The following is a 72,089-nucleotide window of genomic DNA, read 5'->3' on the forward strand; positions in this document are numbered from 1 at the left end:
CTGGTTAAATTGTCAGATATTAAAGCTGTATCATTATAATTGTTTCACACACATTCTATTCATTGTATACATGAACCTTTCTAATGGAGACCAATCCCATGACACAACAGCGCTATTAAAAACGTAATTGTGCGATTTATCTATCTTCGAAATTTTACGACACTGTAATTTCACTACTTTATTCGTCTTTTAAAATACTTATATTTTAAATTATATATATATATATATATTTGTAGTTTTCATCAAGGAAAAATATTCATACGATTAAATATTTGATGAAACAAAGAAAACCATTTGAATTTCAAAGCAATAATAAAACTTTATTGTTGGAAAATAGATTTTTAAAAAGTAATATTTAAAAATTATCAAAATTCAGGGAAAATTAGTATAACTATTTAATTAATATCATTATAAAAACATTTTTTTTTAATTTTGAAACAGTGCAAAATTCATTTTTGTGCAATTACATTTTAGGATATTATCGGAGATAAATGTTAAAATTCAGTTTAATTTTAAATTAATTAAAACCCTAATTAAGATTTCAAAAAAAATCGCTCCGTGGTGTATTTTCCCACCTTCCAAGGTATATATGTGCCGACTTGAGTAGCTGTAGATCAAACGGTATGTTTGTAGATCACCAACACACACATATACATATTCGTCTTCATTACTAGAAGAGATAACAATATCTAAAAATTATGATTTGAAAGATATTTCAGTAGATTTTCTATCAACATTCGTTTCTATTGATCATTGGAAAAAAAAAAAAAAAAAACAGATTGACTACACGAATTGCCTCACGGGATGGCACCAACCTAAACAGTTGACAATTTTAGATGCTGATAATTTCGAATTCCTTTGTAAATTTTTCGCAAACGTTTTGAAATAATTCAATGTCATCTCTCACGCTAATTTCTCATTTCGAACTCTATATTTTTTTAAACCATATCCAGGCAATTTCACAAAAAATAATTAGGAAAGTCTAATTTAACAGATCCTTAAAAATAATCACCCAAAGACTTATCTAAGAATTCCTTTATCTTAAAAAGTGACAGATGAAATATTTTCATTATTTTTTTATTGTTGTCGATTCTATGAATTCAAAGCATACTTAGTGAGTGAGTGACGTAAAACATTTAGCGCATGACAATTGGTGAAGGGGCGGTCCCTGGTGAGGGTGTAGGGGGAAAAGCGTATACGGCGGTCAATTCTATAAGCGAATAGATTTTGAGTTTCGTTAAGAAACGAGGGTGGAGGGGAAAAGGGAAGAAACTAAACATAAATACAGCCGGACCTGCTATAAAAGTTAGCTCCGAGCGGTTTCCTTCAAATCGCTTCAGGTTTTGCTCTGACGTGCTCGTAGCTTTTCCCTCTCCGAATCGGTAGAAAACTCCCGTTTGCCAACGCATCTTTAGATCAAAGATAACCGTGAGTATTCTTTTCTGTTTTTTTTCTCGAGGTGAAACAATCTGGAGGGGAAGAAAAAGAGATTGTTTTCTCTTTTCAGAGAGATGTCACATTAGTAATTTGAGGATCTTCGAAAATCTTGTGAGTTAGGAAAAAGGAGATCGCGTTCACTCTTTAGAGGAGAATCTCAGTGTTCTATTGAATTTCGGAAATAGATAAGAAAATTACGGAAACGAATCAATTGTTAAATCTTGCTTTGATCTTTCTTTATATCTTTTTAAAAATTTATACATATATATTTAATTAGTCTTACTTAAATTAATTTTTAACATTTCAGCCTAATTAAAAGAAATTATTTTAGATGAGGGGAAAAATACACAGCGACTTAATCTTTCGATAATAATAATGAATTTGGGCTTGTTTCTTGTTATATAATGAATGTTTTTGCAATTCCTTTACATTTGGTTAGTCTTGCGAACAGTGATTTTCAACACTTCGCTCTTATTAAAAGTAAGAATTTCATCAATTTTAAAGATGAATTTTCTTAATCTGTTAGCTTTAGAAATAAAATACATAGAACTATCTTTTGTTAATTATTTGATTTACTTTACTTTTTAATATTTAAGTTTGATGACGATCTTGTAGATTAGGGACAAACTGGCGATGAAATAAATTATAATAAAATTAAAATTACAAAATGATCATTTAGTGCAAAAATGTATTTGAGAAGAATTTCAGATTTACTGTTCTCCAACTATGAATTTTTTTTTCTATGAAAGAATTGGAAGTGAATGATCAATATTTTTTCTTTTATAAAATGTTTTAAGGTGTATGTACACACTTGAAACTTCGAAAATCGTTCAAAATATCGAATATTTTTTTATTGCTTAATAAGGTTTTCTGATCCTTTAGCTTTCAAACGATACCAAGATGTTGTCAATATTCGAAATATTTCTCGAGTTATAATTATTTTTCTTGAGGTGCTTTCATTAAAAACTCTAGTTACGGTGTTTTTAAAACTCATTTTATGAAGAATGATATTTTTCCACTATGTTGCTTCATTCAAACAATCATAACTCAACAAGAAATGAACCAAATACAATTATTTATATATCAAAATAATCTGTATGAAATAGCGGATGTTTTGTGCCTCAATCAAAGTTATATTTATAGAAATAAATTTTTAATAGCTGTTTAAAAGTTAAAATTAGAGAAAAAATCTCGCTTTTTCTATTCATCGTTGATGAAAAAATTGTTTAAAAAAAACTATTCATTTTTATAACTTGTTTGAGGCAGACAACATGAAGACTAATATTAGACATAATTTCCAACTAGAATTGTGTGTCTGTACAAATTAGAATTTAAGATATCATGTTTCAAAAAATAGGTTAATTAGCTCCTTAAATATTATTTAATTAATAATTAGTGTAATATGGTTTTTTTTTCTCACTGAAATGAGTTTAAACATATATTAATGACCTACTGTGAAAAAGCTGGATTTTTAAAGTTAAAATTTAAAAAAAAAATCTTCAAGTGTGTACGTACACCTTAATTACTTCTTACATTTTTTCACTTTTAAAGTATAACCTTTGTCAAAATTCAGTATTAAGATAGTTAGAGTAGGTCTTTCAAAATATACCGAAAGCTTCCTCTTTTTTTTCTTTTTTTTTTTTTTTTTTAACTGCATTATAAAGTGTATAGGCCAGAGAAAACTTAAGTTGTCTCTAAAAGCAATTTCCTATTTTACCCCACTAAAGAAACTTAAAATAAGCGTGAAAACAAATAATAAGTATGATAATTGATTAATTTTTTTATTGACAATTCGGTTAATAAGAAATTTTCCATATTTTCTTTTCATTTTATACTATCCATTTCAAATTAGAAGAAAATAAATCAGTATCTTTTGTAATGTAATAAACTACCTTTTGAAATCTGCTTTGATTTGATGAATATGCTTTATTGGATTGATTTCTTTTGCAGGTACGACAGATAAAATGCGGTTCTTTTTCTTATTAACTATGCATTCCTTGTTTTTAATATATTATACAAAATCTTGAATGTGCAAAAAACGAAGAGATGTAAGATTACTTTTATTTTTCAGGAAATTCTTAACAGGTGCCTTCAATTGCATTTGTAAAATTAAGAATATAAATATTTTTACTAAATAAGCCAATATCTTCTTTAGAGAAAATATTTATATTTCAATATTTCATTAAACAGAAATTTCATCTTTAAATTCCATATATCTTTTTTTATAAATTCATTGTTATTTTTTAAACATTTCATAATAGTTTCGGCAGCAGCAAATTTCATATAGCAGCAAAATTCATCAGACTGTTTTACTAGAATTATTAATCATTCGTAATTTTTTTTTTTTTTTTTTTTTTTGCTGTAATAAACTGATAAGCTAATAAAACTCTAAACGTGCTTCTATATCATGGTGCACTAAATGAATTAAATGTATGAAATAATGGTGAAATAAATTTGCAATTTAATATTGGAGTGATTAAAATCGTATACTAAAATAAAACGACTATTTCCTTGAAAAAATAATACTAAATTCTAAACTAATACTAAAGAAAATACTAATACTAATAAAAAGTAATACTAATACTAAACTAATACTAAAGAAAACGACTTATTTTCCTTGAAAAAATAGTCTCAATTGATGACTAAGCATTCAGAAATTAATTTGAATTAAATTTTATAGAAATTAAGAAATATAATTAAATAAATTATATTTTATCGAATTTAATTTAAGAAATACTTATCTAAAATAACTTTTTTAGAATAGAAAATAAAATCGATTTTACGATCGATTGAGAGGATTTGAGTAATAAAATATAGTCTTTCTCAGGCTATATTAAAAAAAGGTTCAAATGCGGGTTTTTTTCATTGAAATTAGTGTTTATTATTATTATTATTATTATTATTCAGACATTGTTTGTTGTCAAAAGCATACAAGTTACTTTACGAGTTTGATCTTGATTTTTATTTTCATAGCAATAGCATTAATTATCCTTCAACTTCGATTTATAGCCGAGTAAAACTATCATATACAAGAGTTTGTCTATTTTCTTTCCCATTACCGAACACATTCTTTTCGGGATTCTTGATTTAAAGATATTAAAAGAATTATTACATTTTTAAGTTTTTCTTAGGTTTTATTAATATTATCATAGGATGAGTAAAATCAGTACAATTCGATGTGAACATTTGGGTTGTAATTTAATGTGTGTTATCTAAGTTGCTCAAAGCCGGACGGTAAGTGAAATCATCATTGCGTTATTCCCAATTTATAACTGTGTTTTCTTTACATCAGTCTCAGAGAGGTCAACTCTCAGGTAGGTTATGTCTGAACGGTCATTTTTTTTTTCACATTTCCCAAACAATATGAAGGTTTCACAAGCTATAATTAAAAATGGAAAAAATAAAACATTTTCAATTGTTTAAACGTATTTATTACGAAACACTATATGTGCAGGAAATAAAAGTAAGAGAAGTGTTCTGCAAATGATTATATAAATAGTTTGCCAAAACTAAGTCATGAAATTAATTTCGAAGTAAAGCTCGTTTATTAAATTGGTTTAATTTATCCTATTTATCTTCTTTGCATAAAAATAATTCCTGAAATTCTTCCACAAAAGAAATAATAAATCCCTTGCTCCCCCCCCCCTCCACATACACACATCATTTATTCCTTAAAAAACTTCATCAAGAGTATTGACAGAAAGTTTTAAGGCGTATATAGTAAGTTCTTAACTAAACAAAAGAAACTGAAAAATATTTAATCGTGAAAAGGGTCTTTCATTTTTAATACGTTTTAACATTTTCTTTTTAATAAATTGGACTTCGCTTACATAAAAAATGTATGTTTCAGTATTTTTTTATTTATCAATGTGTTAAATGTAGATTCAGTTACTCAAAGTTTCGCAAAAATTCTTTTGAAAAAATACCATTGAAATCTTATCCCCTCCACATTTACGGAGTTTATATTTCCAACTTGTGAAACTATTAAAGATTAATATTTTAATTTAGACCTCCCTTGTGCTGTTGTATTTTTCAAAAAGAGGATTTTTTTAAATATTTGTACTCAGAATGATTTTTAAAGCCCTTGAAATGTAGCGATTCTCACTTTTAATTCTCTCTCATCTTTGAAGCGAATCTCTCCGGTTAACTACAACTCACCTCTAGTGTTTCTTATGTCCAATAGATGGCAGCACGACTTGACAAGTCCACTAAAATTGACATTTATTGCTCCTTTTTCTTTGGGAAAGGCAAAACTGTCTGAAAATGGAAATATTCGAGCAAAATTTACCGTTATATCATTTTTCTAAAATGAAATGAACGTTTCAGTTACTGTTAATTTACGTGAATTTTTTCCAGATCCCAAAAATAATTAGCAATTCAGTTCAGTCGGTTAAAAAAAAATATTTATCTTCTCTTCCGAAACAGAATCCAGTGCACGTTATTTAAACAGATTATGATTAAAAAAAGTCTAATATTACAAGAAATTCTTTGAAAGGCACAAAATAGTGAGATTTCTAATTAAATCTTAAGAGAAATCTGAATTATTATTTTTGTAGGATAAAAATTGTCCATAGATACAATATTGAAGATTTATAACTTAATTTTAAAGAATTGATCAAAATATTCTTTAATGATATTTTTCAGAAAATGTAATACTTCTTGCAGATAATATTTTATTTAAAATATAAGAAACACATACTTTCAAATTTAATTTTTTTAATGAGCCACATAGATGACAAAGAATATAGACGAGTTATAATTCTGTTCACTATCATCAAACCTCCATTCATCTTAGCAATCTGTTGACTATTTAATGTGTTAAAAAAATTTTGTAAGAAATTGTTCGAATTAAAAAAAAAAATGAGATTTCTAATTTGACATACCTAAATATCTATTTTTCAATTCTTCTCAGAAATAAAAATATTAGTATTACATAATTTACTGAATTGTTTGAAAATGTAGATTCTTCAATAAATTAATACAGAAATATTTAGGTTCTTTGAATTATCTAGATAGTTAAAAATAATTTGAAAAATAAAGTTTAGCAAGCAGTTTTATTCGAAGTGTGAAGTTTAGCAAAACAATGACTCATTTGAAAATGGCTTATTTCTGTTAAGTTTACAACATAAATATAAAACAAAATCTCATCGGAAAAGGACCCATCGATGTACAAACGATTTTGATTGTTTAATGTAAATTTTCACCTTATACAGGTTCTTTATAATGTGTGTGTTACCATACTAAGTACAAGGGAAATTGGTAAGATAAATCAAATTAAAAAGTGATAATGATTCAAATCAAAATTCTTTTAACGATAAAATGATTTACTTTTATTTATCTTTCTCTAAATGTGTCATGCGTCTCGCCATTTAATTATAATATTTTCTACAAGAAAAAATGGATATCAACAAGTTTCTTATTATATTGATGTTTCACTTTATTTATTATTGAAATAATATTCTTAAATTAATCGTATTGTTTATTAATATTATTTCTAAAATCAGTTACTGGTCAAGTCTGAATTAAAAAGTTGAGCTATTAAAAAAGCAAGAAGGAAAGAATCGAATTATTTTTATAATGTAATGCAATTATGCACTTACCGATTCAGACCAGTTAAATCCTGTTTCTTCCGCTATGTATTTGCTATAATCCACTTGCACAAAGCAATTTCACGATGTAGACAATAGCTGTAGATATTATTTCATTTGGGCTTCACAGAAAATAATTTTTTACAAAAAGTATAAAGACATTTAAAGATAAAGCTACATAATGGGAAATTTAGCTAAAGATACTTTGTACTTCATAAGTAAAAACATATTACAAGGAATCTTATTTGTAAAATTGCTTTTCTGTTAGCGAGTATATGATCGATTTTTTGAAGGAAAGCATAAAAATCACCTTGTTTTTCTTCTGATGTGATATAACTCGTAATGAGTTTTGACAATAGAAATCATTTTATGAATCAGGAACAATCACAATGAAAACTTTACAAATGTGAAAAATAATGTTTATCTGTTGTAGCTATCATACTGTTTTTCCTTTTAGGCTGCATATGCTTATTTCTATAGTACTTACTTCAAACTAATCATTATTTTTGTATTACAATCATACAATCCGGAGATGTTATTCAATTTGCTAAACACGTGTAAAAGTAAAACGTACTATGCTATTCAATTTCACATGAATTGTGGAACGGAGAATAATGTGTTTTCAACACAGTGCAAAGAACTCCTAATTGCATTAGCAAAAGAAAAAAATGTAATTTTATTATTATCATGGCATTACATCCGCCTGGTGGATGGAGAAGTAATGATAAGAAATATACATTGTGTGTTGCTTTTGTTTCATCGATATATGATAAATTGCTAAAATGAGGATAATCATGAGAAAATAGAATTACGTAATTTATGATTGTACATCAACTAAATATTTCTAAAATTCGGGACGTTTTAGCTGAATATTTTTTCAACTGAGAAAATTATTTTTATATTAAAAAGATTTTTGGTAAAAATTTTGAGAAAATATATTAAAACTTATCTTCAGTATCAAATCGAATTTTTTTTTATTAAAAATGAGCCTTATCAGGAAACGTTTCAAACTGCAAATCTTATATAAGGCGTGTTCAAATTTAAGAAGGATTGTGGTTCTAGTGATATTTTTCCACCAAACAGAATTTCGAGATTTCTTTAGTAGATGGTCGGAAGAAATGAAACAAAGCGGCTAATGGCAATTTTTCCCTGAAGGAAACAGAAGAGAACCAGCATGAATGGTCTCCGCGAAACTTTCTCGCTTAATCTCTAATAAATATATCCATTAACAGCATGCCATTGATGAACATTAGTCAAGAAAAAGCCAATTAGTAGGCGATCTTTAGCAATTTTTTTTTCTTTTTCGATTAACCGCCGGAATGTGGTTATTAAATAAGAACACCGAATGCGTATTTTGGACATTTTTACCTACCGACTGAAATTAAAATTTGACAATGAACTACAAATGTAATCTCCAACTCGCATATTAAATGTCATATATTTAAGATATTACGTTTTTGAGCTGCGGTTTTTACAGACTTATGAAGTACAAACCTACAGATAGTCAACTCTTCGGTGCATTTGATTCCGAATTCGATAGGTATTTGCACTTTAGATGTTAAAGATGCATACAAAATTTTATCTAATTAGCTCTCTTCGTTTGTGATTATCGTGTTAACTTATGATCGGACAACCAGACAAACTTATTCTGAATAGTTTCGTACAAAAATTCTTAACATTTATAAATTTGGAGCAGAGACCATATGCCAAATTTCATCCGTCCAGCTTGAAACATTTTTCAGTTATCGGATAGACAGACAAATGTAATTCCAAAAATATGTTTTGCAGATTGCGGGAGAAAAACGTAGAAATTCGATAAAATCTCGATAGCGAATTTTTTTGTCGATTACAGTTGTTTTTGTTTTTTTTAATACTTTGTGTGCGAGAAAGTGAAGAACAAGCAATGGCATGATACCTATTTTTCTAAACAGATCAGAAAACAGCAATCAAATTTTGTCGGTAAAAGGTGTTTGTGAAATCGATATCTGTAGTCGGGCGAGGAATGTCTATAATTTATTTCATGTAGAATAGCTTTCCGGAGATACTTTGACTCATTTGAAACACTGACATATAAGCACAGGTGAATCGGTCAAGATTAGTCATTATGGTAAAAATCATTCCCCAACGGTAATCTTTTCTTCGAAAATATACTTAATCCCATACATGATTAAACTGCATTACTCACTCTATCCGAGTCTATAAGGATGTAAGGGGGGGGGGAATAGGACGGAGGGGAAAAAATCGTTTGATAGTACCAGGCGGCCATCGGATACTTAAGCAAAGGACATAAGTTTAAAATATCAATCATCATACACGCTGCCCCAGGCATCCAAGAAGTTCTAAAGTATGTTTCAATGGAGGCATGAAATTCTAAAAATTATTTACAATTCATCCAAACTAGGATGGACATTAATTACAAAGCAGCAAACGATTTTCCAAGTGTCGAAGGGAAAGAAATAATCATATTTAATTAAATGATCTTATGAAGTGAATGCATCTTAAAATGATACAAAATTTTTATAGTTTCAAAAAATACTAACAAATTTGATCCACGACAATCCATCCAGATCAGGAAGATTTTCTCTCTTTTTTTCCCAATTTAAACCGTCAATGTAAACAGACTAATATACAATTTAAAATTATATAAAAATCGAATAACAGTGACTAGTCCAAGCCGGAAAGGAACAATCAATTTGCACAGTATCCAGAAATGTCAATTAAAAACATATTAAACCAAATTTAAAAAAACACAGACATCACAGTAAAACTATGAAATATACACATTTGATTATAATTGTCAGTTCCAATAACATTTACTGCAGAAATAATTTGGAAAACTGTGAACTGAATCTGAAAGAATCCGTGATTAACCTTTTCTTGTTTTGTCATTTATTTCATCCAGCGACACATAATCATCAATCACTTTATACCAGATTTCTCCTAACATAGAAATAAGGTCTTACCATCTAGTAGAATAATGCCACTAACCTATAGAAAAAGGCCCTACTCCCTTCCGGGCTCGCCATGTATATTAATAGTGCATTTTATGAATCTCAAATTCTTTGAACCTGTTATATTCGATATATCTTATTTAGCAGCAAATATTTCAATTAATTAAAAAACAACATATAAGGAACCATTTCAATTTTTCTGATTGTTAAGAAATCTTTTTTATTAAAATTTTTAACTTTTTATTGAGTTCTTAAACAAGGTTGAACGATACCATAACAAAGTTAAGTACATAGAACATAGTATCGTCTCAGGTAGTGAGAATTTAGGTTATGATACGAATTCTAAATAAAATGTTTTATTATAGCTAAAAAAATTTAGCCTAATCTTCATGAATTTTGAATTTTATAAATTCATTTACTTTTAGGGAGAAAAATTTTGAGTCGATGCATATGTTTTCGATCCAACAAAATTCATAATGCAAAAAAAGTCCATCTTAAAAAAAATTCAAGGAGAAATAAGGTTTTGGTACAGTCTTTCAGCAACCTAATAATAAGAAGTAGGTCAGGGAAATGACAAATGCCGAGATATGAGCGAAACTTCAAACACTAAGAGATTTCAAGCAGCTTATTTTTTCTGACTCAGGCGCGCGAGAAACTACTCTTCTGAAGATTGATGCTTTCCTTTTCTATCAAGATAACCATTAAAACAGGGAGGTGTTTTTTATTATTATTTATTTTTATTTTCCCTTTAGAAAAGTCGTAACCTCCCCCCTCTTCGCAAATAATGATTCAAAGTAGGGGAGAATTTAAAAGTCTGTGTAATTGACACGAATGCGTTGCCACTAAGTCTAGTTTCCACCTCGGGTTGCTTCTTTTTACTCGAACTTATTTTTTATTTCTCTCTCTTTTAACTCAGAAAGCAAACTCTACGGAAAGAAGTTTTTTTCATGCTTGCATAAAAACGTCTCTGTTAAAATAAAATAAGCCGTTTATGACATTTGGTTGGTTTAAATTACCAACATCTGAACTCTTTTTCTGATATATAATCCTTTTTTACTAAGTAAACGAATTGTATTCCCAGAAATCTGGAAGGATAAGGTCAATGCATATCTGCTATTCCATAATGATGCCACCATAAAGAGTTTGTTGAAGCACTAGGTTTAATTGCTTGGTAAAAAGATACTAGATAACACATGGATGAATGGGTCCGAGTTATCTGAGATCGTGTGTCCGTACAAAAGAAACCTATTCAACATTCTTTATATTCGGTATTGATTGAAAATTAAAGTTCTGGCTCAATAATTAAAATCTGATTCACATTCTGTAAATATTAATTGAATCAATTGTACTACTGCAAATTGGAATGCCGATCTCGTTTAAGTGAAGCCCAGAACTCATGACCAATAGGGTAGGAGGAATATTCTGTTTAATAAGATAAGACTAGGGACACGACAAATATAACGAATTGAAAATTGTATGCAGAATCGATATGAAAGATAAATATCTATCTTGAAGAAATTTTCAAAGGGAATCAAAAGTAAAAATTTCCAAGGAAACGATTTTGAACCACATTTGTTGTTAAATCTCACAAGAATTTCCATGTAACCAGCTACGACTGCACGCGATACAAAAGAACTGATAATTCTGTTGGTCTGGTGGTTTCCAAATCCTTTACACCACAATTTTTTTTAAATATGCTGATTAAGAGCATGATAAAAATCAAACTCATAGTCTTCAGCTGTAAATCAGTCTGAATTCCTTCTTTTTAATCGCCAAATCACCGGTTTGGCCTCTATTTTTTTCATAAACAAATGTTTATTCTTCAAATATGAGAATATGAATCTAATTCTTCCGTGTGCATCTATTTAAATGTATAAATGCACAAAGGCCGAATTTTCATTATTTGTAGATAATATAACATTAGAATTTAAATTTCATTACTGACGATTATTTTACTTCAAAATCCATAAGGCTATAAAAAAAATATTTTCCAACAACTTACAAAAAATTATCTAGCTAATTGAAACCTGGTCATAATATCAAGTATAAAGTTGATATAGATATAGTTGAGTAATTTTTTTAAAAAAAATGTAAAGTTGAGTAACTTAAAAAAATATTGCAATTTTTTTATATTTATTTCATCTTTATTAATGTATTCATCGATTTTTTTTATTTATCTCCTCTGTATTACACAAATAGCTTTTATTAAGGGAAGTTTCATAAAGAAGTCCAAATATTAATTCAAAGTTTATTTAGCCATAATGCATCAAAGTAGTTTATTTATTATTTTAAAGAAACATTCTGCTCATTATGGAAGATGAATGAAATTAATTCGTATTTAAAAAAAAAATTCAAAACCTGATTATTATCATTCAGATATGCCGCAAAAAAGAACAAATTATTCATTCCATCTTTCACAAATTACTTATTTAATTTAAAAAAAAATTGTTTGAACAAACGGTCTTCATTTGGAAATTTGTCTAGTAGAAAGAGAAATAAATTTAATTAGAAATATCTTTTAAACGCATACTTTTATTAATGAACCCAACAGCAAAATTTTTTATTTTAATGATTTTTTTTTTTAACTTTTTAATCTTGAGATCAGTTATATCTTAAATTCACTATCATGTGTTGCCAGTGGTACGGAATAAAAATTTTAGTTTAAGCAAAGGTTAACTGATAATTGTTTTGAAAATATTAAAATTCATTGTTATAAAAAAATTGTAAAAAATAAACCTCTCAAAGCACATTAGGAATTGAGAGAGAAATCGATTACAAAAATCCTTCATAACAAACATGAAACAAATCAAGTTAGATAAAAGTGTTTAATAAACCGAAATGAAGTTCTAAACAATAAAGTCTGCTTTAGCATTTCGCAGATTTTCCTAATAAATTTATCTTTTCTTTACGATAACTAGAAAATAAATCATTCAGTCGAAATATTACATATAATTAAGATTTATATTTTATGTTTAATCAATTTTCAATTATATGTCTCAAAATTGTTGTTTTTTGTTATCAACATTCGTATAAGAAAAACATTTTTTTTTTCTTCCTTTCAATAACATAGAAATTCATGAAATTTTCCTCCTTATTCCTCTAAAACCTTTCACTTTCTAAGCAGCTTTCAAAGATTTATTACAGTTACGCTTCTTAATGTATGGTACATGTACCCCAAAGGTATAGTGCATTATTTTAAATGGTTTTATCTTTACTTTTAACCACACTTTTAACATTTCTTGAATCTTTATACTCAAATTACATCTTTTTCCCCCGAAATCCAAATATAAAGCAAGACAAATCGAAATTGGTTACAAATGAAACAGGAGTTTTCGTTTTCTTATTGTTCCTCATCAATAATAAATCTTCAAATGTGCCTTTATGCTTTATTATCCATTATTTACAACACATGGTATATTTATATTTTCCTTTTTTTCAAAATATTTTCCAAATATAATTCAATAAATTTGAATTTTAAATATTTCATACTTTGATAGCAAACAATTCACTTAGGATGTACTTGTCTGGAATTAGAAAATATTTTTAACAGATATATTTTATTCTTATTTATGTGGCACAAAAAAAATTAATTGCTTCGATTTTGGAAAATGTCTAATTTTCCTAATAAAAGACATTGCAGTTGTTAATACGATTAAAGGGAATGCTCTCATTTCAACTTTCACATATGTTAACATAACAGGACGCATAAGAGATAATGGAAGAAAATCGGAGTGTTCGCAAAATTCTTCCCTAATTACAAAAAATTTTGTAAAAAAAATGTTATAATTTGTTTCGATATATTGTAAGTTCAATATATTATATAAGTTGTTACGATATATCGTAAAGCCATTAAGTAGATTCATAATAAAAACCACTTACGTCAGTAAATTTTAATAAGTGTACCTTTGGAGCTCGAAGAATGTCAAGATGGTATTCCAATTCTAGCCAAGTCGAAAATTTCTGCTATCACACCAGACATAACCTTGAATGTATCAATATCTTCAATAGGCGTGGCAAACATTATATCCTTAACATGGCCAAAAACTGGCATTGAATAGCAACGGTCGATTTGAATTCATTTCTCTTGGGAACAAACTTTTTTCTTTGTTGACACCATTTTAATAAGGATTGAGTGTAAAATCATTATTTATTGTTTAGTTGCACTACCTTGTAGATTTATATATAAACCGATAGGTGGCCAATGATTTGATGAATTTGGTCCGAAATTTGTTGCGGATGTACAGTTTTAACGATGAAACTACATATTAAATTTCATTTAAAAACATTTTCGTTTTAGAATTATCATGTTTAAATCGAGTTAAACGAACGAAAAAAAGACTTCCTGCCGACGGATTTTCCCATAAGTTGACAGAAATCTGAAACTTCTGATGTAAAGGCCGTAATAGTAGTTTTCATGTCTTTAACTCGTTACAGTTTTGAGTTATCAAGTTTAAATATAGACAGGGATAATTAGGAAAAGTGATTTTTTCGATCTGAAGCAGGAACTTTGCAAACAAGAAAGTAACCCCTCTCCCTTTCCTCTCAGTAATTTTACTGTTATATTTAGCTGTGAATTTGGTTATTATTTGTCACAAGAAGATGCTTACGATTTTCTAAATAATTAGATATGCGATTTTTTTTATTACTCTCTTCACTAATGCAATATTGAAATTCCATTCCTCACCTAAAACGGCACCGTTTTTTAAAAATATATCGAAAGTATTTTAATACACCTTCAAGAGCCCGTTTTTCTGTGACCTTCGAATCTAAGGATCCAGTTGTCTCGCAGGGTGGTATAATTTAACTTTTTATGGGTGGAACACTTTTTTAAATTCTGCGCTAATTTCGTTTGCTTTTTGGATTCTCGATCCGGGTTTAATGACTTCCGTAGGCGTCGCTTCCAATTTAGTGCCGTCTCTTTTCGGTAATTCTTTTAAAAAGCTATTACAGTTGACTTCTCCCTCTCTCACTACCTTTTTTTTTCACACAGCTACTTGAATTATTTGAGATATGCGCCTATTTGTTCAGCTCCTTCAACTTTTTTTCTTTCTCCCCCCTTTTCTTTTTCTAATCTTTTCCTTTTTTCCCCCACTTCTTTTCTTCTTTTCCTGCACAACATTTTTTTCCCCTACCTCCCTTAGGCAAGGAGTTCTGTTTATCGTAAGAAAACAGATCATTATCAAAAGGGAGAAATAAAGCGGAAAAATGCAGGGTGGGAATTTATCTTCTTTCAAGCAAAAATATATATAAAAAAAAAAAAAATTAGAAAGGAAAAATAAACGGATGTGACGAAACAGATGATGTGGCAGAATATAATATAGGCATTTTACTATAAATATATTTATAAAAAACATCCATGTAGCTTTTTTAGTAGTGCATTTATTAATGGTTATATATTATTATATTTTTGCTTTTTCTACATACACCGGAATGAATATAAAATTAAATGTGCTGTTTAAGTGTGATCTACGACAATTACTTTTTGATTTTTTAATGCTTTTTTTGTTGTTGTTTAAAAGCATTGCAGAATCGAAATCGGAATTTCATGATGTCTTACAGAATGTTTTTTTGTTGTTGTTGTTGTTGAAGATGTACATTAATGGTTTGCTTTGTAAACTGAATTCGCAAATTATTTTGATTATCTATCTTTAAGAACAAGCACTCAGACTTTTATTTAACTTTAAAAAAAATTCCGATTAATCAGATATTTATTTTGGAAAAGAAAACGGTATCTGAGGTCAATAGAAGAATTTTGACTTCGTGGCTGAAGGATCACGGCTTCGAAACTCGATTCCCCAAAGATTCGCGGAATACTATTTTTTGACATTAAATATGATCACGAACAAGATCACCTTATATTGGTGAGAAGATTGAGATGCACATTTACTTGTTTTATTATTATCTGAATATGTCACAAATAGTAAGTTCTTGACACACACTTTATTGTTATGGAAGACTCTTTCCATTATAAGTTCAAAGCGAACCTGACAAATTATATCATTCTTAAAAGACGTCAAAAAAATTATTTTAGTTCGTATAATTTTTTTCCTTGTAATTTGTGATTGTTTTTTTTTTTGTTCGAAATTCGGGAAATAGTTCATAAAAATTTAAAAATAAGAGAATTTTATATCGCTACGAATTATTAAAATAATTTTTTGAAGATTGCAATATTGCTCAGAAAATTAAAGATTATATTGCGTGAAACACCGACCTTCAGATGACGTTATAAATTCGAATTTTTCGTAAATCTCATGAAAAACGTTCATCGTGGTGTCAAAAATATTTTTATCAACAGTAATAAAATCATCGACAAAATAAACCGTAATTACAAAAAAAAAAAAAAAAAAAAAAAAAAAAAGAATGTTTATTTTAGAGATTGTGCTCCCAAACTCTTTTAATTACTATCATTAAATAAACAGTTTGGAAAATCTACATTCTAGAAGTGGATGCTACGAAATAATGAGATGGGTTTAAAGATACCTTCCTCGGTTTTTTTTTTTTTTTTTCTGTAATTATGACTGCTCTTTATGGAGACATAGCTCAATACGTTAAGAGAATTAATGATCCTCATTGACCAGTGGTCACAATTTCTGCCTTAGTCTTTCTCGAAGATTGAGAAGTCAATAGAGCCGGGGTTTGTGAGGATTTTATCTAAAATGTCACAAAGTGGTTAATGTTTCTTCCGCAATTTGTAATGTTAACTTTTTTTTATAAAATTAAAAAAAAAACATTTATCTATTTAATTGTCTTTTCATTGATTTATCTTTTCTTTCCTGTTAAATGAACATCTCCACCATCTCCTCGAGGTTTAACGCAAATCGTGTTGTATTTTGAAAATACAGAAAATACTCTGTCTTTTTCTTTCCAACTGCATAATTTTTGAATCGCTATATTTGCAAAAAGATTTAGATACTTTTGGAATGACACAAATAACTATTTATATACAAAGCTGTAATAGCAAGATGCAAGCTGTAAAACGATGCAAAAAGGAGATGGTTAAATTATTTTGATACAACTTTGTATCTAAAACTTCTCAGTAGAAAGGAGGACACCTTGAAGCAACTGTGAAGCTAACGGTAAGTTTATTCAGAAAAAACAACTATGAAATAAACGAATCATATTAAATAATCAAATCAAAGGATCTATGTAGTTGATTTAACATCCTATTTGATTTAAGTACCTCTTCTTTCAGCGCAGTTTTCCCCTCAAATCAGTTTTCAAAACTAAAAATGTTTACGTTTAGAGTAAGGTGAATCTTATTAAACAAAAAAAAACAAAAAAAAATCAAGAAACAAGTAAAAAAGAACTGAAAAATAAGTCCTTTCAACTCTTAAGACAAAGCTCCCGTCCAATTATCTCTCTGCTGCCGCTTACCAACGAGGGGGAAACAAAGCAGCAGAAATTTGACGCATCAAGTATACAAAGCTATAAACCTCTCAAAGGATTCCCCCTCCTATATTCTGCCCCCAGTGCCCCTTCTCGGGAAAAGTTCAAACTGTCAAACGGGTAGACTTGGTAGGTTATTGTTGAGATAAGAGCTATCTCTTCTTAAAAAAATAAACTGACGAAGCTGTGGGGTGGCCATCGCTACGATTCCTCGGAACCGAACATTATTCTTCCCAAAGAACAGTTAGAGTAAACAACCATCAAGCGTCGACAAAATAATCATGTCTAGGTTTCAAATTTAGAGGTAGGTTTAGTGAAGTTTATGTTAATATCTTACGCTGGGAACTTCGTAAATTATCAGTAAAAATAATTCAAAGTGAAGCGTTGTAACGAAAAAAGCAGCAACTGCGTTTTTCGTTTGAAGTTCCTCTTTCTTTCAACACTCTATGTCAGAGAGCAATAAAAGCTGTAGATAAAATGCCTGATTATAAACTAGGTTATAAATTTGCTGTATTATTCATTTGCAAATGATATGAAGGTTCATTAATTGCCTTTAAATGTTTTGATGGTGGAAATTGAACTTGTTAATGATTCATATAAATTTTATATCTCTTTATGTAAATGATATGACGATTCATTAATCGTTCGTCTATTAACTAAGCGTTGATGCTACAACTTTCATCATTTTTCTGATATTCATATAAGAAAATGTTCAGAAATTTTTGTTGTTGAAGCAAACACTTGTTTCAACAAAACTGAAGTCAAATTTCTTAAGAAGAATTTGATCGCAAGGAGAAATAGAATTTGAAGATTTGAATTTCCTATTATTTGAAGGATTAAAATAGTAGTTTTTTTTAAAAAATCTGTTATAAAAATAGCTTAATTTTTCCCTTAACTTTTTAAATGTATGCAACTCGACAATATCTTGATAGAAGTAAAAAAGAAAAAGAAAATGGTGGTGGTAGTCTGCCCGAACTTTATTATATACTCTCTAATAAAGATGTTATCGCCCCCTTCTACCAGCATAAGATTGTAGATCTTGGGCAAGGACGTGAGCGCCATGAGTGCTAAGATTTTTATTTCCATACTTGAAAATTGTATGCTTTGTAGCGTAGTAAACATGTATCTGCGTTTTAAATAGAAGTACGAACTCACTGGCAAAACTACTACGTACGTATTGGCTAATAATAAATACAAAAATACGAATACAAAATACAAATCGTGTGAATCCAGCATTCTTAGCAAATCTGGTTGCTTGGAGATTTTTTTGGGCAATTATTCGATGACATTCGGATAATAAATAAGTATCAGAGAATCGAATATGTATTTTAGGCATCTTTTAACTGACCGCTTCAAACCAAAATTTGACATAGAGCTACAAATGTAGTCACATAATCACATACTAAATTTTATATATTTAAATCATTGCGTTTTAGAGTTATCGAATTTACATGCATTCAAATGTAGTGATCGAGACACAATCAATTCCTTTACGGATTTTATTTCAAATTTGATGCCCATTTACATTATAGATACAAGCCTGTGTACCAATATTATTTATCTGGCCTTTTGTGTTTTGTAGTTACCGTGTTCATTTGCATTCGGATAGCCGGATAGACAGACTTCATTTGAATGGATTTCGTCAAAATTTGATAAATATGCAAATTTGGTGTAAAGACCTTATACCAAATATCATTCTTCTAGTTCAAAATGTTTTTGAGTTAACGTGTGTTTTAAACGTAATGCCATAAATATGCTTTTCAAACACAAGGAGATCTGCAACTTGGAGATTTGCCAAAATCTCGAATTCCAATTTTTTGACGACTTCAATACCTTATACTTCGTATATGAGAAAATAAAAATTAAAAGACTTAGGATTAAGAAATTGCACACCCATCGTATATTAAATAATTTGTAATATACTAAAAATGAATGAAATTGGGTAACGAAAGAAATATTTTAGTCCATCATACTTTCAAGAGTAAAATTAAAATCGGCACAATTTTTTTTTACTTCAGAGCCTCTTAAAACATTGAACTAACACCATTAAAATGTCTTTTGAGGTTGGAATATAAATATCAATACCCGATATGACCAAAGCCCATATGAGGGGTGCACTAATAAATTACCAATTCTCTCCTAATTTAAGAAATCTATCTAACCGTCTCTAGAAGGAGTCAATTCATTCTAGTTTCTCCTACATGATGAGATTAAAGAAATAGAGTACATGATCTATATTGGAAAAAGTACTACAATTATAAACCTGTTATTAACTTTTTATATCTAGAAAAATATATAAAAGAGCTCATAAAGTAATTTAAATAATTCTTTTTCTTTTAGATACGTTGAAAAATGGTGCTCACAATGTTTGAGTTGGTACTCTTCGTTATCCCCTTCTGTCTTGGACGTATCATGGATTCTCCACCAGCTCAAGAAGTAAGCAAAAATTCCTTTTTTTTCTTTTTTTTTTTTTCATTACATATTTTAAAGAATGTGGATTTCCTCACTTTAAAACAGTTTCCCCTATTTGCTATAAAAATTATTCTATCACACGTTTTATTATTAAAATAGAAAAAAGTATTTCGTCACAAATTATTTCCGCATTTCATTAGCGAAATATAGTTACGAAAGAGTCTTTTATATTGTCATCTTTGCAATTTTTTCGGCGATTAATAGTTGGGATGTTGTTAATACACAAGTACCAGAAAACCGAATTTTTATTTTAGGCGACATTTTCCCAGCCGATTAAAACAAAATTTCACAGAATTGTAGTCGCAAAATAACATTCTAAATTCCATATGCTTAAATCATTGCGTTTACGAATATTAGCATTTATTTCCTTAGGAAAGCACAAACCAACATATTGCCATCTTCTTAACAGATTTAATTCAAAATTTGATGTCTAAGTACAATTTATAATTTAAGCATGTGTACCAAATTTTATCTATCTGTCTTTCTTCGTTTTTTGTAGTTATTGCGTTAACTTATATACGGAAAGCTGGACAAACAGATTTCATACGAATGGATTTCGTTCAAAATTTGACAGATATACATTAATTTAGTGTAAATACCATATACCAAATTACAGCCGTCTAGCTAAAAGCGTTATGGAGTTATTGTGTTCGCAGATAAACAACGTAGTTTTAAATATGTATTTTTTTAATTCAGAAAGCTCTAAAAAGTGGAGATTCGCCAAATTCTCGATTTCAAATTTTTTGACAATTGCAATATTTTCTCTTTGCAAGCAGAAAGTAAAAAAAATATATATTTTTTTTAAATTGCATGATTTTGGTTGTTAATAGTTTTTTTATTAGTTGTTCAGTTTAATTATATTAACGTCCCGTTTAAAACCAAGACTAAAGCTACTTTGAGACCGACCTCGTACTTTTGAACCACAGAGAGATCACGAATTTGGCGCCTGAATTGGCGCCTCTTTCTCCAAGCTTCCACATTTCACCAATAGAGAGAGAAGTGGGTATTTGACCCAGTTGTTGGATGCTTCAGGCTCGCATACACGGTGGATCTTTAATGGAATTTAGTTTCGAATCTAGAAACTTCCGAGGCCGAGACCACCGCGTCCCTATAATTATTATTATAGCAATTTATTTAGAACTTTGTTGGCACCTAATACCAGTATTTAAAATCTTTTTTCGATGTTCGTGATCAGAACAAATTCTATGCATGCATGGTTATGAGGCTATGTCTTATGGTCATGCGGTATGTTAAAAATCCTTTAGTCACCTGCTTTAAACTTGGTAATTACTTCCTGTAAAACTAAATCCGAAGACAAAGATTCGACGTTTTGAAAGGAGAGCTCGTTTGCCTATACGAGCAAGCTGTGCATCAAAATCGTGGTAACGACAATAACGGATGCAACTTGTTTCATACTACCGAAAAAAGCCATATCTTGCAATTGGCTTAAAGTCAAGAAGCAACAATTTATCAGGAAAAGTTCTGGTCACAGGGTCAGTAAATTCTGTGACAAAAGGTATAGTTTAGATCTGTATTTGATGCTGTGAGCTTTTCCATGTTCAGCCGTAGAAATAAAAAGTAAGTACTCGCCAACTGTGAAACTTGGGATGATTGAGTACATTAAAGAGGTGGGTGCCATTTCAAAATGTTAGTCGTTGCTCCGGTCATTCAAACCAAACATGGCTTTAAATTAGTTCTTATTCGTCATCTAGCTCTTTAATTGCTCTCAGGTAATGTTAATGCTATGTTTCCTTACCTAATACACAATTTAATGTTTTGCTATCCTGAAAAGCCGAAAATTTTTTATCAATTAAATATACCGATGAATAAATAAAGGTACAAATAGTTAAAAGAAATACAACGAACTTTAAAATTTGATAAAGAAAAACTGCCTGTGACATTTTCTTAAAATACAAATGACTTAGTTTTTTCTATTCATATAATTTTTTTTTTCTTTTAGCTGGGAAAAGGCAAAATATATCTGCTTAACAAGGATGGTAAGTGTTTTCAAATGATACAGATTTTAATATAATTAAAATATTACTTTAATGTTTATAAAGCTTCCACTACTAATTATTTTTGAATCTAATAATCTAATAAGGGAGGGGATGTCACTGAGATTTAGAATGATTTAATCATAGAAATATCCTTTCCCATGTTGAGAAAGTATTTCTTTAACTTTTAAAATTTTAAAAACTATTTAAAAAGGGTTGAATTTTCCGTGTTACTTTATTTTAGTGGTAGCTAAAACTGCAGCGGTTACAGTGAGGAATAATGTAGAAATAATACTCGTGTGATTGATGCTGGCATAAAATCAACCACTCGAATGAATTCAATATAACTATTAAATATGTTACGGCAAAATAAAAGATGTCTCCTTTTGCCTTTAAAAATGACCTGTCTCTGTATATCTGATCAATCGTTTCAAGCTTGTCCCATGATTTTAAAATCACCCTCTACAGAAAAAAATTACAAAACGAAAAACATCTGAAGAACAATATTCCATAACTTGCACAATTTCTTGCGGAAAAGATAAACAATTTAAATTTGCATTGAAGTGGTTTGACAAAACACTGTTCCACTACTGAGAGTAAGATTTATTTCAAATCGCTGGAAATGCAATAGATAAATCATTTATTATTTCAAACACTAATGTGTTTAGAATAACGTTTATAATTATTGGATAGCGTGATTATACATATTAAAAATATATAAAAATCAGGTGTGCAGCCTATGAATGGCTTCGATTTTTAATGCCGTTATGAGATTGAAAAACGCATTTTTCAAGTACTTTAAAATTATCACGTTATAAATCTGTTTTAATTAACACAATTGTAATCATTCTTATAGGGCTTTAAAAGAATTTTATTAAGAAATTTCAATGTTCAACTAAAAGGTTTCTGTTAATATAATTTTAATTTAAGCAGGAAATGTCCTAAATGTAGTCAAATTATGTACAGACGTAAAAAGAAAAGGAATTAAAAAAAGACCCACATTCATCAGATTTATTAAAAAATACTTGTTACATTTATTGTGAACTTTTAGATAAATACAATAAACAACAATCTATCATTTTCCTTTTCTAAAATAGTGAACAAAGTAGTTTTGTAGGTGTAGTTGTGTTTTAAAACATTTTTTCGAAGTGTTTGTTTAAATTGGAAAATTTTTTCGTAGTAAGCCGCGATACAGCTTGAAAGAATAAAATAAACTTAAACTGAATAAAGTGCTTAAATTAATTTAAATTAATTCCAATAATTTATGAAGCTTTGAAATAAAAATTGTAACTAATTTTCAAAACAGAAAAATGAGTTTTAGACATAATTTTTCTGTCCATAGACAATCAATTTCTCCTCTTTATAGACATCTTTATAATTAATGATTTAAACGCATATAATTAAATTATTAGAGTTACTTTAATACTTCCCATTTGTTCTAAAATCTTTTAATAATTCCATCTGATTTATGAAAGATATTGTTTGTATTAGACCATTTGAAAAAATATAATAGTTAAAATACTTGACTGTTTTGGGGGTACTTGAATCGGATTTTTTTTTTTGCGGCTTATCGGATATTTTTTCAATTTTTAAAATACTTTCGCTAAAAAAATATGCAAATTCTCAGTAAATCAGTGGGTATGTACCGAAAAAAGGCAATAATTAAAATTATGTTTCTAATTTTTGTATTTCTGTTATTCTACTTGAATTCTCTCTAATTTTTGTATTTTGCACGATTAAGTTCTCCTGAGATATGTACCGGTGAACGATCGATTTTCAGCTTATGGGGCGCCATCTATTGGTGAGATGTGTAAAATATTTATACAGCACAATAAGAAAATCTTCACTGAAGTTGTCAATTAACTGTCATGCAGTAAAAACTACATACAGAATTGTGTGAGTACAGTGAAATTCGTAAGACCACAGTTAGTCAAAAAATGCTTTTAATTAATTTATTTATTATTATTTTTTACCATACATACATTTTTAACGTTCTTTAAAATAAACTAGAAGTAAATTTTTGGCGTTTCAAGTCTGAAGTGGATTTTCCGCCAGCTGCAAGCATTTACTGTTTGAAATTTGTGATCTGAGCAATAAAATTTAATTTAAACAAATAAATAAAATTGAATTTTAAGAATTAAAAATAAGTAAACAATAACTAGTCGCTAAAACTTACGGCGATTATCGATTTTTTATTATCCGTATGATCTTGTTCGACAAAATTTGTAACCAGTACTAACAATGAATTTTCAAAAAATAATAATTAAATATTTTGGGATCGATTATCTTTTAGATGCTATATTTCGAACTATCATTGTTTCGTAACTCAAAAATTCACCTTTTCGAGAATTACAAGAATTTAAACAGTCAAGAAAGTCTCATTAATCATTAAATCAAACAGTTAAATTTTTTTGTCTGATTTATTGATAATGAGTTCATCAGCTATTAATAAATACATTTTTAAAAAGTGTGTAAAGGGGAAAGAAGGAAGAAGTTTTCGAGACTTTATAACTATTCTGAATCCATTGTCGCAAGCATTTTAAAAAAAGAATAGAAATATTTTCAATACAATTTCAAAAAAAATCTTTTCAAAATACTTTTCGATGTATTCGAACAAATCCGTGATTGATAATCAGTCACTCCTCAATTCAAATTTACTACAAATAATGAAGAAGAAATGTTAAATTGACTTAATTAATTTCAAAAATTAATTAACTATATTTCATATAAAAATTTTATAAAGTAGGAAAGGTCATATATATATATATATATATATATATATATATATATATATATATATATATATATATATATTGAATTTTTTGAATAGCAACAATTCAGTGTTTCAAGAAATATTTCACTTCAAAATATTTGACTTAATTCTGTTTTCCTTCTAAAAAATTACTTTATAATTTTTTTAAATTTAATTCTCGAATATAATTTGCTTTATAAAGTAAATTATATTTTAATTACAATGCATTTTATAGTGTATTTTTTTCGATGTATATAAGAAAGAGGTGAAATAGGTTTTAAGGACGTAAGAACAAAAAGTATATTGAGAAAGAAAGAAGATACCAACGCATTTTGCTTTGATTTGGCATTTTCTATACAATAAATAATTTGTACTCTTTATTGTTTTATATTCCAAGCCGATATTAAGTTTAAAAAATAATCACATACTTTTACACTTTTTGATTTATAATTTTATGCTAATTATGTCTGATGTCACCGTATTTCCATAAAGTAATTTACAACTCAACAATGCAGTGGAATAGCAAATTCTTTGCTTGATAATTCTTTAATTTGGAAAAATTCTCTTTAAGTTTAATAATAAACGTCTATTATCTTCACTTGCATTGTCATTTATGTTGTGGACAACAAATTCGACATAAAGTTACGAACCAAAAGGAGCGTTTCCTCTCAACTTCCATAATATTGCACAATTTGTGTTTAGCTGCATCGAATAGGGAAGAGAATTGATTGTGTATTTTGGATTTTATTTTCTCTTTGTCTGTTTGATTCCAAAATTTTATATCCATCAACAGTTTTGGTTTATCATACATTTGGTCATAATTGTCAATTTAATTTAGCCAGCTTATTGAGTTCCTGAGTTATGGCATTCACATTCACATGAACAAGCAGGCTATCAGTCTACATCCCCCACTTAAATTTTTCCAAAATTTTATACAGGTCGACAATTTTGGTGCATAAATCACAGACTAAAATTCAACCATTTATCATGTTTTATTTTTGAATACCACATTTATATATACCGAAACAGATATATCAACAGACATTCATCTAAACGAATCCAGTTAAATTTGTGAAATAAATTTTATTTTCCGTCCAAAATTGATAAATATCTATAATTCTTATAGAGAAAAATTTATGCTAAATTTATTCATCTAGCACAGTGCAGTTTTGAGAAATCTTATATACATAATGGAGGGACAGATTTTTCCGTTGATATACTTCAATCAAAAGTCAATAATTTTGATGTTAAGATCACTTATCAAACTTCATTCATCTGATTCGTTCCTATTTTAATTATAAATATCATGGACAGATACAATTCTAAAAATAATTTATCGGACTTAAGGAGGTATAAAACGTATATGATCATCAAAACCTTGTGATCGAGCATTTTGAAGAGAACAACAATTTATCTTCGTACGTTTCGTGTGCGAACACTACTGAAAGGGTTTGGGAAATGTTAATTTTTTTAAAGCAATGATTAATAATTTGTTTTTTCTAATTATTAATTAATTAATTAATTAATAATATAATTCTTTTTTTGCAATTTCTTAAACAATAAGGTTTCTAAACAAATAGTACATAATAAGGATTTTTTAAATTCAATAATTAATTATTAAATATAAAACAAGAGAAAATACTATTTGTTGATTCGAAAATATGTCCCTAAAATGCAATTCTGAATATATATATATTAAAAAACAAAATTCATGAGAAGCGGGGGGTGAGGGAATTCAACATTACCATAAATTTTAAATGGGAGCAATTAAATCTTATTAGAAAAATATTCCCAAATACTAAAAGGAGGGATCTCTTCCATTAACCGAAACTTAATTGTAACATTTTTCACAGTGAAACGATGTGATCGTTTCATTTCGAGCAAATTAAAATCTCATATGCTTCTTTGCAATTGTTTTCGTTCATTCTACAGCTTCGAAACGAGCACTCCAACCAGCTTTGAATATTCGGAATGGACCTGCCGAATTCTTAGATATCATGGCCGGCGATAACAAGTTCCTGGAATGTGAAGCTGGTGGGACCCCTCCCCCAACCATTCACTGGCTGAAGGATGGTCAAAAGATTCCTCAGGTAACATACTATTATGAAGATCTTACATTTCAAGAGTGTAAAATCAGTCCTTGGCTGTAAATCTATTCTCTATATATCCTTTGAGAACAATTTTTTTTCTACATTGGTGGTTTTTGCACAGGTACTAAAAATCCTGAACAGATCTCACAATCTATTCGACAAACCCGGTTTTGGTATTAGGCTGTGAACTTCCGACAATTATTAGTTCGCAAGCACAATCAGAATGTGAAAAAATCATTAAATCGTTCATAACAAAATTTTCTTGAAGTTGGCATTTCAATAAATACATACAATTAACACCTTGACTGCCCATGCAAATTACATTGTAAGAAATTCAGCGTAGCAGTCAACATGTAAATTGATTAATTAGAATGGCATAGATTGAATGGCATAGTCTGCAAAGAATATCAGTTCAACACCCAGCTACCTTTCCGTTAAATTTGTACACAATTTGTAAATTGTAGATACTGGATAAATGGTAATATCGATATTGAGAAAGGCTCCAAAAAGATTCTTTGCTTATGACCACATATTATCAAAATCTCTACCCGCATATCCTCTTTAGATTAATCAGGGTTCTCTATCTTGGATGCCGCCAAAATCCATCGCTGATATATACAAGTTAAATCTATACTTTTCCATCAAAAGTTTTCGTGCTAGTATAATGTGAAAATTTTGAAAGCCGCTTGTAGGCTCAAATATCGTCCTCGTCATCATATCTTGATTCGAAATGACGATTTTTATCTATAACCACTCGAAAACTCTTAAAAGAAGGATTAGACAAATCAAATCAACATGGTTTTTTTGTTTCTGGAGAGTGCATAAAATGGTTCTATATGGGTTGTTTCTCGAGAGCAAGTGAACTCTATACTCTCATTAAAAAGAATGATTTTTTTTATAATCAAAGAATTTGAATTTTATTTTTTCGGAATTGTATAAAACATACCCCATATGGCTTTAGCTATAGTGCAAAGTTATGCATTCGTCGAATTGTATTGCTACACACATTAATTTCATTCCTACAGAAATTTGTGTGCCACTAGAATGCTAATAAGTTCTATACAAGTGAATTTAATATACACTGTCCATTTACAATGAAAAACCTAATTCTTATTTGTTAAAATAAAAATTAGATGAAAATTATAAGGTTGTTCCTTATAATTTTTCTGTGTATTAATAATAAGTGCATCGACATTTACATCCGGTGTTAAAAAATCATGTATTGAAAGGTTTAAACCAATGCCTACAGAAAAGATATTCCACAGCTCAGTATCATGAGTAATTTTAATACAATATAATAAATAAGGTTTGTTGTAAGCGAAGTGTGATTTTTTTCTTTTGAAAGAATTTTCGTAATTACGAGGGGTGATCCAAAAAAAAGTTTACAAGGCAAAGGTAAAATGCTTTATTATCAATAGACACAGGATACAAATGGTAATTAAGAGACATGTGTGGCGGTCACTTCTCTACATAATCACCAAACCTGTTAAGGCAATTTGTTTAACCCGTCTTGCTGGACCAATTTGTTTAACCCGTCTTGGTAATAATCAGGTTCACGGCTATTGAGTCAGTTCTCGGCACCTTTTAAAATATCCCCCTCTGATATGAACTTTATTTCGGATAAGTGTTTCTTCAATACCGGGAAAAAGAAATAGTCTCTGGGAGCCAAATCGGGACTGTATGGGGGGGGGGGAGGCTCCAGACCTTCTACCTAAACGTTTCCATCAATCTCTCAGCCCGCTTCAAAAGAATTACACCATTTCGCCATCTGTTGTCTACTCATTGCTTTTCCCCCGTACACTTCAATGATTTGTCTGTGAATGTCCGAATGGGACACATTCTTAGCCCATAGAAATTGTATCACGGCTCACACCTGTGTGCGAAACCACTTCTCTAGATGTTCTGCCATTACTACCGCTGTTTTAGGTCTCAGTACTAACACTATCTGCTCGAACGACCGGTCTAAGACAACTAGCTCCATGTGTCTCCACTCTGGATAACAATATTCCCATTCACACTTTCTACTTTCCAAATACTGCTGCTTGTAAACTTTTTTTTTGGATCACTCCTCGTACTTCGAAGCTTCTAAATGCACGCTTTCTTATCTGATACAACAATATTCTGTAAAGAGAAATAAGAAAAATTTTGCAAAAATTACTATAAACACTTAATTAGCATTAAAATAAATCCTTCAATTATTGTGTATGGATGGAAATGTTAAATCTTTTAGAAAAAGTATTATTAAACTTTTTCTATTGCGACTCCATAATTAGAGAAAAATATTTCTTGAACCTATTTTTATCCTGGAAACTTTTTGCGAAATACAAATTAATAATAAATTTTAAAAAAATCAGATTTAAAATAGCTGTGCAACAAAATTCGTGAAATAATTTTTAGTCAAGGTGATTATCTAAACAACTTCTACCAACATATATTTATGATTCAGAATATATATTTATATAACTTGAAAGTTAAACAACGTATAAGTCAACTTTTTGTTAAAAATACGATCTATAGTGCATCTTACAGTGGACAGTGCATTGCCCTAACCCTGTATAGATCACAAACAACGAATTACTTTTTTTCTTTCACGAAAACGATATAAATGTATAAAAGAAAAAAATATATAAAACTAGTGATGATATTTGTTGCCTTCATTTGATGCTAAAAATGCATTTTTTTTTTTTTTTTAAATAAATGGTCAGAAAATTTCGATACAGCTAAAGAGAACGGTAAAGCTCTTTAAAAGGTCGTTTCGACAGGAAATCAATTGTCTTGAAAAAATCAGCGCAAGACCTATATATTTTTATATATTTATATATACTATTTAATATATTTCTACTTACTGCCTTACGAAAATTAATAATTTGGACTTCCAAAATCTCAATTAGATTAGGTGAATCAAAAGGATATTACGTGGTGAGAGTTCTCAAAAACGCTGTTTCAATGAAGTAAAATATAATTTGAAAATTTTCTCTATCTTTAAATTATAGAATTTATATGATGTTTAAGCGTATAAATTCTGTAAGATCTGTACGAATTTATTCGATAATTCTGTGCGAATTTAAGCCATCTTTTGCTATCTTTAATAATTTTAATTCTATCTTTAATCTTCATATAAATTACAGAATTTATATGAAGCCATACATCCATCTGCCCGAGACAACGAGGTCATGGAAACAACTCTGGGCCTAGGCTTTACACGTTCACGATTGTATATTGATTGTGCCACACCAAACGACGCTGGAAGATATACCTGCGTTGCTGAAAATGATTATATTCGTACGTTCAAGAGCAGCCAAGTGTTTGTAGGTGGCACATTGGAATCTGATAATGACGCCATCTGCCTGGCCAAAAAAACATTCGGTAACGGATTTCATTCATATTTGCATTGTCAGTTATGGTTTTATGTAGTTAAAACTGGAATTTTTTAGTTTTGTATACATGATTAAATCCTTTGTGATCCCGATTACTTTAAATTATGTCACACTTATTCAATATTGTTATAATGCTATTTCTAATCTACAAGAAATTTTATCAGATTCGGTGTCGGAATTTGCGAAACATGTTTTGAGTTTTTACTCCTTCCCCTTCCCATTTTGAGTCTTATTTCCTATTGTTTACAATTATAACTAAATTAAAACATTCTTTGTAGAGATACTACTGGCATTGCATTTTTTCTATTTTTATCATTTGAAATACAAATGACAACATTGATAATCTCTAAAAGGCTGTTAGAAGAAATTAAGATATGGTTTTTAATTATTTGTGCTATATGGGTTCGGGTAGTCTAAAAGGCCAAAGAATGATTTGAATTTTAGTAAAAATACAAAATTTTTAACGAATTTTACTTTTTCTGTATCTTCGACATTTAGAATATAAAATAAATGACGTTTAAATAAATTTATTATATTATTAATTTCTACGTCACCTTTTAAAATACTTTGTCATTTGTTAATTAAGTTATTTACTAAATAATTTTTAATTTTTTTAGTTTTCATCTAACAGGAAAAAAAGTATTTAAATAAATCATAAAAAAGCCTTGCATACATAAATTTGTCAGCTCAAAATGCGTCACCTGCTTTGTTCTTCGATTTATGTTCATAGGAACGCGAAAAACTGTTTGTCTATAGATAGGATCGCAAATGGCAAAAACTGAAGAATCCCAGTTTTTTAATATGAAAAAATGAAGCCTTTCTGATGTTCATCATTTATCTTTTATGATACAAAAATATCTTTCGGTAAAACAAGTACTTTAAACCGAAATTTATTTGAAGTTACCTTAAATTCTAGATGGCTGGCCTATTCTTACAGTTTTATGTAACTGAAAATCTGAATATAAGGAAAGCCTCATTGAAAAACTAACATATGTTTGTTTATCCATTTTAAGGTTCTCCTGCACGCATTCATATGTGGACTCACACAAGATTAGAACTGATGGGCAGTGACGTGCAATTGTTCTGCAGACCTACCGGAGATCCCCAGCCCCATGTTGTATGGAGAGGACCAAACAACAATGTTCTCAACAATTCCAAGAAATACGAGGTACGTAATATATATATATATATATATATATATATATATTCCATAAAATGAAGTATCTGTTAAATTCTTACAATACTATTTACCATGATTATATCACCAGTTAAGAATCATAGCTGCGAATTTATTTTTTTAAGTCTGTTTTCAAATTAAGAACTCCAAATGACACCATCATCATCAGAAATACTAAAATCTGTTTTCTAGCTAAGACCACCAAATGACACCATCAGAAATATTAAACTCTGTTTTCCTAGCAATAACAATAGAAATTCAAAAATATTTTATCCACAATAACAGACTAAGTATTTTCGTAATATGATCATTTAAGAATTTAACAATTGGTTCCTATGTCAATCCATGCAAAATTTAACTTAATAATTACTTTTAGAATATTTAATTTGATTCCAGTATTCTAATCTTACTTCAGATTTTCACATATAATTCAACAGGGTTTGTCAACAGTTCTTTTTGAGAGATTTGGCACGTTAGATTATGTTTCATTAATTTGTATAATTTTATATTTTAGTAAGAACTTTTCTTACAGATTATGTCTAATGGTGATTTGATTGTCCGCAACATCATGTGGTCTGACATGGGTGGCTACAGCTGTCAAACCAAAAATTCTGAAGGATCTGACGAGGCTTTGGTTTTCTTGTACCCAACAATGGTAAGAAATTCACTAAGTCAAAGTTCCTAGCTTGTTTATTTTTACTATAGCTTAACATATTGTTGGATGACGTTTACAAAATACATGTTATTTATTTTAAAACTGAGTATGTTTTATTTGTGGTTGTTAGGTAATCGCTGGACTCTGTGATACCTAACAACCACCAATGAATTCATGAAGTGGTAATATAAAACTGTTTGTCAAAAGTAAACATGTTATACTGTACTTAATGTTCACTGAATGGCAGTACTAGTATTAACTAAATGTAGTCAATCCATGCTCAAATTACACACGCCACATGCCTCGAGCCATTTTAATTTTAGACTCCATTATGCATCTCACAAAAGAGGAAAATACGTGCTGTTAAAGCAAGAAATCAGATTCCTGTGAAAAGCAATCCTTTAAAAAATAATAATCTGATTTATACGAGGCATAATAATCAGATTAACAGTTTAATTTAAAATATACAGAAAAAAAGCATTGGAATAAAAGTGTTAAAAATGTAACTATACATTAATTTTCTTACTAATAGACAAATATAAATATGTGCAAATTTCTGATACGCAAACAGTCATTTCTCAACTGAGACTTGCTAATTCATGGTGTCCTAATTTAACACTTTAAAGAATTGTGAGATTAGGCCATCCTGAGACTTTAAAAAGAATGTACTTCTAGTAATTGTTCTTTTTTCTTTTTTGCTAATAAATATATTTGAATGTTTGCAAATTTATCACCACAAATACGCACTTTTCAATAGAAAACCATAAGATCTGTTGATTCATGAAATCCTAATTTGACACCAAAAGGGTTATGAAATTGTCTCAGACCATGGAAAGAATCTCCCTATAAAATATTAAACGTTTCCTATAATACAAATTTAAAATTCAGAGCCACACAGCATACTACTGGGAGATCATAAAACAATTTCCTTCTTTGGGGGTTCCAACTAAAATTGATAAACAGTACGAAACTTAGTTTCATATAATCACTATTGTAGACATAAGAAAAGAACTATACAAAAAAAAAACTTAGTAACAAAAATCACTGGTAGGAGTGATTTTGGCGCTGTTGGAACAAAAATGAGTCACAAATAAAGCACGAAAAAAAGATTGTGTAAAATTTCATTAATATTTGGGAGACAAAGAATTCACTAGCAAAAATAAATTACAGCATGAAACTTACAGAAAATAACCTTTTATTAATCAACATTTAGATTCCATGGCTTACAAGTAACATTTTCAATGCGCTGACTTTAGCTGTATACAAGATGTGTGCGTGTGTGTGTGTGTGTGTGTGTGTGTGTGTGTGTGTGTGTGTGTGTGTGTGTGTGTGTGTGTTCATCAATTCATGGTTACATTATATAAAAGAGTTTTAGAAAATATCGGTTACATCCTTGGAATCTTTACTATATTTATCCCTCCCCTAAAAGACAGCAAAAAAAAAAATGTCTTTGTGTATTTCAATTGATGTGAAGTTATTCCAAACACAATGGAAACCAAGAAACAAACAAAAAGGCGATTGAATTCAACCATATTTTTCTCTAACATTATTTTTTTTTCCAATAACAACTCAGTTCATTGTTTCTAATTTTCTTTTTAAAAAAATCATTTTTACATTTAATTGGTTTATGATTAAATTTTGAACTGTGGATTCATATTCTCTTCTTCTTTCCCCAAACCATACTTTAATCATTACTGAAAGCCTTGGTAAAAAAATTAAATCTCTCGACATATTCTGTCAGAATAATTACCAATATCTAGGTTTTCTTTAATGGTACAGTGGAAAAAACAAGCAACCTCTTAAAACATTTCATATTCTGAGTGCATTTTTTTTTTTTTCAAATTTAATGCAACAAAATTTGTTAGATTTTTATCATGAATAATTTTGAAATATAGGTGAAACATGAAAATGGTAGGGAACTTCAAAACAAAACTAATATTATTTCTTATATTAGTAAGGTTATAGTTTTGAAAGCATTACAACCCAATTTAATTTATTGCCATATATTTAGTACCTACTGCTTAGAATATAATTGGACTGACCTTCAAAAGAACACTTATTATAAAATTGTTTAACTTTAAACAAATCATAAAAATTTTACGATTCAGGCTCACTTTATTCCATACAAAGTGTCATGATATTGTAACTTAAAATGCGGATGAATTTTATGTAGATGAATTTTTTTATCATCTAAGACTCCTTTTTAACTTTTTGTTTGTTGTAATACAAATATGATATTATGGTATGAAAGACAGGATATTTCTAAATGTTATCACATAAAATGCGTCTAAGTTCTGCAAATGGTTGAAGATCTCATAGAGAACATGCTTTTTTCATTGCAGATATGTATAATCTTCAGTTTAGACCAAAAAATTTGATTTAATTATAATATTTATATTCTATTCTTAATATATTCTGTTGACATAATATTAACGAACTTAGACGCATTTTATGTGATTAGAGCTGTATTTGTATTTAGCTGTATTTGTCTCTTATCATTAAGTTTTACTTTATGATAAGAGATTATCACTCAAGAAATTAAAAAAGTATTTTTCTTTTACAGCCTGACAACGAAGCTGATATGTGAAACACATACACACATGCTTTCCTGAACGATGTCCAAACAGACTTTCCCATCATCCTTCCAGCTCATTAAAATTATGTTTTACTTTCTACGTTTATGATTACACTATATATAGATTCCTTCATAATTTTTGAGTTTTTTCATTGAATTTTCAAAGAAGCTTACAAATGCATCGCTGTAAATCGAAAATCGTTCACGTGTAACTTTTAACGTTAAAGTATTTATTATTCCACAGAAGAAGCTGTGTAATTAGCTAGTCAAGATTTAAAAAAAAAAGTTTCATGAAATATTCTTAAAGAAGAATACGGTGAGAAAGAAGGAGGTGGTGAGGATTTGAACATCGTATTAATTTTTTTTTTTTTCATATGTTCGTTTATGTAGTGTTAGATTCAACTTAGATGTAGATGACAATATTCTATTTAAATTTTTGGATGACGATCATTATTAATATTCTTGTGTAAAAGTTGCTTGATTATTTTGTATCTAAAAATGTTTCATTTGTATTATTGCTGAATTAAATCACAAATTGGAACATCATTGGTATCATTTCTGTCAAATTGGTGATTCAAATATTTCTTTTTTTTTTTTTAACATCACCTAAAAAATTTTTTAATTCTTAATATGCGGAACTTATTTAATAATTATGCTTCAAAAACCTGAATGTTACTTAAATTTTAAAACATTTTCTGAAAAATTTAACGACTAGCTCTAGAATGGCAAAATTATTTCATTTTGATTATTTTTAAAAAGTGTATCATGGCAGAGATTGCCCGACACATATATTTAAAGAAGAAAGCAATTGAATTTTTTTTCTTTATATAGCGTCATACCGAAGTCTTTGAACATTTTAAAAGGTGAACACATATATATTTACAAGCAAACTTTTCATAACGTAAAAAAAAAAAAAAAAAAAAAAAAAAAAAAAAAAATTCAAAATTTCACTTAAAAATATAAATTTAATGTTCTGCTAATTAAAAGATACATAATTTATACACTTTTCTGCATTTAATTTTAAATACAATCACTTCAAAAGGAGATATCTAGATACTACTTCCTATTGGATATTCTCCATTAAAAAAAGAGAGAGAGAGAGAGAGAGAGAAGTAAAAAAAAGTTTAGAATCAGTTTTAAGTTTTTCAAAATTATGCATTTAGGTAAGTCACCAGAACAAATTCGATACAGGTACTAAGATATTTCCATCATTAATTTTTAATATTTTACGATATTTAAATATCTTCACAGAAATACAATAGGTATAAAAATTGTATGGCCAGAAAAGTTTTTTAATTATTTGTAAATTTAAATTTAGAAGAGAGAAAATGTATTTCACTACTTCTATAATGTTGAAATGGTAACACAATATAATTATGAGGATTTTATTACAAAAATAAAAAATAAAAATAATATTTGAAAAAAATTTAAGGCCTTCGAAACGGAAACAATATAATAACGCATAAATAAGTATGTAATAATCTTTTAGACTTACTATTAATATAATAACCTCAAATATTCGATTTTTCGTAGGTTATAACGTAACTAAGGTACACAGTTGCCTCCTACGGCAGAATATGATATTTTCGTTCCCTGTGGTTTACCCTCCAGCTTCGAGAATAAGTTCATTTTTACCTGAATTCAGAGCTGGTTTTGTATCATTCACTAGCATTACTAAACAATAAAGTTCTGAAATGAGACATAAATACCTCCCATTTTGATGAAACTTCTCTTGTTAGATTATCCTATAAGTTCTTAATAAGATTCCAATACTAATCTAAAACTACAAGTTTTTGTTCAACAGTTTGTGTTGATAAAGTTTTCATTTTTTAATTTGATCCGGTATTCACTTTCCAAAAATGTATTAACAGGCAAAAAATTTTGAAATTGCCCTCACTAATACTTCCTCTTTCGCCCCCCCCCCTCCCACCTTGCCTTAATGGACTGTACACTTCCTTTTGAGAAAGTTTGTTTCAGCAGATTCCCAAGGCGGAGCTGTAAAAAAGACTTTATAATTAAGATCTCCCACATTTAGTTGAAATTCTCTTTAAAAATCTAGAGATTTAGAGTTGAGGAAGTTAAACCTTCTATTTCTTAAATTTTTAAGCCTAACTTAGCATCGTTCTTTGGTGATGACACTTACCCCGTTTTTACCATTCTAGTTACGTCACATAAATTAATAAAAAAAAAAAGATTGCACACGGCAAAGATTATATGTAGGATTTATTTATTTCTTTTTCTCTGAAATACTGTCTATGAATGTTGACGATGAATACAAGTTTAAATGTATTAGGATTGCAAAAGCAGATAAGTCTTGCAAAAATTAATATAACGGAGTAAAAATGAATTATAAATACATATTTGCTATCATTATAGTTTAAACAAAAGTAGAAACAAAATACAGATTACAAACTCTATACTAAAACCTAGTGAAAGTGAGCAAAGACCAATTAAGCATCGTTAGACCACAATCTTAAATCATTAAAAAAATTTTCAAAAGTCCTGATTCAAAGTCTTTAATGTAAAAATTCACATTAGACTTCCTTTCCTAACATGACCGAAATACTTTCATACAAAATGTATGAAATAAAAGAATTGACATTGAAAAAAATTTACTGGATTTTAAAAATACAAGTTACTGAATTATTAAACAAAAGTAATTTCAATGGGAATTCATTTAAATTGCAAAAATAATGTTTCCTTAAAATGTTAGTAATAGTTTGCAAAGCTGCCACTAGCATCTATTAGATAAAATCATTAACTAAATACATCAAAAGAAGAAATTATTTTCAAGCATCTCTTCATAAGCATTAGTAAAATGAGAATTCTTAATACAAATCTCACCATAACATAGAAAATTAATCTTAGAAACCATACATATCTTCTCTTCTGATTTGAAATCAGTCAGTGTAAAACTAAGATTCAGCTTCTCAATATTAAACTGTCTAGCTCAGAATTATTTGAACATCTCGAGTGTAATCAAACAAATGAATTGCACAGTCATAATAGCAAGAGCATTCTGAGTTCTGCAATCAGATATATACCAACATACAATGGCGCTCAGGGAAAATGTGAAACTAGTCCCCCTCCCCCCCCCCCTTAATAAACTGCAATTAGCATATTCCTTTCCATCGCATGCACCCCGAAACTTTATGCCAGACGCTACTGTTAAGATAACTAACTGTTTGAATTTAATTTCAAAATGTAAATATAAAGCACTGAAGATCGGAAAAACCTATTTATAGGACATATTTTCAAAATATTCAACACTAATTTTTTTTTTCCGAAATTAGATTTAGTAGTTCATAATATAAAATGTAAACTGGTTATTAATTTTAAAGTCTTTTAACTTTAAACCTGTATGGAAGATAATGACAGAGGTAAGTTTTCACAGGAATTGTTATTAAGGAAAATATACTTCAAAAATTCAGCATATATTTTCATTGAATTAAACCATCTAAAATAATTCAGTAAACAATATCACAATCATTACAAAATAATTGAAAACTGCATGTTGAATAATAACTAAACTGAATTAAAATGTTTTTAATTTTAAAAAAGATTTTTGAAATTGGATTTTTAAAAACAACGATATAAAGATAATAAATATCAGAAAATATTTCAAATGTTTACGAATTTATAAGCTTTTATTTCTTTTAATGAGTTCAGTGAGACTATTTTTTTATCGTTTATTGCCAAATATTCTCCATCGATTAAATTATATATAAATAAATTTTACTTTTTTGGTTCTAAAATCTTTTCAAATTGAAACAGTTTCTAAACAGAGTTATATTTTCAGTGACGTTGCACGAGTAGGTGCTGGTGTTTTTAAATATTCAGTTCAAGAAAATGGCAAGGTTTCTTTTGCCGTTTTATTATCCCAACTTCAAATAAAGAATCTCTTTAAGAATCTGCCAAAACATCGAATTAATATTAAATTATTATATTCTTCCGTTGGAATACAATTTTTATTACTCGTACTTTCTTCCGCTACTAGGTAGATTTTTTTAAAAAAAGAAATGTGTTCCTGTCTCATTACCTTTAGTAATAACAAACAGTCCATTAACCTTCTGAAAACACGTTTTCGCAAGATAATCAAATAATAATAGACTGAATTTTAAATGAACAGAAATATGAATTTTTGAGTGATATGTCAAGTTCGATGCTACATTGTGGGTTTTTTCACTCTCACGCTTTAAATAATGAGGCTAGAGGATACTATTTATATGATTCACTTATATTACAGCACTATATTTATCTTTGCTTATTAATCAAAAATATTGTTAAACGTGCGAGACTTGATAATTAATGCCAGAAGCGCAGTTCGCGTGTGGGACTGAAAGAGTGATTTTAATTTGAGAAATTTCGAGGTAATTAATTATAATGTTATAGTAAAATAAGAGGAGCAAAAATCTTCATTTGAGAGATCCTGACGCACATCTAGTCTTTATTCCGTCCCTGGTAGCACCCGTAATCCGTAAAATAACTAAAAATATTAAATTATTATCCAAAAAATACATCGATGAATGTTACCATGAAAGACCGAAATAAGGGAATGTCGATTTTCTCCGGTAAGTGTCAAGACTCTCAGAATGTCAATATATACCAGATAATGGTTTTTCACTGTAACATATAACCATAATTTTTTTAGCCGTTTAATTCACTGTCATTCTAATGATTATTACAATAATAAATTTGATTATTACAATAATTGCATTTATTAGATGACTTTCATATATAATAGAGTTATACCGCCTAAATTAATAGCTACAGATATTTTAATTCTTAAAATAAGAAGAATAAAGCAATGTCATTTTTTTAAGAAATGCAGTATGAAAATACCGATAGAGTAAAAAGTTATGAATACCTCCTAAATAACGCAAGTACACTTAATAAAGACTGCATGGCAAATATAATTCAAAATGAAAATTCTTTAATTATCAGAATCAGAATTTTACCGAAGAAAATTACTATTGCAAATACAGAATGACACAAGCTTGGAACAAAAAAAAAAAAAAAAAAAAAAAAAGCTGAATTTCGTAAAATAATCAATTGTGCCTAACCTAAATACCAATAAGTAAAATAAGTAAATAAAATGAATAAATTTATTCTAAAAAGTGTTTGAGAAATGAAAAACATTTTGAGGAATTGTAAAAAATGAATCCCGAGAATAATAAAATTCGATTTCGAAAAAGCTAGAATCCGTGTTTCCGCAAATAAGTGTTAATCCCTCAAAAAAAAAAAACTAATAATAATAATAATAATTTTTTTTAAATTTACTAAAATTACGGTAAAATTGCTTGAAAATTAAATTCATATTATAGAAACGTAATTTTTAGAATTTTAAGCTGATGTAAAAAGTAATTTTCATACAATAATATTTTCTGAAATTATTCATAAAGAACATCGAAATTTCGGTTACTTTTTAATTAATTCAAATTCTAATTAAACTTTAAAAAAAATCGCTTCAAGGTGTGCATTTTCAACCTCCGAAATATATTTAATAACTTTAATTCATAAGTTATTCCCTATAATGCGCCACCTGACAAGGAATCAATAGACATGCATTCGCAGAAGTGATGGCTGTAAAGTGGGTTTTAGAGTAAGACGATATATATATTCATATTTTTTAAAGAGCACGGCGATAAAAGGTATTAAATGATCTCAAAATAACAAAAATGATGATTGGGTCCTCCATTTTAATCACGGAGCACACTCCTTCAACATAAAAATGCCCAGTTTTTATTGGTCATTTAAGAAATAATAGGAATTAAGAGTTACCAAACTAGATGGATGTTATGAAATTTTATGAGTGGTACCGGCATATCATAAAACGTAATAATGAAACTAATAAAGTCTACGTATAAGAAACTTTAAGACGTCGTCGTACCAAAAATTGAATATATGTGATCAAAGACTTCATTTCCTATTATTCAGTATAAACAAGTGAAAGCAATGTTGAATGAGAATCATCTGCAAATTATTTTAAACTCTTACCCAAAAATACCAAACAATAAATTAGAAGAGTTCCGCCCTAACAATAAAGTACTGTTTGACATTTCAGCCTGCAAATTTAAAAACATGGATGAGTGATTGCCCCAGACGCAAAAATGTACCTGCGAAAGAAAAAAGCTTCTTAATTCCAACGAGCCATTAGAATGATCATCGCTCTCGTGTATATTTTTACAGCGAATAAAATAACGAACACCTTGGATATTAAATAAGGATGATTCTTCCCTCTAAAAGGATCAAAAGAACTTATAAAAAATTTGTAAACAATTTTTTAAAATTATTTCTGAAGTTTTTAATGAAATAGTTCTAAATTTGCTCAAAAAATTTGATGCATTATTAGTTTAATTATTTAAAAAAGACTAAAATAAGAAATTCGTGAAAATTCGCTTATGAAAAATTAACATATAAGAAAAACATAACAGAAATATACATTTCATTGATCCTGTATTTAAAATAGTTAAAACAAAATAAATCCAAATCCTTTTTCTATTTAAAAAAAACAAAAAACATGAATGATGTTGACCAAATTGATAAGCATTTCTCTTTTATCCGCAGAAACTCTAAATATTAATAACTTGAAATGACACTACATTTTTAAACATCGGTAATAGCCTAATTAATACGTCTAGTTATGCCATCCGCAATATAACAGGATGGCTTCCTGAAAGCATAGGACCTCAAAAAGTCCTCTTAATTTCCCATATTTTATTTGAAAGTAAAAAAATATATAAAATACAATAATAATTACAATACAATAAATTTTATAATACCTATATTATATTTTCATTTATCATCAAAATTTTTATTTTGCCTATTTTATATAATAGCGCAAAGAAACTTTTGCACATATATGGAGCCGCTCAATTTTTCAGCAACTCAAAACGGATTAAGACTGGAAAAAAATTTACAAATGAATTTGCCTGAATTATATTGTCAACATTTGCTAGAAAACCCTAAATAATTGAAATTACCAAAACATGAATGCAAAAAACGTGCTTTATTTTGATTTCCTGCATAAAAATTACACTTTTAAAATTGTATTTGGTTTTGTCCAATATGACAAGAGTTACAGTGATATACACTAATAAGTAGCAAAGTGCGCGAGAATTTCCCCTATATCTAATACTATATAATCAATCTTGAAACTTTAAAATATGAATATTTGTCTCTAATTGCAGTTATAACCTAGATTTGTATACGCATATAAAACATGTAATTATTAGTTGTACATTTTGAACTTTTTTTGCCCAATGATGCTATTTGGTATCAGAGTAAGTTACTTTTAAAGATCAACTGATGTCATCATTTACATGTCCCCATATGGCAACAAGACTCAGAAACAATTCGGCAATAAATATTTTTATTTAAAAAATCCATACTATATTTTTTCGAATTTTAAGCATGAAGTATTTTCTATATTGTTTCGTAATATTTAATTTTTATTAACAAATAATCATTTGGCTCGAGAGGGATAAAATAAAATTGAATTTAGCAATTTAAACCCGATCGATGATAATTAGTAAACAAATGAATCAATTTCCAGAATGTCTTGAAATGAAAATTCAGAAATTTAAAAATCTTTAATAGGTAGAAAATTTAATTAGTAAATCTAGAAAATTTTACTATAGAAGAAATATTATAAATTACTAAATAATAAATTTCGGAAAGTTGTATTAGTACACACAAACAGTCAGCATATATAATTGCCCAACACTATCTGCAAAGTAGCGCAAAGTTTAAAAATATCCTCGCCGATGCGAAGTTCCACCTTTTTTTGGAGACGAGCAACTCAGACAGAGTATTTTTTTTAATGTATTTGAATAAAGCTAAACATGAATAAAAATTTGCTATGAAATCTTGAATTTCCCGATTCATTAATATTTTTTTGTGCTGGGTTGTAGCAGAGTTCATTGAGTTGAAGTTTGCAAAAAGTTATACCGATTCATTCTATTCTTGCCGGCGTCCTTGGCTAGGGGTAGCTCGTCTTCCCCGTGATCTAGGCGTTCCGGGTTCGAGTCCTGGTTTGGGCATGGTTCTCTTCCTTGTGTTCTCTCTGTAAGGTGCTTGAATGAGCCCCCCCCCCGTAAAAAGGGGTTGTGCAAGCGAGTGTGTGTGTGCTGTCATCATTTGAGCTAGAAGTCAGACTTCCGTCCTCGGGTGCTCAGGGGTCTTTACCCTCAGAAGCTACTGCGCAAAAATTTGGCTTAAAATAGTCACACGACAAGACAAAAAAAAAAAAAAAAAAAAAAATCGATTCTTATTTTATGTGATAGTTCGAATTTATTTTCTTTCGAAGTGTTTTTTTTTTCTTTGCATTTGCTAAGGCATTTTTTTTTCTGTAAGTAGAACAATATTTGAGACTTATTAACTACTACTTCACTTTTTGTGATCTATTACTTAATGTTTAGTTTTTATTTAAGTATTCATGAAGTTTTTTAATTCAAAAAATTCCGGGACTTTGAGTGTTTACCTTTAAAATAATTACATATTTATATCTAAAACACTACAATTATTTTTTTAAGGCTTCTGCCAACATGAATGAGATTTTCTAGCACAACTTTTGTTAGTAAATCTACATCAATCAAATCCATGATACTGTTAGCAGCATAACAGCCCATGTAAACGTGTACATTTTCTAATATCAGTATAAGCAATTTCATTGTCAAATAATTATTGTTGAAAATATTTTAATACTTCACAATCGCTTTCAATATTTTTTTTAGTTCAGAAATTAGTATTCTATACAATCGATTTCAGTTTTTTCAACTTTAATTTCTATGTATGTTACCTAAAAATTTAGTTTTTTTTTAACATGGAATCAGAGGAAAAGATTTTGATAAGTTTATATTCAAATTCATCAATGACAATATATTCAAATTTAATTTAATGCAGTGAGTTCTCAACCTATGGAACATATATCACTAATGTTATGTTACATTATTTTTAGTGGTACAATTATTATAAAAGTTTTTTTTTTTTAATTTAAAATGACTGTAAAATAGCTCTTCTTTCAACATTTTACTCTTTATTTTTGAGTAACATATAATAAATTCAATTTATATGGATCTTTGTATTTTCTTTCACCTATCAAAATCTTCTATTAGTCATTATATGAATGTATCTTAATGCTCTTACAACCTGCATTGGATAAATTAAGCATACCAAACCTTCAAATATACTGATTTCTGGATTAAAAAGACTACCACCTCCTTTAAATGTCTATGATACAAATGAATCTCCTTGTGTTATATCCATATCGGCGTTTTGGGCCCTTATTGCGGCATCAACACTGGCAATATACAAGCAATACCTCTTGGTTAATATTGAAAAACGGGGGGGGGGGGAAGGATAAGGGGCATTTTAAGAATTTTACAAGAACTTTTAATGTTGTTTAACATAGCATATTATAGTGGACCTGGGTTTTCAATCACGCACTTAATTTAAATATAGGAGATGGTTAAACCTAATTTATAATTGAAAATCATGAAAATAAGACCCAACATATTAAATTTGAACAGTGAAACAGGCTTAATTTCATATTAATCTTCATCAATATTTCGCATTATGCATTATAACACGCTATTTGTTCACTATAACATATAGAATATGGATTTGTATGTAATGACATATCTTTAATACTTTAACTAATATCCTATTTTTTCTCTTAAATTAGTCCATGTTACTTTATTCTAGAATTTTCTATTTTCAGATCCCAATCCCTGTTTTTATTTAATTATTTCTAATAAGGGCTCAAAAAAAATTGCTAAAGCTTTAGTTCTCATACTACAAGCGAAAGAATGAAAACCTAACGCCCACGGAATTCCTTCCAAAGCTATCTAAGATTCCTTATCCGAAATCGACAAGTTCCAAAAAATTCCCAATAAGAATCCCTACAAAATTAGTAGAAGTAATTACGAGACTAGTTCTCTCACTTTCCTCTTCTGTCTCGATATACACAGACACGTTTCATTGGTCCCTTTGTAAAAATCATACCCTTCTGTGGAAAAATAAATTGAAGTTAATTCAAACTGATCTTTTCGGTCAAGCATCTACAAAATTATGTAACGTATTATATATTCTTATAATGTATAAGTTTTATTTGCGAAAATAATTTAATAAAATAAATTTAAAATGCTTTTATAATGGTATTATATTTTTGATTGATATTGATGATACAAAACTTTAAAACATTAGAATCTAGGATTTAAAGAAATCATTCCATGGGAGTTTAAATTTTTATCTATATGACAAAGCAATTTAACGAATTCTCCCATGAATATAAGCCACTCAAGATGTTTAAGTTGATTGGATTGGTTTGTATGTGTGTGTGTGTGTGTGTGTGTGTGTGGTGTAAGTAAAAGCAGTTTCAGAAATTCTTGACATTCACAAGAAAAATTACAACGATCTAATACTTAAACCAGAAGAATTTTAAAATGAAAAGAAGAAAGATATTATTAAATATTTATTATTCACGCTCGGCTTACTAAACAACGCCTCTTTGAAGATTCAAACAAACATCTTTTTTTATAAAGAGGTAACCAAGAAACTTCTACACATACAAAAATAGGGTTTTATTAAATATCTTATCAAAACCTTAAGTTGATTATTTGATTTACAGTGTTTTATTGCAGTTTCTCTATATCAGCATATTTTAATTCAATATATTGAAAAAAATGTTACATGTATTTCTTTCACGAATAAACAGTATTAAAATAGATAATTATTCTGAATATAAATTGCTGATCAGATGAGGTGCAGTAAAAATTAGGATATGTAACAAATTCAACTAAAAAACTTTGATTATTAAACGACAGCAAAACAAAATTTGTGCTAAACAAATATAAATAAAATAATAACATATAGAATTTTTCACAACTAATCGAAATGTAAAATTTGTAAATAAATTTGTAAGATAAAAGATAAAGATCTGTAAGATAAGAAAAAGATAAAATTTGTAAATAAAAATATGGCATAAATATTAATGAAGAGAAAAAATGTATCAATTAAATCTTATTTTGGACAATAAATATAAAATTCATGTTTAACTTGCATTTAAACAATCAAAAATCACTTTCATAAAACCTGACACAAACACAAATGTTCATTAACAGAAATTCATTCCTAATCAATGTAGTTAGTTCTATCAGAAACAAAATCCGTGAAAATGTCGGAAAGCAACTAATGACTACACAAAATATTTTGAATTTTGTTTTAACTTCTCATATATGTCTTTGGTCGAAAGCAAAAGTTAAGCCTAAAAGTAACACAGATTTATTATAAAAATGAAAATATGTGAATAACATATTGAACATATACTCACAAACAACAAAACAGTTCGATAGAAAATTACTTTAAATAGCACAACACAATTGAAAATATAAAAGCAACAGAAAGCAAATTCCATCGGCAATGAAAAGTTATTAAGTTCATTTCAGATTAATCAGTTACACAAAAAATAATCACCAGAGTTTTAATTCAAGAAGAAAACTTCTGAATTAAAGGACACTGCACAGTATTTACATTAAAAAACTCTTTCACAATTATATTTTTTGAAACCAATACTGTAGATTTTTCTAAAGAAATTATGCTCAAATATTTGTCTAAAATTTACAGATCACATGAGCCCTCCATTTCCCTTTAATTAAATTACAAAAAGATCAATAATCTTTAAACTCATTTGCAAGCATTTTTTGGATTAATAAAAAATGAGCCATCATGCATCCTGAAGTACACACGCATACGCACATCTCAATATAATTTTATGATGCTCACATCAATGCATTTCAGAAATACATGTTTGAATAGTATATCAAAAACTGTGGAAAGCATTAGTAAAAATTATTAACCCTAAAAAACAATGTCCCATATCTTCACATTACTGTCTTGTCCAGTAGAAACTACTGTAGTGTTGTCAAGAAATCCAATACGAGTAATTTGACTTTGTGGATGGGCATCTAAAAAACAGATTTTCAAATTACCAATTTTAATAAGTTTTAACGATCTAATACATTACAATTTCACAGTTCATAAATACAACAAACAATTTAACTGTACCACTAAGGAAGATACAAAAAAAAAAAAAAAAAAAAAAAAGGTGGGGTGAGAGATGATAATTCATAATAAAAAAGGAGTAGCACATATCTTTTGCCAAAAATTTTGTTTTAATTCAAAAGGATTTAAATTTCTTATTGCACATTTTTAATCCATTCATTATTTTAATTAAACAGCAATGTATTCAGTCCCCCCCCATATGCATCCAATATTTTTTAAATTACAAGAAAAATTTTACCAAGTTACTTCTAATGTTATACACATTTATTTTTAAAATATGAAAAAGCTGAATAGTTCCATAAAATAAAAAATTCCTTTCTACATTATATTTGAAAATAAGCAGATATATTGAAGCTTAAACTATCAAAGGTAAACATTTATCACCACTTACTTTTAATCATTATATGTTTGGTTGGTTGTTCTGTACTCCAAACAATTATGTGGGTATCTAAACTTCCACTTGCAAGGTATAAAGAGTTTGGACACCATCCTAGACAGTTAACTTTGGCTGTATGAAAGCCCCACTCATGATTATGGGCAAGCTAGAAATTAGGAAAAGAAAATCTCAAAATACACTCACCCTTTGGAAAAAGAATAATTTTACAGGAATAAAAAAAATACATAATAGAAAATCTGGTGTTTTTAAATTGATCCATTAATGCTAGAAGCATACCAATTCAAAATGAAATAAAATATAATTTTTCACACGACTTAGCAAAAACTAAATACTATTTATGAATTTAACTACGCACAATAAATTGAAAGGAATCTTTAAACTTGTAATAATGGTTCTTGGCAAGAAGGAATCTTAATATTCCATTTCATAAATTCCTTTTTGAAATGACTACATTTTAAAATGCGATTAAACTCACCCTATCAAGTTTACTTAAAATCATGTAACATTTAAACGTTAGGAGAAAACTGACAATGAATTAAACTGAGTTCTGGACTTCCTGTTGTTGATGGTGTGTTTTCCAGTTCTTAATTAGGTTTATACACCACCAGATAAATAGTCCTAAATATTACATATTTCTTTAAGAAAACTTACAATATTTACAGAAGATCAACATACTTTATAAATGCATAAAGATAAAATTATATATTAAAGCCAGCATGTGGAACGCTTCTGCAATTAAATTATGTAACAAGCAAATGCCTGGTGCTATGATAAATTTCATGCATCTGAATGATATTATTCATTGCTGAAGGTAAGAATCAATACAACAATAATGGTCGAAGAATGAATTGTTTTACATTGTTATTACATATACATATACAGAATAGAAATTGTTACAAATAATTTTTTATGTATATGCAGATAAAGTTAAATTAATTAAAGTTAAAAATATTTAATATTCCTCCTACCTTATTAAGATAAAATTAGGACCAGAATAATCTAATTATTTAAATGCTTTATTTAACAATGAAATGAAAGACAAAAATACATCATAGCTGTAAAATATTTTAACCAGTTAAGTGTGTTCAATGTGTATACACATCAATTCAAATTTTCATTTCAGGGCAATCAACATGTAATTTTTTTATATAATAAAAATGAAATCTTACTTGCTTTGATTTTTTGTAAAATGTAATATGCAAACATTTGTATTGTGTCGTCGCTTGACTTTAAAAGGAGAACTAGGTGGATTTTTAAAATATAAATTCTGCAGTTAAGTGATTAAAGACAATTTATGGCTACTGTGTCAAATATTGAAATTTCTCAACCTATGAAAATAATAAAAATTGTAGATAAATTATTTACCTCATATGTAGAAGCATTGTACAAGACTACTTTCCGGTTAGAATCAGAGGCTGCTAAATACATGCCATTGGGTGAATATGCTACATCAGTTATAGCACCACGATGTTCCATAGTTGTTTTCAGACTAAAATTGTGGCCATTCAAGAGATAGATATGAACTTTCATATCCTTAAAAGAAGAATTTAAAAAACAATCAACAACATTAAAATATAAAAAAAAATCGTGGATAAATTACAAATAATGAGTTAATATTTACCCTTGCACCACCAACAGCAACATCTGACTCAGTTGGGTGAACCGAGATGCTCGTGCCTTCGAAATCTATAGGAAAACTAGTAGTTTTGGAATTACCTTCCACAATGCAAATCTAAAATATAATTAGACGAAAAAAATCAGTTTAGAAATAAAAATGTTTCTGTAAAATAATGCAGTAAATCATTCAATTTTATATACCTCATTCAAACAAGCAACTAAAATAGTGCCATCCTTCCCACATGCAACACTCCTTGGTTGAGAATCAAACTTGATTGTTTCTGGTCTAAAAGGATATTCATAATTTAGTTCATAAACATGAAAAAAAAAATCAGTTTTTTATTGATCAAATAACATAATAATCTTAAATTTTCAAAAAGTCTAGCACCAATGCATTCACCAATCAAATGAGTAAATAATCTTTAAAAGAGGAAATGTAATATAGTTTATCATACTTCTTAATACAATCGAAATAAACAGATTAACTTACTGATACTGGTGATCTTTTTTGCTTATGAACTTCATAGTGTCATCCAAACTGCATGTATAAATACAATCGCTATTGGACGTCATATTTTGAACTTGATTACTATGACCTACACCTTTAATTCTATCGTGTTCCCCAGATGCTAAATCCCAACACATTGTGAAAGTCAAGGATTTAATAAAAATTCATGGAACAGAAATTTGAAAACTATCACATCTAATGAACATAGGGACAACAAATTTATGTGCAAACTTATAAAAGCATTTTAAAAAGTAATAGGCAAAAACTTTCCCAGATATTTATAAAATATAATAATTTCATCAAACAGTATGTAAAATACAAACAGAAACAAATACTATTGATTTTTTGTACGAAATTTAAAACCCCCAACGCTTGCAAATAGAAGTATATTGATCTAATAGACTTATGGGGGGGGGTATATTGAAAAAATAAAAACTACATCTACTGTTTAGTAATGGATTGTAAAACCCTCCACGCTTTTGCGCATGCGTTAATATTGGTTTAATCGGTCAAAATAGGGGTGAAAGGAAAGGTGAAAGGATCAGATGTTTACACTTATAAGTATCTAATAGGGGAAATCCAAGGTCAAGGGAATACCGGAAATGCACTCATCGTTCCGCATTTCGCCCCTTAATGAGATGGAGTCGTAGAAATGTGGTCATCTCGGAATCCGTTGACGAACAGCAACTCAGTAGAATGAATCAATTCTTGCAAAGATTTTGAGTGATATTTACGATAGGCATATAATAGAATTACTACATTTTCACAATACTCTGAAAAATTTTTCCATTAAGTTTAACATTCTTGACATAAAAATCTTAATCTAAACATAAGTCTTTAAACATTTGACATAATATAAACAAGTTAAACATTTAAAAATTCGCATTTTAAAAACAAATTCAGCAGATGATCTAAACAAGAGTTTAGTGTTTGATGAAATAGACTGATCCAATATTATTTCATGAAACACTAAACAAGTTTGAAAAAAGACAAAAGCAATGAAATGACTCAAACTGACCAAACAACTTCAGTACCAAGTGATATTCTGAATCAAAGAGAGAAAAACTGAATGCAAAAATTTTACGTCTAAAACAAAAATTAGAAAACTCATTTTGAAAGCAGGAAAGCGAAATTCGATCAAGAGCAGCAATAAATTAAGTTTTTACTAACTGCACCTGTCTTGGGCTTCACACAACACATTCATAAGTTGTTGCATTCATTATGAATTTTCGACAAGTTCATTATGAAACTTGTTTGTATAATTAGATAAAACTTAAGGCCTAGCATATTATAAATTGGTATAAAAGAAGGTCTGAATTCAATTTTCATCAATAAAAAAAATTTAAACTCAAGTTTACAATAATTATAATTTAAAATCTGTATACTTCAACACTCAACAAGACAAAAATAAAATGAACAACATAAGATGGCAAGCAATAACATCAACAATATCAAAACACTTCAGGGTATTCACCAAATCCTAAGGAAAATAATTGTGGTCTCAAAAAAATTTCATAGTTTTTCAAAAGTACTTCTATCTATAAAATTCATTAATTTCAAATCACTAAATATATTTTAGGAACTGATATCAAGCTCTTAATATTATAATTAATACAACTTTAATTCAAAACATTTAGAAGTATCCAATTCACTTCTAAATTTTACAAAGCAGGTCTATAAATACCAACTGAAATTAAAGTCACTTGCCCATAAGCTAAGTTCTTGCAAACTTTCTAATTATTAGAGATGAATTCAAACAGTGCTAATAATAGAAATTTAAAGTTATATACTGTTTACACATTAGCTCAACAATATAAAGAAAGTAAATTTTAAGATTTCAAAACAATTTTTCTTTTCAAGACAATGATGAATAAGTGTATAACAAGTATTCTCTATTTATAAATTGAAAATTTGTAAAAATAAAATTAGTCCGGAAAACAAAGTCTAATATTCTTAGAGAACTTTTTAAGATGGCAATTCTTTTCTGATAGATGCCCTATAATTAATTGAAACAATAAGGCAATAATTCTGAAAATGAGTGTAGGTTATATTTTACATATTTTTTTAAATAACTATAAGCATATCACAAACATAAGCTTTCGATTTTATATATTAGTTCCAACAAATAATTCCTATAGAAAGGAAGTTAATATTTAATAAAAAACGAAATTAAAATCACAATTCATTGTGTTCACACAATTTCATTGCAAATGAAATTAAAAGGATATTCACTGCACTGTCATGGCTAGCTGTATATACTTGATTATCATCAACACTGATTGCTAAAGCTGTAATGGATTTGTTGTGTCCCTACACAAAATAAAATGGAATTTTAAAAAAATGCACCTTAGATTAAAAAACAAACATTTTAATGGGAAATAAAACTGAAAACTTACCTTTATAGTTTTAATTAATTTAGATGGATCATTTATGTCAATATAATTGATGAAGCCTGATAAAGAAACTGAAAGCATATGCTGTCCCTGCCACAGGCAGCTTACTTGCTGATCAGCTATATCATTACCCATCTGACATTGGCTAAAAAGAAAAGGTAAAAATGTTAAAAAACCAAAATGAGTTAACCAAGTTATGTTACAGATCAACGGTATACATACGCTATAACAGATAATGTTGATACATCCCACACTTTGCAAGATTTATCTCCGGAAGCTGAAAGTAATTTTGTTCCGTCTGGACTCCATGAAACCTAATAAATAGGTAAAATAAAAAGAATTCAATTTTCACTGAAGCATATGATATAAATGTAAAATACATATAAAATCCCTTCTATCTATTTAGTTGTATCTTACCAACACTAGTTTGTGTAGATACTATACAATTCCAATGTGAATAACAAAATATATCTTCCTCTCTTTCAAGACTCAATACACCCTTTACATTTCCACAATAAATTATAATTGTATTTTGTTTCAAGAGAAACCTTTTCCCCCCATCCATCATAAACAAAGAAAAGTATGAAAATATGAGACTCCCACTGCATGTACAGAAAGCTATTAATAAATAGCACGCACGTTCACACACTAAGAGAATTCGCGATATTCAAGCCGTATATTGTCACTTCTCAAATAATATCAATCTTAACTTTCTAAATTTTATAAGAAAAAGTAAAATATTTCACAATAAACAACAAATAAACAAATGTTTCCTTTCTTTTTTCTCCCCACATAGATCCATCAAGTACATTTTCAGATTCATATCATATTCGTTCGAGGTTGCAAAAAATTGTTTTTTTCATCCTCTAATAAAATATGCAAAATTAAGATGGATAGAGTTGTTTGTTAAGTGATGATACTTGACATTCAAAATATAAAATGTTCAATTTTATTTGTAGGATGAAAAAATACTTTTATGAAATAAAATTTACTCAAAATTGTTTTTCAAAAATAAACATAATGATGATTGATTTAAAAATATTTTCCTGAAAATTCCACATGCCAAACAATATTAGATCAATTCCTTGAAGATAGAGGGAAAAGAACAACCTATTAAAGAAAATTTTTCAATGAGATCTCAAAGGAAAATTAAAACCTTTCCCTTAAAATAACTGTAATAATTTTTTATAAGCATAAAAATGGGTTTACACTTTTTTAATCTAAATTGTACACAATAAGAAGTGAGAAGATTTGTATTCATTAAACTAAAAAAAAAAAACCCTGCAAAGTATTATGCTTACAAAAAAAAATTGAACAACATGCCTGCATGCCCGAGATTACAATTATTATTACAGCAATTACAATTATTACCTACTCATTCCTGATATTTTTGGACAAGTATTTTAACTACATGTTAATAACTATTTTTATGAATTCAGAGGAAATAAATCTGCTTTTTAAAATAATATTATCCAAAGTATTCTCACCCTGTAATTCATAGTACTTTAACATTCTCTGAACCTACATCTTAAAAATAATCATAATTTTTTTTTTTTTTTTTTAAAATTCAGCATCCAAATATTTCCGTTTGAAATAATGCATCAAATACTTAAGAATTACATTGTACTTACAGCATACACTCCTCCAGCATGTGCAGGATCACCAAACTCGCCAACTTTAGAGTAATCATCGCATTTATACAGGAACATCTGTATTTGGAGGAGAATATATACACACAGATATTACATTTTGGAATATCAATTTATTGGAAGTGAAATTTTTTTTAAGAATAAAAAGCACTTTACATTTTCTAAGAATTCACAAACAATTCAAAAACAAAACTTTATAGAGATATTTATTGTGATTTAAAACTTCTACCTCACTTCTAATAATAGTAACGATTACACCATGTGTAATAATGCTCTCAAAAGAAACGGCAATGAATACTTTTCTCAATTCGTCCTGGGTAAATTGTACTTAAATAGCAGAAATTCTGACCTAAATACATTTGCTGTGGATAAGCAAGCAACAGAAAATGAAGTTTTTAAATTTTTGAATGTAATTATTAATTAATATAAAAAAAATTCTAAATTTTATATATTTCCTAGTACATAATCTAAAAATAAGTTTCTTCCTTTGCAGCAACTTGCCTACATTTACAAAATACACATTTAAAAAAACATTTTAACAAATGCAAAATGTTTTCTAAAATTTACTAGTCGGATCTGACAATTATATAAAAAAACAAAACCATTCAAATTTACAAATGTCAGAAAATGCAAAATTTCAATGCTCCCCAAATTAAAAACATTAACATAGAAAAAAAAAGTGCTAACAGATGATCCGTTACTTTTGCATGACATAAATTTAATCTGCATGACATAATTATGACAAATTTAATTTTGAAATTAAAAGTAAATTGAAATCTTACCTTTCCATCAAAGCCACCACTAGCAAAAAGGTCTCCATTAGGTGAAAATCTTACTGATTGAACAAAACGAGTATGATCCTAAAAACAGGAAATTTATATCAAAGCAATCAACAATGTACAATATCAAATATTTATTCAAAAAATCTACAAAGTATGCTTTTCAATTGAATTTTCGTACATATAACAATTATGATGTTATATGCACATAACACACTACCTTCCAATTTTATTTTCTCCTACTATATCTCAATACCAAAATTTTAAAAACAATTAAGTATTATAATCTTTCATAAATAACAATAATCTTAATTTTTATGTGCATATTCATATAGAATGATTTATATCAAGCTATGATTAATCTGTAAAAGAGCTGTTTAATAATTGTTTAAATGAAAAAGAAAGAAATTGTTTGAATAAAAGAAGAATTGTTTAAATAAACAAAGTTAATATCAAGTCTAAGAACATGTCTCAATATTGGGGCAAGATTGCATTCTGCAGATTTCTTGAAACATACACATGCGAACTTCAATTTTTCATGTTTTTTATTTAAATTGATTTCAGCTAACATAATTTAAGAACAGAACAATTTTGGCATTCTCAATTGAGAAAATTTTCATTTCAAAGTATGCATATACTATGAATGATGTTAGAGTGCAAGAACAGTTTGAAAAATAACTAAACAAAATAATATTCAAAGTGATATGATATACAGTCTTGATTGATGCTCCACTTGTTTTGTGTTGAATAAGAATGAATAAAAATTTGAAATATAGATGATTAATAAAATATTGCATTTAATAAAGACATATTATTGCCGAAAAAGTTCATATTATTAAACTCTACCATATCAATTATTTTGCTTTTTAACTATGAAATTTTATGAATTGGAAGTGTCAATTTAAAATTTTTATTCTTCGTCAAAAGATTGCTACAATATACTTAAAATAAAAATTTGAAACCAACTAATTAGTTGCCTAAAGTAAGAAATAGATTTAAGGCAGAAAAATATACACTATTTGCTTTTTATATGAACCTTATGAATGATTATGAAACTTAGGCAAACGGCCCACACAATAAAGAATTGTAAACAGATGAAGAGGCATCTTATTTCCAGAATGTACACATTTTAAAAATATATTATTCCTTTAGGGAACAATCAAATTTCAAATTAAGAAATACATAAAAATTCACAGGAATAGTCCATATTATGTTGCCAATTTGTAAAAAAATTTTAAGATCTGAACTATTGCATAACTACAACTGCCATAAATATCAAACACTAGTGAATTGTTGCTTCAGAACTTAATCTTTCAGCAAGGTATTTATATATATATGCAATATTATTTGTTGTGAAGCATGATGCAGTTTGAAGACAATGAAGATACTTTTAATTTCGTGACGTCGTTTAATTTCATTTTGAAGAAGCAAGCATATGTACAAGCGACGAGCACACAGAACGACACATAAAGGAATGAGGGAAAAGCTCTTGGACATTTTATCCCTGGTCTTATATAACCTATGATTTTGATAGGAAAAATACTTCTTTACAGTGCTAACGTATTATGAGATTTCAATAGGGATTTTCGTTATACGGGTGGACAAGGTAGGGGAAACACAGGGAGATTTTAAAAAAGAATTTGCTTGATCAGCGGTATGTTATCTCTTTACGGGTAGTGTGGGAAAGCTAGATTTCAGCTGATTCAACACTTTAACAAAGCTTCTCTTGAATTAATTAAGTAGAGACAGTCGAATTGGATCACGAAATAAGAGAATATTTCAGAATGAAGTTACTATGAGCTAAATTAAGACGAAGTTACTATGAAAATTAATTAAATTGAAATTAGAGTTAAAATATCATTACATATATATATTCTAAATTTTCTTCACTGTGCCAATAGCTTACTTTTCTAGAAGTCTCATATGATTTAAAATTTTGCATACCTCTAGAAAGAAATTGTACTAATATATCTATATCAGATGATACTGGAAGAGAAATGCAAGCCAATCTGTAACAAAACTTTGAATTTTTACATAGCACCAATGGCAAACATTATGAAGATTTGTTGATTCTATATCATGTGGTGCAGTTGCTGTTATAAAAGTAAAAGATGAGGTAAAGAAATAAGTGTATTTGAACAAAAATAAAATTAAAAAAATATTTAATGAAACTGATATTTACTACATCATTTATTGCATATGAAAAATGCTTGTGTTTTGTTAAAAGACAAAACAAATTATCTAAATCATGATAGCCACAATTGTTTATATTAAGAATATTTTATATTAAAATAACTACAATTGAATTATAAAAAAAATTACTACAACATACCAAATAAATTATTTATATTAAAATAATTTACTAAACAGTTTGCTTTACTTTTTCAAACGTGTCTTAAAGTTATATATAAATTAATAAAATTTCTGGTTCCAAATGCACAGTGAACTAAAAATTTGTGCATATCTCCCAAACTTACACGAATATATGTACATATTTGATAAATATATTAATAAACAATAATTCATTCAAGAGCCACCCTTCTACAGTTTAAAAGTACTTAATAAAAAAGATTGCATAAAACATATCTTGCAACAGGTTAATATATATAGAAAGCCCAAAAAAAGTGGAATAAGCTTTTATTTCTTTAACTATTACAATTAGGCAAATGCTTCCAGTTGCAACTTTCTTCAAATAAAGTACTCACATGTATGAAAATACTTTGGTTTCTGTAGGGAATAAAAAAAAAATTACAAAAATTAAATCTTTATACAGAATTTTTAATTGCAAGTATAAGCCTAAATGCATTATTTATGGAAATAAAAACTTGTTCCGCTTTTGTAGGACATCTTGTAAAACTTAAAATGCTATTAAATTAGAAATTAAGAAGAAAGGACAAACAGAAAAACAAAACTCATTAGTTCTTCACTTACACTTAAATAAGTCTTGGATTTGAATGGGGGACCTTCATACACACCAACAGAGTTATCTTCACTGGCAGTGACAATACGAAAAGGACGTTTAGGACGGAAATCACAGGAGTTTATTATATTTGAATGGCCAGCTATTTCTCCTACACTTGTACCTGTATCAGCCATAAAAACATGACCAAATCTTTCACGTCCCTCTCCAACAACACAAATACGCTGATTGTCAGGAGACCATGATAAATCTTTTATAATACCAGCAAATGGCTGATACTCATTCTTCAAGATATGCTCCTTTTGAGTTGTATCCCAAATGCGCACTTTCCCAGACTGATCTAAAAACACAAATTGATTTCAAAAAAACTATAAAAATTATTAGTGAAAAATTTCTTTTAAATTCTATTAATTTGAAATAAACTCATTATTAATTAAATTCAAAAAATTTCAGAAATCTAAGAAATAAATGCTGAAATAGGAAATATGAAAAAAGGTGAATAACCAAAAATTTATTTTAAAAAATCCACTATAAATATCTTTTTTAATGAAAATATATTTGTAACAATTATGATGGAATTTCTTGAAATTAGTTTCCTGAAGCAAGTTAAGATTTCTTGAGTACAAATTAAAACGAAAATTAGATGCTTTCTTTTTTCAAAGAAATAATTCAAAGAAGAAAATTCTTGATCTAAAAAATTGCTGTACGGAAATCACAATATTAGTACCAAGTTTTTAAAAAATGATTTTGCTTTCATACTTCATGTACTATGTGTGACTTGGCATCTTCATTTTGTGTACTAATTACAAATTACTGTAAAAAAAGTCACTTAATTCCCTCTTGGTGCAATATTTGACATTAAATAATGAAAATGCATCCATTGATGTCATTATTAAATGCTTTGGAAAGGAAATATTACAAGAATTAACTAATGAAAAATGTGTCCACTTTTGCTAATATTAAATGATTTAGAAAAGAAATATTTAAATAGGGCCTTTTTTTGAAAATTTTATCTTTAAAATGTAATTATATTATTTTCTTATGCCAATCGGGTTATAATGAAATTTTAACAATTTAAAAAAAAAAAAGATGTAAAAATACTCCTTTGGCTAGTTGTTAAGATTTAAAAGAAGCTCTATTATTTATTTTAGATTGTAAATTTAAGTAAACAGATATATTTAGCAACTGTGTTATGTATTACACGTATTATTGACTCAGAATTCCTATTGATAATGTGCTTTCAGACATGATGTTAACCAAGAAAGCTAGAAATAAAAGCACACAAACAAAGGAAAAAGAATAAAATTTCTTTAGGAATTAAAGCACTTAACCATACCCTCCAACATTGCCTACCCAGTCATCAGTAGCACTTCTTACAGATATATGACATATAATGTAGTATCATTAAATTATTGAAGAATAGAAATTTCCAACGAATTTTAATCAAACCATATATTTTCAAGCATTATTCAAAATTATTTAACAGACAATTGTTATTGACAAAATATATAAATTAAATAATTTTTAAAAAATAATCACTTAACACGATTTTATTGATCAAATAAATTACTTGTTAGACATTTACATTTTCTTAGCAAGCACTTTTGCTTTTTTTTAAGTCATCATTGCTCAGTGTAACATCATAATAAAATACCATATACATTTGTGTAAAGAATAGTGACTCCAATGTTTTTATATTCATGCAGGAACAAAATTCTTTTTTTTTTTTTTTTTCCCTTCTCCTGACCATGACAAAAATTCGCTCACTACAACATTGTTGTGAACGTGTTGTCTAGAAGAAGGTATTTGCAGCGTTTCTTGCAATTTTAGGTACATATATCCGGTTTTTTTTTTTTTTTTTTTTTTTAGCTTTCCGTAATTTTTTACTATATATCCGTAACTCCGTAATTCTCACCTAATTTCCGTAACAACTAAGTAAAATCCGTAGCTGTTGGAGGGTATGCTTTTCATATTACTTATTTAATATTTTAACTATTTCTTTGCTTAGCAAAACAAATATCTAATCAAAGTGCTATTGATAAGAGGAAATATTTTTAACAAAAACTGAAATTTAATTACCAGCAGATGCAATGTAAAATCCACTGGGAGAGTATTTTGCACAAGTAGTTTGAGTACAATGTTCAGTATAGACATCAGCTATCAGGGGATTCTAAAGAAAACAAAAACAAAAGATTTTTAACAAGCACTATTTTCAGTATTATTTTTCAAAAAAAAAAAAAAAAAAAAATTCAAAATATCAAGTGGGCAGCTAAAATCCAGAATAATACAGGTAGAAAAATTAAATTAGTGCAACTTAAATGGCAAGTGTAAGAATCGGTCACCGTAATAATATTTCTATAATAAGTTATTCTATTTTTATAGTATATCATGATAGAGTATTTTAATGAAAATATTCGCATATCGATGAGTTCATCGAAATCCTGATTCATCCTTCTAATCAGGATTTTGTACTGTAGAAGTAATGACTTCTAATGAGACAGAAGAGAAAATTTAAACTTTACATTTTAAACCATCTAAATGAAGCAGTCTTTGAATATCTAATTAAAATATACTTTAGAGGTCATAATGACCAATAATCTGTAACAAAAAAAAAAAGACTGATTTCAAATTATTTAACTCCGCTTAACAAAATAAATATTAAAAAAAGTTATAGCGAAAAGGCAAATATAGGCACAATTTGAGTTTCTATAAAAAAGTTTTATTCTACTGAAGTCATTTTTCTGCATACAGTTCAAATAACATTTTTAATGTGTTTATTTTATGCCATATCAATCTAAAACAATCAGTAACATAATATTGTAAACTAAATTTCCCAGACAATGTGGCCGAACATAAAAATTAACAATTCTAAACTCATCTTCAATACAGGTATAACACATAACAATCATATTTTGATAGCCTAGAAATCAAGATATAAATAAAATGTAAATAATTTGATGAATTTCCAGAGCTTTCAAAAAACAAAATTAAAATGTTCAAGTAAAAAAATACATTTTATGAGGGAAATGTAGGCAAAAAATTGTACTTACTTCAATATCACGAATTATAATACTATTTCCATGAGGATATAAAAATGTTTTGCCTTTTGGATCCCCTCCAAGCACAAGAGGCATCCCCCTCTGTGTGCGAGGAAGTGTTACAAAAATGGAACCTATAAAAAACATTATGTACTTTTACGCAAAATTTATTATATTCTTAGTTGTAAACAATATTTTAACAATTTAATATTAGCTGACGTTAATTTCTAAAAGGATATTCAGAGCAATTAAAAATTTCAGGAAAAGCACAATACTTCATGAATAATGTTACTATAAATACTTATTTTTTGAAGAAACAAAAAGAATTGAAACAAAATGCAAACTAATTGAGAGCCAATTACCATTTACCAGTAGTTCAGGTCCATAACTGCAAATCAGTGTAAAATTTACTAAGCAAAATTGAAACAACCCCATTTTATTGTGTAAAAAACTACTTATATCCATTAATTAACTTTAGAATAATAGCTTTTTTCCCCCTCCAATTCTTATGTGAAAATAGTATAAATACCAAATAAATTTTTTCAACTTGGTTGCAGATTGAATCACTGTTCCTTTAACAACTGACTTTTGAAAAAGATTAGATTCTTCAAAATGAATCCTCAGCTAAAAAAACGGATAATTTGACTTTGATGAAGATAAATGTATTATACATGAGGAACAAATAACAGAAGTAATTATGGTTGCTCTATATTATTCTTTACTTATTAAATTCATAAACATGCACAATCAAAACTATGCATCGTTTTCATATTACTGAACAAACCGAAGTATCACTACAATTATTCAGTATATCAATTTATAGAACATACTGAAATATTTATTTTAACAGATGGTAAAAATAACGCACATGAGAAATAATATCAAAACTATGAAATCAAATTTTTTTTAAGGTTTCTCACCAAATTTATAAATCAAACAAATAAATCAGAGAATGAATGCTTTCTCAAAATGATAGGAGTTTCGATAAAAATTATCCAACCTTATATCTATTATTAATTTTATTATGTACCATTAAAATAATATAAGCAATCATATTTTCATTAGCTTTCAACTTAGCTAAAGTAAGAGCTTCAAAATAATAAATAATAATTAGAAATATCGTTTAATAACTCATTATCCGCGCATTTTCATGAAATTCCAGACTTTGAATGCTTAAAGAAATAACCGTAAAAGAACAATGCAATTAATTCCAACTTTTTATCTTTCTTCTAGAGACGAAATACATCACTTAAAGAAGAAGAAAAAAAAGTTTTTTTTTTTTTTTTTTTTAAATCAAGTATTTTAGATGTTTGAAATAAAATGCATTCAAGGCAGAATTTATTAAAACTGATGCCATTATACAATATTTTCATGTTAAATAACAAAAACTGAAAAACAACTTGCACATTTCCTTTTTTTGGCCATTAATTATTCTATCTAGTAAACTAATCTAACCAAGGTGTATCATGAAATTAGTAATCCATCCCAAGTATAGGTTTAACACAGCAAGAATCTGGACTTAAGTTTTTCTAAAATATTAAGTATTATCAAAATTAATCGCTCATAAATAACGTATTTATGCTTTTAAATTAAGAGTGCTTTTATATTACAAAAAGTAAGTCTGAGCTTTATGAATTCATCATAATAAAACAATTTTTTTTTCGTTCAAAATCAGGCATTTAAAAAAAAATTAAGAGCAATTTCCCTCAATTTCCTTTTTAAAAATGGACGAAATAATGCACTAAGCAATCCTCATTTAAAAAACATTATCTCTATTCGCAATTTGAGAAGATAAGACTGTTGTTTATAAATCAAACTTATAATTTTTAATAATATGAAAAAATAAGACATTGATTTATATATTCAACAAAAAACTTCGGGAAATTCTAATAAAACATCCTGAATAAAGCAATTCGAACAGTAGTTCTCGTACATTCAGATAATTTCACCGTAAAGGAAAAGAGATTTTAAAGAAAAGTTCTTTAGAAAAATTCGTTTAGTCTGTTTCCTTCCATAACAAAAAACGAAAGAGGAGAACTGTTTTTCTACGATAGATGTCACATCTCTAACTCGTAAAATATTTTCAAATTAAAAATTTTTTCACCATAAATGCTTCGCATTAAATACGCAGTTCAATCTTATTACTTAATATTAATCTAAAACGATCCAATATTTATCTCATATTAAACAAAATTTCACAAAATGCGACTAAGAGCATAAAAGAAAGAAACACTGTGCAATCAATTTCTGAAACACACATTATTCACTTTCATATTTGGAAGAATTTTTTTACAAATAAAAATTTTAATTTTGATAATCTTTCAAAAACAAGAAAACACTTATGAATTTTAAAACTTTTTTTAATGTAATAAATAAGTTCTTATTTTATGATTCATAAAGCTGCTCATCTATAAATAAAATTATTGAAAGTTTGGAGTGTTGAAAAGTAAATTTAATCCTTAACCTCTTATCAAAATAAGCTAAATTCAAAACTTATAATTTTAGTGCATTCATATGCCTCTTTACTATTTTTCTGCACTAGATTGCAAGCGGGATCTTAAGAGCATCATAATCAGTCTTTCAATGAAAAAAATGAGTTTTTTTTCCCCCATATTAACAAATAAGTAAATTAATCCATACACACAAAAGTAGCAGAATGTTTAAGTTTCCAACAACAAAATTTTCTAAATCGCTTTTTAAATGCAATATTTGTAAATAAGTTTCAAATTTTTTAAACTAATTAAATCTTACTTATGCAAAACACTTTAATAGTTAAAGATAACATTAATTCGAGGAAATAACTGGATACGCAGCAAGAGTAGCAAAACATTTTTCTAAAATTTATTGAGATCATCCACACCAAATGAATAAAATTTATTTTTCTTGGGAAGGTGTGATTTAGTCATGTAAACATCTCATTTCAAAACAACACAAAGGCTATTTCTGAAAAGATGAGAAAGGTTAGAGAAATTTCAACTAATCACTTAACAGTAGTGTGTCTAGCCCAATCAAACACAAAAATATAGTAGATAACACTATGCCTTAGTAGTACTAATTTTGAAAATAGTACTAATCTTCTTTATTTAGATGTGGAGTGAGTTACAACCCACTTTTTAATTTCTAATTAAAAAAATTAATAGTCTGGATAGAGTTTGAATAGCAGAAGTTCGAAATATCTAATTTATAGTTCATTTACATATGATTCAGGAGATACAAAGAAATAGATTCTTTCAAAATACAGTTTCAACAGGAAAAAAAAATTCTGCTGAATAATTTACATATGAAAATAATTCACCCGCCCCCCCACACACACACCTTATTTCTTCAAAAATACCTAAAGCTAAGTAACATCCTGATTCTCTAAAAACCAATACTCCACAATGCAAGTCGGTTGGCAACAAAATGCTTTAAATTACTGAGCTATTGGTACTTGAAATAGTGCTGGACCATCAGCACTTACTTCGACAAAATGCAAGATTCTTGAAACCGTATGCCCATCCTCTAATAACATTATGTAGAAAACATCCTTCATGGCGCTATAATTATAATTATGTAACAACGAGAATTTAATAATATAAACTGAACAAGAAATATCCAAGGGTAAATTTTTTAAAAATAAGAGACATTTTATAATAATGAGAAAACTAATAATACTTAAGTCAGCGTAGAATGAAAACGTAAATCTTAGAATAGTTTTTTTTAATTAACTTTTATCATGTCAACAATTTTTTTTTTTTAATAATTTGAAGCCGAATCAAATTGTCGAAAATTCTATCACAAGACGGGACACAAATTTCAACAATTCTTTTTTATTACGAACAATTTTTTAAAGAATTGTTGAAATTTCGACATTTTTTTTTTTTCTATTAGGATACGATAAAAATAACTGCAATAGCATGAAATAATGTATGAATTAAATTACTAAAAAATGTTATTAATAAATTTAAGACAAAAAAAATAAAGGACAGCCTTCTAAATGACAAAGTAATTAAATATCTAAAAACGAATGCTTAGAGTACAAAATGCAAATGGAACGATCTGTTGACTAATTATCTATGTATAAATTCTGTCGCAGCAACTTGTTAAAGCTACTTAACGTAGCGAGTTTTTAAAAAGAGCTTCTATAGGATTAGCAAAATAACTTGGATAAGTTCATGTAACGAAGAAAAACATTTTTAAGTGAAATAAAGTTGCCTTATCTCTTTTCTCCGTTTAGAGGGCTTTAAAAGTTAAAAATAGAGTCAACCCACTAAGTTGCTACAGAAAAAGATCTCGTACACAGACAGAATATTTTGCTTCACTCCACTCGTGTTACGGTACATCTATTAATAAAAAGAAGAGGGAGTCAACCCATTCTTTACGGTGCTTTTTAAAAAAGAGAGGAAAGACTATAAATATTGGTAAATGCAGCATTAAAAAAAGTTCATACAGCATAAACGGGTATATGGCATATTTTTAACATAATCAGATCTTCCGCATACTGTTCCCAATATGGAAGAAGAAAATCCTGATGTACTTTATTTGGCTCATCGATTTTTTTTTACCAAAGTCATTAGATAGTAAGCTGCCCGGAAAACTCTACATCCGATGCATTTGCGGTTAAGCCACGAGAGATCAGATTTAATCTTAGCCTTTTTTTTTTTATTTCATTCAACATGATAAACGTTTTTTAACCGCCGATTAATGACGTGCAAAGAAATGTTCTTCTGGAATTAATTTCTCTTCCTCGCACTAAACAAGGAGAGCAGAATTGGTCTGAGGATCTGTATAAAAAAATATCGGAACACAGCAACACACTGGAAGGAGAGATGTTTGCTATTGTTAATAATTCTGATCATTATACGTTTCGGTTCAATTACTAACAATTTTAAATAGGTGTTTGGGAATATGTTGGGACATAGTTCTCGCTGTTTCGTAGGAAAAAGAAAATCCACTAAGCAGCTGATCAGAAGGCATTTAAAATTATGGATTACAGCACATGCTTAGCAAGTAACATAACACGCCGCGTGACAAGAATTCCAGTACGGTACTTTCTTTTGAAGTGTAAATGGTACCACAAAAATAATTACTCTTAAAATAATGTTAAAAAGGATTAATTCAAATTTGCGCTCTAAATATTTTAAATATTTTTTATTAAACCCCCCAATAAACTTAAAAGAAATGCGGCTTTCTAGGCCCCTCCTTCTCTTCCGAATAATAAAAACAAAAAAATTATAAAAATGAAGAGAGATTACTTTGCACTGTGCTCAAATAATAAAAAAAAATCACGATAGCTTTTTCTAAAATTTATTTTGGTTTCTAACAGAATCGTTGAACCATGACAGAGAAGAAAAAAAAAATTTCTAGTTCAGTCAAAACAGAGATCGCTAATAACTAAAGTTACTTCTTTTTTTTAAAAGTGCCCTCTGTTTCCCAAAGTAATTGAAATTACTGGAATGAACATAATTTCTAAATAAGATAATTGTCATTTAATGCATCCAGCGTTTAAACAAAGAATTCTATCATTCACTTAGTGTGTTGTTTATACAATCGTGTGAAATGCAAGCAAAAGAGAAAAAAATAATTCCCACTAGCGATAATTTTAATTAGAGGGAAAAAACGATTTCATTCATCAGAGATCTGTTGAATTTTCGAAGTTCTGTAGCATGCTACTTCCATAGATTCAAAGGAGAGCTTCGTGTGAATAAACTTTTTCAAGAATTACGGGAAGCATGCCAGGTTAAGAACATATGGATTCACCTACCACAAATTAATTTTGGCTTTGTTTTGTTTTTTTAATCACATTTCACAAGAGATATGATTTTTAAGCATATCAAAATCGTTTCATATTCAAAATAAATCATTTTTTTAAAACTTAAATCTAACAGAGGACTAAGTTTTTATTAATAACAGTTTTAAATGAAAACCAATCGAGAAGACGTCAAATATCAAAGGACATAAGTGATATTTCAATAAACTAAATTTAGAAATAAGCATTTGTTTTATATAAAAAAAAAAATGCATACAAAACACCAGACGTTACAGAATACAGTAGTGGGTAGTACGACATACAAAAGTGGAATCAAAATACCTGGCTTTCCATTCATAGTTTGTTTTCAAATGACTCGCAGTCTATGAAATGCAAGAAGAATCTTTTCATAGAATATGGACCTTTTCCAGCAAAACTGTTGCGTTTAGGACTAAAGTGAAAATTTATAAGTTTTGAGTTTTCACTGAGCAATCAAAGTACATCATCCTGAAATTTTAAACACGGACTTAAATAGGCGTTCAAAGATAATTTTTTTTAAATTTAAAGATAATCTTAACAACAACAACAAAAAAAAAAAAAAATGCTTTGCTACGCATTGTATAGTTTTAAGAATTTTGCATGGTTTTCTCTGCAGAGAAAAAAATTATTCTTTTTCGGCCAAAAAAATACTATACAGATTTCATGTAATAAAACTTCCTTTTATTTATCTCCAAAAATACGTTCATCTATAATAAAAGGTATTCAAAGGTATGCTAAGAGTTTTTAAACGGAAAAATTCAAAACTCGACTTGGTCTCATTCACGTCAAACTTGAAACAGTGCCCTAGAAATAATAAATTACGAATGATGTTTTTTTTTTGTTTGTTTGTTTGCTATGAAAGTACCAGAAGGATTGTATATGTACCAAGCTAAGCACGATATAATTTGAATAACCAAACTGAGCATCAATCAAACAGTTATATTTAGTTTATTAAACTATTAATCTTGATAAAACATTGTATCTGTTACATGCATAGAAAATTATTAACTTTTCATCATGATGCCTAATCCATAATTCATTGAAACAAATCAAAATTAAAATGTGAAGCGAAACTTAGGCTTGGAACAAAAAGAAGCAGAACTTCATAGAATAATGAATTGTGCCAAACATAATACCGAGAAATCTATTAAATATGAATAATTAAATAATAAAATGAATTAATATATTTAAACAAATAATGATTGAGTTGGTAAAAATAGAGTAGAATTATTACAAAAGAAAATAAACCGATCTCAAGACTCCCAAAACCGCAGAGATGTATGTATCATGTCTGAAGAATTTCATACAGAATAAAAGTTGTCTCTTGTTTTACTTATCAGTACTTTATCTTGGATATAAAACACAATTTCAATGCATCTCCCCAAAAGACTTTACAAATCGGATGAAATTCTCGATGTAAAGACTTCTCTGAACTCTTGTCTTGAAAAAATACTTTTTAAAAAATTGCTTTTGGCTAAATATCCGTTTTGAGATGCATTTTTTTTTCATTTGTTCCATATGGGAAATTGCTATTATTCAAATTAACTATTAGTGATTTATTATTAACTATAAGTAAATTTACGACTTGAAATTATTATTTTCAGCATATTATTAAAAAAAAACATGCAAATCCCATAATATGAACTTCACATTAATAATATCGAAAGAGAATTTAAAAAAAAAAAAAAACTACAAAGCTTCAAATATTTTATCACGAATTTTCGAATATTTATTAATAAATATTAATTTGCTGATATAACTGCGTTTTTATCGAATATTTAAAAAAGGGAAGGCACGCAACAGAAAAGAGGTGGATATCAATGAATATTTTTAGGGAAATAGGAATAGAGCATGAATTTGATCATAAATTTAATTTCTAGTTCCGAATGTTGCAAGATAAAATTTAGGATGAAAAGAATACACCTAACAGCTATCCAATTTCCGTCTCTGTTGCATCAATTCTTCATAGAAAAGAAGCCTTCATGGTTCCGATAAGCTGAAATCAGCTTTGAAAAAGTCAATAATTAACGCTCTGTTTTGGTTTCGCATGATTCGAAACAATTTTCTATTACATTTGCTCTTTATTTTAATTATTTCGCAAAAATGAGGAGGAAATAAACGTATTTAAATAAAAAAAAAAAAAAGATGCACAGAATTTACTGTAATCCTTGATTCCGGTTAAAAAAAAACTTACAAAATACAATGCTTCGGGCACTGTCCACCACTTTTTCTGAAGGCACTAAATGAAATTTATTTAACCTCATGTCTGCCGGATTTTGATGCTTTCTCTAATCAGTACAGTGAAACTTAAAATCCCAACAGACCCATGCAGACCTTTAATAATGAAACTTATGGAGCACAACTAATCTCATCTTGGTTTCGAATCCATTTTTTTAATGCCGCGTGGACGTGGTAGGAACTTTAAAAAGTTCACGAACTGAGCAGTTTAGCTGCATCACAACATCTGACCTGCAAAAAAAATATTTTCGCTCTGGAAATTTAAAAGTTAGCACAGTCAAAGAGCAGCGACCGTGACGAGGCGATGCTCTTTTATCCGTAACCACTGACAAAAAGAACAACGCGTGAAAATCAAGCTCATGGGATGTATGCTCAAAATAATGCAAAGTGGGGGAGGGATGCTGCGAACACGAAGTAGTTTGTTTAGCAACATGTTTGACGTTTTAAAGTTTATAGAAAACCTTAAATATCAATAAACAGCGAAGTAGCTTTATTTAGCAAGAGTAAACGTTGTAAAATTTGCAGAAAGATCAATATTTCACAAAACGATTTCCCGCCACGGGGATATCGTCAAAGGAAATTCCGATAATGGTATCGGATGAAATTTCTCCAGTACAACTACATTTCTTTCCCTGGTTCTAAAATTAAGAGACAGAGTAAAAAAAAATTATATATTATACATCCCTCATGAGGCCATGCGTTTGATAGTTCGAACGGCTCGATTTGATTCCCCCTACCCCTCCTATCCGTAAATAAGCTTCTTGCATTTTTTTATTTTGAATGCAATCTTACTGATGTTACATGGATGATTTTCAAACTAATTCTTAAAGCACGAAATTTTAGTTGCAACGCCTTTAGATTATATATATATATATTTTTTAATACAGTTTCGATACTTTATCCGGCAATTCAATTCAATTATAGTTACTTAAACTTACACGAAATTCTAAACATGACTAAAGATTAAAACAATTTTTAAACATAACACATTAAAAGGTTCTTATACTTCCACCTATCAAATTGTCATCTTCTCCCCCCCCCCTCGGAGAAACTATTCCAGAGGAAGGGGAGGGTATATATAGGTCCTGCAAAATTTTGTATAGTTTGTATAGCTATTTTTACACATAAAAATAAAATTTCTAAAATAACTAATTTATTAATTAAACTCAATTATTTATTGAAAAAACAATTAATTCGAAAATAGTTAATTTTAAAGTTTATGTATTTTTTTAAAGAAATTAATTTTGTGTAAACTATGTTATCTCGGAATAATTAACAATGTTTTTAATAAAAACTTGGACAAAATTTCGATGTATAACATAATTTAGAAGAAAGACAGAATATTTAAATATAACATAATTTTAAACTAATAAATACAAACATGCTTCTCAAATCATAAATTTAATAAAATGTTTTACATTTAAGAGCACAGAACAAACGAATATTAAATGTTATAGAATATCTGAAAAAGAAAATTCTTAATATTAGAAAAGTGCTATAAATGAAGTAGAATATCTTGTTAATTGAATTCATTTCAAAATAAAATCAATCTCACTATTTCAGAAACTAAATATTACATACTATAACTGTTAATATAGAATGAATTACTTATGAATTTACTTGTATAGAACACAAGGCAATGAAAGTGATTATTAGAATTATTTAGTAAATCATTTATAAGAATACCAATCCCATGTCTCATAGACAACGCAGCTAAGCACCAGAAATCAAACATCTTTTTAATAGGTTTCTCAATGAAAATGTGACTTTTGCAATTTTGATTATCTCTATACCAAAGTAATCTGAAAAAAAAAACTTAACTTCTTTAATAATAATTTTTCCAACTTGCAACAACAGATTTTCTTTTACTACAGACTTACTAAAACTTTCACTTTCAGTATCAATCTGAAGCAATTTCAATAGACAGAAGAGAGGTAAATGAGTTTTTCAAAATAAATAAGCAACATAGAATTTTTCAAAATTAATACATTTTTAAATGTATGTTTCAGAACATAATTTTGAAGAAAGAAGTGATTAGATATTAACCTGATATATTGTGACTTTTGTTAAATATTACATTTAAAAAAATTTCCTTAATTTTTTTTCTCTGTTTTACAACTGATTATTTTATATGAAAAGTAGATTTCAAATTGAAATAGTTTGGTTCTAAGTTTCATTGATTAAAAATTAAACATCAATATTTTAACTATCGGTCCTCATCTTTTATAATTTAATTAGTCAAATTAATATATTAAGTTAAAAGACACAATAAAGTCAGAATTTTAGGTTTGGTAAGATTCTAATTTCTTAACTTCCTTACTGTATTATCATGCATATATTTAAGCCATGACAAAATTTACTTTACCATAGGTCAAGACTCACTATGTTCTAAAGGTATTCAAACTCGAATTTATAATCATCTGATTATAATATCAAATTCTACTTTTCATATTTCCTTAAATATATCAAACCATCAAATTCTATTTCTACAGTTTTCTTTAAAATTTTACTTCTAGTTCTTATAGCTGATAATAATTAAGTATTTGATTAACAATAAATGATCTCTAAAAAAAGAATAACTAAATTGGAACAAATTAATAGTATTTAATTAAATTCTAAAAATAATACATAACATTCTACCAAAAAAAAAAAAAAAAGACAAACAAAACTTTTGAGATGTTTTTAGCAAAATGAATTCTTTTCCATAAATTTTACTTCTTAATTTAGCCAGTTAAATAACTAGAAAACAGGATTAAATCTCACAATTTTAGTCTCGGAATTTGCCAAACTTTCACTACTTAACTGCATTTAACCTTTCAATAAGGTAAATCATCCAGCATATTAAATGCTATAAGTTAGTAATTAAATTTACTATGTCTGTTTGTTCGGGAAAGGTAGGTTCAACAGTAAGGGTTAAATCAGCGAGTTCTTTCCTATAAACCTTTTACTATATCTCTTAGTTCTGATTAATCAAATGATCTCCAATCCAGTGCCAATTAAAAAAATTTCTTCTGTATGTTTAATAAGTTTTCACAATTTTCAAAGAAGGACATAGGATTTAATCCTACGATTCAGAAGAACTGTTTAATTCAATAAGTTCTCTATTTTTAAACAATCTTTAAGACTGCACACAGATTTTAATAATTATAAAAGTTAAACATATAGAGGAAATCTCATGTTTGTAACTATACAGATATTTGACTAAAAGTGATATGTTGAAAACAATATGTTGATACTCTTTGCATTTAATAGAGCAAAGAGTACACACAATATGTAATATGAATACTCTCTACAACATTAAGTAACATATACAAACTATTTTGCAAAAGATCAAGACCTTTTTTGACAAAACAAAATATCTTAAGAAATTCATAGCATTTTCTTATAATTTTATTTCATAAGAAACAATTTGAAAAATTATATTCTATAACAGATTAAGCATGGCTTTATATTACTTCATTTTAAAATAAATTATTGTAATTTTTAATTCTCGATCTAATATAAAATATTCAAACATATAATGTTCAATTAATTTTAATAAATTCATTATTATTAAACTTTAAAAAATTAAGATTGACTTCGTGTTTCAAAAATACTAAAAAAAAAAAAAAATAATATTAATGCTATCAGGCAATATAACCTTTATGGCTATAATATAATAATAGATGTATATCTATTCTGAATTATTTAAAATTATAATATTTCATATAAAAAATAAAATTATTTAACTATGACACATTTCATAGTCTTACTTCAAGAGAAGTGTGAATCTTGCTTTTATGCAACTGCAGGATAAAATATCTACTTTTATTGATCAGATAAAAGAAAATACCCAATATTTTCAAAGAAAACAATGAGAAAAAGTGACAATTTTATACTGGTAATACAAGTTAAATTAAAACAATGCTTTTAGTAAATTATGTTTATAACATTAAAACATTTAGAATCTGTCAAGTTCAAAAGTCCTACAAAAAAGTGATCTTCCCAATGGAAAAGATAAGGAATTTTGAATACAAGTCATAGACAACATTGAAATAATTTAATCTCTAGAATTTCTCTATATCCTTTTAAGGATGATACTAACATGATGTATTTCTGTTACAAGATTGTTATAAGATAATTTTTCTATTTTTTTCTGTGGAAGCTGGACACCATATAAAAACTATTCATTTAAAAAATTTCAAGTACAGTAAAAATTGAATTATCCTACAGCTTAAGTATATAAATGACCATGTTACCTTATTTATATAAATATAATTGCTTATT

The 72,089-nt window shown here is 28.1% G+C and overlaps 2 protein-coding genes across 3 annotated transcripts in view; one reads left to right on the top strand and one right to left on the bottom strand.

Moving 5' to 3' along the window:
• The first annotated feature begins 1,280 nt into the window (after window positions 1-1,280).
• LOC129958780 (zwei Ig domain protein zig-2-like) lies at window positions 1,281-35,000 on the top strand. The gene is made up of 8 exons (XM_056071456.1): window positions 1,281-1,428; window positions 19,703-19,798; window positions 21,795-21,831; window positions 26,513-26,670; window positions 29,799-30,036; window positions 31,061-31,215; window positions 31,757-31,879; window positions 34,443-35,000. The coding sequence occupies exons 2-8, from the start codon at window positions 19,715-19,717 to the stop codon at window positions 34,464-34,466; spliced, it is 819 nt and encodes a 272-aa protein (XP_055927431.1). The 5' UTR covers window positions 1,281-1,428; window positions 19,703-19,714; the 3' UTR covers window positions 34,467-35,000.
• Window positions 35,001-44,915: 9,915 nt separating this feature from the next.
• LOC129958754 (actin-interacting protein 1-like) overlaps window positions 44,916-72,089 on the bottom strand; it is a 28,782-nt gene continuing 1,608 nt past the window's right edge. The window contains exons 1-15 of one of the 2 annotated variants that reach the window (XM_056071417.1): window positions 65,889-66,028; window positions 59,831-59,952; window positions 58,860-58,950; window positions 56,792-57,120; window positions 53,864-53,941; window positions 53,064-53,141; window positions 51,655-51,746; window positions 51,436-51,577; window positions 51,268-51,349; window positions 49,022-49,175; window positions 48,733-48,817; window positions 48,536-48,646; window positions 48,280-48,447; window positions 46,909-47,059; window positions 44,916-46,420 (exon numbers count right to left, since the gene is read on the bottom strand). In XM_056071417.1, the coding sequence (XP_055927392.1) occupies window positions 46,314-46,420; window positions 46,909-47,059; window positions 48,280-48,447; window positions 48,536-48,646; window positions 48,733-48,817; window positions 49,022-49,175; window positions 51,268-51,349; window positions 51,436-51,577; window positions 51,655-51,746; window positions 53,064-53,141; window positions 53,864-53,941; window positions 56,792-57,120; window positions 58,860-58,950; window positions 59,831-59,952; window positions 65,889-65,904 (1,806 nt within the window). In that variant the 5' untranslated portion in view covers window positions 65,905-66,028 and the 3' untranslated portion in view covers window positions 44,916-46,313. Of the gene's footprint in view, window positions 46,421-46,908; window positions 47,060-48,279; window positions 48,448-48,535; window positions 48,647-48,732; window positions 48,818-49,021; window positions 49,176-51,267; window positions 51,350-51,435; window positions 51,578-51,654; window positions 51,747-53,063; window positions 53,142-53,863; window positions 53,942-56,791; window positions 57,121-58,859; window positions 58,951-59,830; window positions 59,953-65,888; window positions 66,029-72,089 lie in introns of those variants that run through there. The other variant, XM_056071416.1, reaches the window with a different exon arrangement.

The sequence above is a fragment of the Argiope bruennichi genome, chromosome X1 (genome assembly GCF_947563725.1).
Source record: "Argiope bruennichi chromosome X1, qqArgBrue1.1, whole genome shotgun sequence".
Lineage (NCBI taxonomy): Eukaryota > Metazoa > Arthropoda > Arachnida > Araneae > Araneidae > Argiope > Argiope bruennichi.

Excerpts from the sequence above, each read along its gene's own strand:
- LOC129958780 (XM_056071456.1), top strand. The coding sequence starts at position 19,715 with ATGGTGCTCACAATGTTTGAGTTGGTACTCTTCGTTATCCCCTTCTGT. Across the intron at positions 30,037-31,060 it reads CCTGGCCAAAAAAACATTCG|GTTCTCCTGCACGCATTCAT; the intron begins GTAACGGATTTC and ends ATCCATTTTAAG. Across the intron at positions 31,880-34,442 it reads TTTTCTTGTACCCAACAATG|CCTGACAACGAAGCTGATAT; the intron begins GTAAGAAATTCA and ends TTTCTTTTACAG.